The 70,961-nt window shown below is 44.5% G+C and overlaps 4 protein-coding genes and 1 long non-coding RNA gene across 7 annotated transcripts; 1 reads left to right on the top strand and 4 right to left on the bottom strand.

Annotated features, from left to right (window-relative positions):
• The first annotated feature begins 10,037 nt into the window (after window positions 1–10,037).
• Window positions 10,038–11,505, top strand: LOC121601734. Its single transcript, XM_041930540.1, has 2 exons — window positions 10,038–10,331; window positions 10,404–11,505. The coding sequence occupies exons 1-2, from the start codon at window positions 10,281–10,283 to the stop codon at window positions 10,938–10,940; spliced, it is 588 nt and encodes a 195-aa protein (XP_041786474.1). The 5' UTR covers window positions 10,038–10,280; the 3' UTR covers window positions 10,941–11,505.
• A 29,548-nt stretch (window positions 11,506–41,053) lies between these two features.
• Window positions 41,054–44,283, bottom strand: LOC121601735 (proline-, glutamic acid- and leucine-rich protein 1-like). Its single transcript, XM_041930541.1, has 2 exons — window positions 43,791–44,283; window positions 41,054–43,703 (listed from the first exon to the last, which is right to left on the bottom strand). Exons 1-2 carry the CDS (start codon window positions 43,893–43,895, stop codon window positions 41,241–41,243), a joined length of 2,568 nt encoding a protein of 855 aa, XP_041786475.1. The 5' UTR covers window positions 43,896–44,283; the 3' UTR covers window positions 41,054–41,240.
• An 85-nt stretch (window positions 44,284–44,368) lies between these two features.
• Window positions 44,369–46,181, bottom strand: LOC121601736 (holocytochrome c-type synthase-like). Of its 2 annotated transcripts, none has more exons than XM_041930543.1 (2): window positions 46,038–46,181; window positions 44,369–45,878 (listed from the first exon to the last, which is right to left on the bottom strand). In XM_041930543.1, exon 2 carries the CDS (start codon window positions 45,874–45,876, stop codon window positions 45,040–45,042), a length of 837 nt encoding a protein of 278 aa, XP_041786477.1. In that variant the 5' UTR covers window positions 45,877–45,878; window positions 46,038–46,181; the 3' UTR covers window positions 44,369–45,039. The 2 variants fall into 2 exon arrangements, with proteins under 2 accessions (XP_041786477.1, XP_041786476.1); XM_041930542.1 differs by having other exon boundaries at window positions 46,021–46,179.
• Window positions 46,182–51,516: 5,335 nt separating this feature from the next.
• Window positions 51,517–52,755, bottom strand: LOC121601738. Its single transcript, XM_041930544.1, has 3 exons — window positions 52,553–52,755; window positions 52,377–52,485; window positions 51,517–52,297 (listed from the first exon to the last, which is right to left on the bottom strand). The coding sequence occupies exons 1-3, from the start codon at window positions 52,663–52,665 to the stop codon at window positions 52,187–52,189; spliced, it is 333 nt and encodes a 110-aa protein (XP_041786478.1). The 5' UTR covers window positions 52,666–52,755; the 3' UTR covers window positions 51,517–52,186.
• Window positions 52,756–60,055: 7,300 nt separating this feature from the next.
• LOC121601737 lies at window positions 60,056–61,441 on the bottom strand. Of its 2 annotated transcripts, none has more exons than XR_006006175.1 (3): window positions 61,183–61,441; window positions 60,666–61,093; window positions 60,056–60,504 (listed from the first exon to the last, which is right to left on the bottom strand). It is a non-coding gene; the product is annotated as an uncharacterized LOC121601737 (long non-coding RNA). The 2 variants fall into 2 exon arrangements; XR_006006174.1 differs by having other exon boundaries at window positions 60,057–60,504; window positions 60,666–60,974; window positions 61,142–61,441.
• Between the last annotated feature and the right edge of the window lie 9,520 nt (window positions 61,442–70,961).

Genomic DNA, 70,961 nt, shown 5'->3' with positions numbered 1-70,961 from the left:
CATTCTTTATCCATTTATGCGAAACAGTAAATGTAGCTAAAGAAGGCAGTAAATGTATTTAATTTCTTATAAAGGAATCATAAAAGTACCAGTTCATTGTCTACTATTGATAGCTACAACAAATACTCAGCCCGTTGCTAATGTTGAGTTCAGTTCGAAGCATGCGTAATGCTACAGTCTTGGTGTCACTATAAACGAGGCCATGAACATCCATGCTGATTGTTGTTAGGAGGTGAACCGGATGAAAGCGAAGATCGTTTACAGCGGACCAAATCAAAATCTAAAGTTTCATTCACGACTTTACGCCGTCGGTTTCACATTTTTGATAGCATCGTTTCAAGCCGTAATGTCGAAATTCGAAGGTGGAAGCTGTGTAGTAAATACAGAACCTTGAACGAAGTTCACCTTACAATAGGCTGTTTTCTCAAGCGTCTTTTTCTTTTTCAAAATTCAATCAACGCATTAATATGTCTTCTGAAACGTTTTCCATTGATGGGCTCTGATATACAACACTGCCGATCACCGTATATCATAATACGTTTAGCGAACCATTCTTATGAAAACCATTTCTCTTTTTCGGTCGTTACTAGTGGATTGGTATAATAATTTCTTCTATATATAAAGCGGCACGAGTGAAAAAAACGGCGATACATCATGATATACCGCCCGACAAACATAAATTTGAATTGTATTAAAATAATAAACATGCCTCGGTACACCATTAACTACTAAAAACTATTGCAATTGAAGTGTGACGGCTCCTACTCACATAGCATGATTCATCGATCGTCAAATCAAGTCGATTATACTACTGTGTAGTATTATCTATCCATGCTTGCTTCATTCCTGCATGTGTGTATAGAAAAAATCATATGGACGTGACTGCAATCACGAAATATTCCTGGAATATTATCTCACCCCAGCACCTACACTTCGGCCCAGAGCGGCTGAAACAATAACGTACCTTCTTTCAAATACAAATGCATTGAACGGTGTTGCATGCTCTACCATGTTTATACACTCCCACACAATCTTCTAAATCAACTTGACCAACATCAATCTGTGACAATACATCATGTTTCCAACATCAGAACATGAGAAGACCTAACTTGTAACTCTCGGAACAGCATCATTCCATCGAAACACGGTACTATCATTCCGGCGTTAACAGGTGATTCAGTTTTACTCCTAAATGTAGGCAATCGTGCGACATACAGTCAGGTGTAAGAGCACAGACTCAAGCGCAGCATCGTATAACACCTGCCGTACAACACTTTCGAACATGATTTTTTTGGACTCGACGGTCATCTTCGCATGTGCCAATGTGTATCTCAGCTGCCATCATTACATCGCTTGATTGTTTCCCCTCACTGATCCATTTTAATTGATCAGAGGTGTGCACACACAAAAAAGAACAAGTTCGCAAAGATTCAGTTACCCGTGCACAGGTCGGTCGGTCGCGTGCAGTTTCGTTCGCAATGGTGTCGAAAGACTCAAGCTCACATTTTCACTCGCCAAGCGGCACAGGCCATCCCGAACTATCCGCAATTTAATACCCTTAGGCCCGCTCTAAGTAAACCGTCATGCGAGCGCACGACAGTGTTGAGACGGCGGTGAATGAAGTAATAGAAACACCTGGAACTAGCCGCCTTTCTAGCAACCGGTCGTAGCCGTCGTAGGATATCGAGCACGTGTTACATTCCGTAGTAATTTTCACTTCCCGTCCGCTGTTTCCAGCCAACACGCCAGGGAGAAGGGGTAGGAATCTATTAGACAGTGACATTTTGCGTTAAAAAACAAAACTTCCGCGAGCTACACCTCCTGTTGATTTTACTTTGCTGTACGTGCTTTACATAAGCCGTATTCCAATACCTGTTCGTTGTATAGTTTCATACGACATGCTCATAGTTGAAACGAAGTTTACCGATAAAAGACCAAAAACCAAAACCAAAAATCGTGATATAAAACTTGTATAGACATCGGTACAAAAATACAGTTATCAAAGCAGCAACATCTAGGGAATTTGACAGCGACAGGTATTTCAATCAGGTAAACAGACTTGTTCAGGCACTATTGAAGTTCGTCGAGTTTATTTCGTTATTTCTTCAGCGACACCAAAGTCATCGTGTAAATGGCATCACATCACGCACATGTTGCATATCCGCCCCCAACGCTAAGTGAAAATTTCAAGTTTAAATGGCGTGAAATTAGTTGCTCGACACATCAGCATGAGCTATCAATGAAGTAACAATGGCATGATAGGCAATAGCAAAGAGAACGAAAAAACGATTTGTTCAACGATTATGCGCTTAACTGCATATGACATACTGAAAGAGTTGGATACGTTTTGTTTTACACAATGGTTGGTATATTTTTGCAAGTGGTCTATACACTTAAACAACACCTCTTATTAATCACTTCTTTAAAAGCCATTTTTTTTAATCCTTAACAAAAGCTAATCAATTGCATCCCATTTTGCGACCAACGAATCAAAACAAGCGCTGATAAGTCAAGTAAACAATCAAGAATATTTTATATGCTGTTCAGAGGTCAACTACGTCTATTTGTCGCGAATAGCAGCGTTAATCATACGTCCAAAGGCTGAAAAAACCTCTTATCTCCAAGAGAAGAAAAAAAAAATAATCTGGTGGGCACACCGGTAAAAGGTATTATACAAAACATAGAGTATGCTTCTTACAAAGTGTTACAACTAAATTTATTCAAACTGTTATTAGATTCTTCACGTTCCAGCCCCTATACAGATTTTCTTAGTAACGCACTCGCAATCACAAGCTGTCAAAAGTTGTACTTGTCACCTAGGAGTCACCAAAGAGTTAGATCATACAGCCATGGTGCATTCTTTGTGTTCATGTTTATTTCCATCGTTTCGCTCACTCGGTTGTGCTTGGTTACGATTGTTTTGTTGTTGTTTTTTCGTCTACCAAACAACAACGATTCGCGTAATCTTACGACTGATGATTGCCTGCACTTTAGCAGCAGTACCAGCAGCAGAGCTTGTTTGCACCACACTGAAGGGCTTCAGCAGTTCAAGTGGAGCAATTTACGACCGTTGCGACGGTGAAGATGAACTCCCCAGCCAGTGCAGCTCAGTGCAAACAAAGCCATGAGCCAACCAGCTTCGCCACCAGTAAGGAAGATGTCAATGCAATTAACTGCATTGAAATGAAGCATTGCTGCCATCGCCTACTACTTCGTTTGTCATAACTGGTTGCACATGCATCTATGCATACACGCACAGACACTCACTCGATGTGCAACGGATGGAACGGACAACTTCAACAACGCACAAATCTTCGTCTGAGAGCCTCCACATCTTTGTGCAGCAACGTACCTCTGGTCCGATAGCTTGCCAATTTGGTACACAGCTATTACCAGGGATGAATCATACTGGTTCTGCATAATTTGAAGGAAAACGTAAAACATGAAGTATAACAAAAAACAAGCATTTTGCGTGGTTTTGAATTTCCTTTGTCCCTGCACACATCACATCGTATGTGTTCACGTACTCCACTGCTGTACGATGACATTTCCATGAGTGTAAATACCAGCGCGCAAAATGCGGTACTCTTGGGAGGGTTGTTGTTGTGCTCCACGCGACCAGCGAGAGAATTCATTGAACTCAACAGTCTGTCCCCCTCCTATCAGGGCGTCGCTCTTCCAGACGGAAATTCTTGCAGCATCACAGTTGATGACGTTCTTTACACCACGATTGGAACACAAAGCGGAAAGTCCTCTTTCTGCGCTTTCAGCATGGGTAAGTAAGTCTGTCTGTGAGACAGCCATGAAACCGTAGGGAATATTCAATTGCGCCTTAAGATAGCCAAGGATACCATATCCTACAAAACCAGGATATTATCCGCACTGAAACTATTTCATAAACCTCCTCAATTTCTGTAGAATGAAATTAAATTATATCTAATGCATATGCGTCTTGTTTACACAGCATATGATTTGCGTTTAATTACAGTTATTTGTTTCCAAATATGCTCATTCAATTATTCCTGCACACAAGTACTAGAACAAATCCCAGCCCTTATTATCCATTAAAGTTCAACAACCCTTGGCATCCTTCTACGGAACACAAAAACACACTCGTAGCAATCAGTAACGAGAAGCCCACTGCAACGGGGAGCCCGCCAGCCCGTAGTTCTCTGTAAAAGGCAACCTGATTTTTACTCCTTGAACTTCAGCTTTCTGCGCAGTACCAAGAGCCCAACGGCGTCCTCCCTCGTGCGCTTAACCGCTGCCAACTCGACAAAACATAAACAGAACTCGCTACACATCAATGTCACTGAGAGCTATGCGCACGTCACATTTGGCAAAAAAGGGAAAACCTGTTACTTGGCGGTTGGTTTGCCGGTTACCAAAAACGGCGCGTCTCTTGTGCTGCACGTGTTTCTGTGCGCGCTGAGAGTGTGCAAGAACGGGGAAGATGAGGTGCCTTACTGGGGGGGAAATTGTTTATAAACAACGGTCCAAGACGCCCTGTTTCAAGGCCAGCGAATTTGACACATAGATAAAGGGATAGCAACATAATGGACTTGGTGCGGTGGAGAAGAGCCAAAAAGGATGCCGAGAATGTGTGATCGATCAACACGTTTGTAGCTTGTTAATAATGAATAATAGTACTTGAAACGGATTAAGTCCACATTGAAGGAAATATAAGGCTCAGCCTTAAATATTTATGCTCTGTTGGCATATGTAAACATGCTGTCAGCTGTCGGACTAAAATAATAGTAAAATAATAATGTGTAGCACATGCAATGAACAAAACCTCACACAAACTGAATGTATAAATCAAACGAGCTAGCACGATCAAAATAGAATTCAGTGAACATTCATGGGAGGGGAAGGGTCCCTTAAATGGAATTCCTTGGTATTGGTGTCGAGGGCTGATCGAATGCTCATTAACAAAGAAAGCGGAAGAAGGTTGCTTCGTTCTGATTCTATATTTGCGTCTTACATTTTGCTCCATTTTACAAACAGAGAAGGCTTGAGTAATGCGAAATAACCTGGCGCACAGTTGGTATTGCAATTCAGCGCAATTTGAATGGGATCAAGATCATGAAGATCTTCCTGAAACAAAGTTTCCTGCAAATGATTTAAACATCATTCCAACATAGGTGAATAGAATTTTGCAAAACTATTTCTCTACAGCTGGAACTAATTGAGCAATGGATTACATGTAATAGCCTGTAAAAGTATGCGCTATATATTGTGTCGTAATTTTCAATCACAATAATCAATATAATAACACGCAGCCGAGAAGTGGCCAAAGGAAGAGAGGATTAGGAAAATCATGGTGCATGTAGCTTCCATTCATCGCATGCTATGTATTCAGGTCATGAATGCAGTTCGCTACATTTCAATCGATAGGATTGGCCATTGAATCAAACAATCGGCAGAACGAGAGTCGGGGAAGAAGTCACTTTGAGTGACAAAAATATCAGCAATATCCCATTGCTCGCTCCGTGCATCTCCGAGCCGCGTCATTGTTGGCAAACATCCGAGTCGTCGAAGGGGAATTGGGTCGCCAAACAGACGGACGATAAGCAACGTACTATTGCACTACCGACCCTGATCCTATCGCACCACTGAAAGATAGTTTCTCACTCATATGAACAGCTTATCTTTATCAACCCCAAAGCACCTGCACTATTTGCATACGCTTTTATGCTTGCGAAAAGTCGTACGAGTCGCTACGAAAAGATTCTTGCTCCAGATTTCGAGATAGAGAATGATGCCACGGTTATGTTTATCAGAGGCGTGTCTGTAATCTGACTTAGTCATGTACAAGATAAGACTGCTTGTTATCATACCGAGAGCGAAGAACCAGCCACTGGACATCGATCGTGCAAAAACATTAACGTTTGCACAGGACGGACCCAGAGAGACCTTGAGCAGTTCGCAAGTTGCAGTTCGGCGTCAAACGTCATCGATTCCTGTTGACATTGCTGTGCCGCAGGGACATAACAACATTCTGCTATCGCTAACAGTCTGCATAAAGCAAGAGATTAGAATGTGTACACGGCGAAGGAACGCTCCGATTATCGGACCTACAGCGCGCAGTTGCAAGTTCGTCGTCCTACGGTTGGACGAACCGGTATAGCACCAGCTCATTCCAACTGCTTCAAACTGATTAAACCGCCACCGATGTAGACAAAAGGGGCATAACCCTGCGCATTGCAGTACACACCGCTGTGACTGTGAGCGCGGCTGACGCTGGAACGGTGCAATGTTACATCAGCTGATGTACACACCCGATAGCATCCCAACTCATCTCCAAGCGCCATTTGCAAACGTACATTCTTTGTCGTCTTTGATGACCATCATCGAACTAGAACACACGCGTCATGGCGCTGACTTAAGTAGGACGCCGTGACACGAAGCAAAACAACCAAGCCAGCACTGGGACTAGGTCAATGTTTGCTGTTGGTCAGGTTTCGTGCCCGTGGTAGGGAAATGATGTACACACACGCGTAACGATGTCACCCACCAGCGGGCACACCACCGATCGGTCATTTCAGTTCTTTTGCGTGATAACCCTGAAAGGTCCTGCCAATTCGCACTCAGATTGTAGGTGCTATGTTTTGGGGATCAGGGTGTTTTTGTAGAACATTTTTTTACCTTGAATGTCCAAAAAGCCATACCCTTCGTGTGAAAAATTGCGCTTTCTAGCTGCCGCGTAAAGAGTGTTCTCCACGCTATTAGAAATGGGGTCAAGGTGTGTATGTGTGTATTGTATGTTATCAACACGAAACTTCGATTATTTTCACACGTTCATGGCTTAGCTTTTTTGGCGCTAATGATAAAGCTCGGCAAGTATTTTTACCGACACTCCGGATTGGTCATAGAAAACTAGAGAAATATTCTGCCTTGAAAAATGTGTATTAATGCTACTATATACACCTATACACTACACACCTATGTGAAAGTTACGTGGTTCTCTCTCATTTACATACTTTAACCCGATTTTACTGCCCCGTCAAATTTCACGTACCAACTTATGCACGCCAGCGTAAACACAGCAAAGGGTTCAGAGTTTTAGGTTAATAAGATGTTAATGCCTTCTTACACCGCCCAAGCCGTACCTCTAATTCAGGGTCAACACCGGAAGTAGACTAGCAGTAGTCTAGCAGTAGAAATTGTGTGACCTTCCTATTTAATGTATTTCTTACAGTAAATAATGTGTTAACCATTGAAAGGAACCAACTTCTCAAACTGACCCATTAAACAACGGTTCCACTATAGTTGGGGTTAGTATACATTTTACCCTTCATTCATCGTGCTTGTTGGAAAACACCTTCTCTGGGCCAAATATTGAAAGCGTACATTGAGCGATACAAGTGCATAATGTCCAATGTATCACCGTAAATATTAGTGACATGAAATGTTTACCTACTGGGCAAATTCCAAGCAATCACTCCATGCAAATTATGTTAGCGTGTACAGTGGCGTAGTTCGCTTCCCTTCAACTCCATCATATCCTGTGTTCCGTGGCCTTGACACCGTCTCATAATGATGTCGCTCCACTTTTCGGCAGCACAATCATTTTGAACAAACGAATTCTACGATGGATTGTTGCAAACAACAAACAGTGAAATACGCTATTTTTTCACCCCAACTTAACTCTTTTAAGCAACCAATAGCACCGTTATATCCTAAGTGAAGCGTCGTCTAGTGGCATTAGTTAATTTTTGCAGTACTAACACAAACATATCATTATTAGGATTACTCAATTTCAATTAGTTCTTCGTCAACCGTGAAGATGTATTATTCTGAAATATAAAAAGGTAATTTTCCACAGTAATATTTTTAAATTTCCAACAGAATCGTACGACAAAATAAATAATACTGCTGCACGCACACCACTGACTATAATTTACGGAATGTGTTTTGCAGCCCATTACGATTCCAGCAAATAACGTTGCTCAAAAATGCTCCTCACGATCGATTATCGATAGCGGGGTTCAACCGTCGATCGACGTTCACTTGCAGTGTTAGTGCAGTGTTATAAACCGATACACATACACATAGACATGCTAACAAAAACCAACCGTAGTGAGCAATGTTCGCGAATGCAAATTTAAGTTACTGTACTTAGCACTCCGTGAATACGAGTGAGACGTAGACCTCTAACTTCCCTAACACCACCAGTACAGCGCTATAATCTACGAAGCTACGTACTGGTGAGGCATTATGGAAATACGCTCCAATGACACCAAAGGCAGCACAAAATAACAACGCGCCAGTCAATGCGCCCAGCAAGATCATCCGCTTGGCCAGATTGGACCCGGCAAACAGGGAAGTCGTGCTTGGGCCCAATATGGAAACACAATCGGCTAGATTATAAACGCCACCGTGTTCCAACGCCTGTGACTGAAAGCCCTCGACGGGATGCAATAAAGTAGTGTGCAGAACGTTGCCAACCAGCACTGTGGTGTTGTTCCGCTAGACGAGATTTAAGTGAAACGACTTCTAGAATTGAAATATACACTCGTTATTTCTTTATGGCAGCGTGGCGAGCACCAAACAAAGAGTTAGCAACCATAAGAATCTCGGTGCGGAAATGTCCAAATACAGGAATATTTGTATACATAGCTATCTTTCCGCCTTGTACAAAATTTACAACACACCAGATTAAGCGTACACTTCTGTCTAGCACGGTAAATTTACTTGCTGAGAGACAAACCTGATCCTGGACAAAGAGCACTCATTGCGGCTCCTAAAGCTGAGATGCTGAGATGGATCGCGAAGGGATCGTAATTCAATTCGATCCACTACGACGGTAAGGTTTGCGGCGCAACGAATTGCAATTCTGCAATGCGTTGCTTCAAGTTCATGATGCTTCCACTGGCCGTTCCACTGGCTATGACATTTATTGAATAATCTGTCTGCTATTAGGGCCAACCGACGTCACACCTCGACCGGAACGGCTGAGCGCGCACACAAAATTGCAGCAGCCCTCTCCTCCTGCTGCCTACAACTTGTCTAGAGAAGCCCCCAATCGTCAATCCAAGATCAAGCACGATCGTAGCGAACGGTTCCATAATCAACCTCTCGCCGTGGGTAATAGCCAGTGATGATGCCTGCCGGCGGCTGCTGGGAGGCAAAGCGCAGTCGGATTTAGTGTTGCATCGGTTGCATCGAAGCTTTCCTTGCCACGGTCCCTCTGCCACCCAATCGTCGTCGACACCGAGAGCTCAGCAGTGGAACACAGCAACCATTCGATATTACCGCACACGCTCGTAAATGGACGCGTAACTAACAGTCAGTCGCTTTCTCTTGTGATTGGCGAAAAAATAACCTCCCGCTCCCCTCTGCGAATCACTCTGAAGGGCAGGAAAGTGCTGACATGGAGTGAGAAGGGAAGGGGAGTAATTGCAAAACGGGCGTTTGCTCCGATTCAAAATTGCATCCAAGGGTAGGAGGCCAGCCAACCTGGCTGGCTGTTACAGTGCCACGTAACGCAAACCGGTCAACTGTACAACGAAAGCTTCTGAGCGATGCGAAAAAAACTGTAGTCAGGCAGCCCGCTACTTGCAGCAAACCCCATTCCTCCCCTGCAAAAGACGTGGTGGTGCGCTCCAGTGGCCTGCTAACCGTGGCATACTGGGTTGTCTCGATGTAAATGTCGACATCGTGGGAGGTTTATGTTGCGGACTGGTGGTGGTGGTGATGGTGGTGATGTTTGTTGTTTCCACCTCCACGTACCACGCAGTTCACACTATCCACAGCGCCCCTCAGTTGCGGCATTTACTTTGCGAACATGATCACACGATCGAATTATGTCATCGGTGCCTAGACGTTGAAGCAGCGAATAACTGGAAATGCTTTACGCTATGCAAAAAAGCTCATTAAATGGCTAATCCTATGACACAGCAGGTGCATCTCAGCTGGGCATCGTTGCAATACAGACATAACCTAATATTGCAGAGGATTATTTTACTGAAAATCCCAAACAAAAATTCTGAATATGGTACGCCAGTATGTCTAGAGCACATAAGGTTGTTAAATTCTAAACTTCTTCACTAAAAACACAAGACCATGATATCCAGTCTGTTCACACAAACGGTGCATTTAATTTGCAATTCAGCCATGAAACGTTGTTTGCATACATCTCATTGTGGAGTTATTGTCAAAGTGAAATTGACGTTATACAGCACCAACACTTCTTATGTTCTTGACGATAATCCGGGACCGTATCTACTATAAAACTAGCCCAGCCCAAAGCCATTTGTATCCATTCTCTTACTGCCATGCTACAGATGCGGATCATCTCTGTTCCACTACTTTCAGCGGCGGTTCTGGTAAGGCTTTTGTTTTCTGCGGTAAAGTAAAACTATTTCTACTTCTCTTTCCTGTCCTACTTTACGTCCTAGCTGCAACCGCTGCTGGCAGCTCCGATATTTTGGTTTCTTCCGTGGAGTTTTCCTGCACTGTCTCCAACCACCACTACCTTGGCGACCACTTCCGGGACGGCGGCATTGAGTGGCGCTTCTAATTCTTCGAACGTGTCGGTCGCAATCGGAAACCGCGTCAACACGTCGACCGGTCTCGATGACTACGGCACGAACATAACGAACGTGCAGATAAACGTCAACCGTATGCGAAGAGCTGTCACCGACGCGGATTTGGCCAAGCTTGAACGAAAACTGCGTCAAACGGCCGATGAAGGGTCGTCCAATGGAACGGTTATAACCATTGGCGAGCATACGATTCGGCTGCCGCACAACATATCCAACCTCACCGTCAATACGTACCTCATCAACGGAATTCCTGAGAATTATATGATGCTGGCGGACACTAGTAGCGCGACTATAAATGCCAACGAAACGTATACTCCGCTACTATCCGCTATTAGACTTTTTAAGAATTTTTTCTCGTCCCTCTTCAGTAAACAAGGCTCACAAACTTAGCGTTCGGTGACGTTCGCTGTGAAAGTCACCAAGAAACTAAAAGTGTACTCCCTGAGTTTTGTTCGTAAAGTAAAATGCAATTCACAGAGCGCACCTTTTAGCAACTAGTACTAACTGTTAGCATACATTATAATTCAAAGAAAACGAAAAAAATGCGGTAGCGACACTTGCCACACCGCTGTGTTCCAACTTTAGTTCTGATCTATTTCCAATTCTCGCATACGGTCGTACGGCACACGCGCAAAGCTGATACAAAACAAGCGCAGCAGCAATAAAGTAGAAGCACCCTTAAAAGCCGGCTAACAGCAGAGTACAACGGTTTGGTGGAAATGCAGTGTGGAGTGCGATGTGTGCAAGGTGTTGTTTGCAAACATCAACCCCAAAGGGGGAGGAGAAATACAAACGTGTTGACGTACACAGCCGCGCGTCGTTGCAAAAACAGCGAAAGCATTAGAAGATCGCACGATCAGATGCGTTGCTATTTTTAAGTGACACGTTGCTTCTTGCGAAAATAAGGAAGCGAAATCGCTTACTTGAACGATCGCAAGGGTTTCGTACAATCAAAAAGAGAACGTGAAGTGGAAGTGGGTACATGCCAGTCTGTACAATACGTTAAACAAAATCGACTCTGTTTTTTGACAGGATTTTGCACAGCTCAACAATTTTTACATAGAAAGCCATATTAAAAATTATTCATTTTTTATATCCGTAAGTATTCGCAAAGCCATACATGCTGGAACATAGAATGTGTTTATGCAAAACCGAGCAAGAAACGAATGGTACCTCCAGAGGGCAAGCGAGTGTTAACAATCATTAAACCACCATTCCTTATTCGGTAACCGTATCTCTACAGCACGAGGTGCGTCTCATAACTAACCAAGCGGAACTCGCCCGACAACCATCAATCAATCGTTTACATCCCGCGGATGATGACCTCTGAGAGCCAAATAAACGAACAAACCAGCGCGACAGTGAACGAAACAACCCGTTTGCTCCAGGCGGTTGGACATATCCACACTACTATTGACGTTAAGTGATGCCAATTAAATACGTTCTCTTTCTGCCCGCTTGACCACTGCTTCACGAAGCTGACGACGAGCTGGAATCGTGTACAGAACAACATCTCTACAACTGCAGACTCTGGTAGATAGAATACTGTGCTATGGGCACGATTTGGAATAAGTTGCCATTAAATTGTACAAAGTTACGAAAGTAACTTTTGGTTAATTTACACTAGCTATTCAATCGGCAGAAGTTAAATTAAATTGCAAGACATCAAATTAACAAGTCATTTTAAATTAGACCATTAGGCTATAGCTCACACTTAGGTTCAGCTACAGATAACCTCTGACTAAATAATGTTTAGAAACGCATGTCAACTCAAAGGACTGTTTGTTTTAATGTGGCGTACGTGCTATTAAAAAATAGATATATAAAAGTTAAAATTCGTCTATCTCATATCTTAAATAGTCTTATATTCGTATCCCTCCGTTCATCTCTGTTGACAAGGTCACACAAACAATTCACCAACTTCACCGATGGTTGAACTGGTGGAGGAAGTTTACTTAATTTGATCATTTTCACACATTTTCAAGAGTGCTGTGTGGGCAGCTGCGAAAGCACAGGGTTAAGTAACACTTGTTTTCCATATCTGTCAAATTGAGGGATGGACTCAGCACCGCACAATAAGACGCTCACTTGTGATCGCAAGAGTAGCTGATGGTTAACATACCGAATTGGTCACAGTGCCATTGTCGCCGATAATGAGCAACTGTACAAGTTGGACCAGTCTATTACGCACCACTGACAAAGCAGTAACTGATTTTCCCACAGTTTGAAAGGCCCCAAACGAGATGTCACGAGGCCTAAGAGCGAAGGATTGTGTTTGCATTTCAACATACCACGATAAATTGGCGCTTCATGATCTAAGCACTGATATACGTTATCCGACACAATATATAATTACCAGCAAATATTAATGTGACAGTATAATAAAGTATTCATTTTATGCCCGGTAGAATATCCTTATTTGAACCACATTTTAGCAATTAACTTGAGACTTCTTCAGAACACTCAGCGTCATCCAAACCTATTCAGAGTACCACATCTTGCACATTCTGGCACGAGCAACCTGAAATGCTAGGTACAATGCTGAGCTTAGGCCATACTTTGGTACTAAATTATCGCTAACTATCAACACGTGCGTCCATGCCATTAGCCATCATTAATACTGCTGGAGAATTACGCGAGAATGGGTGATGGTGCACTGTATTTAATGAGTTTGAGAAATTGAACTACCGTTTAAAAATCAACAAATAATTCGGTTCATTGAAGATGTTGTAAAATTTCAAGACCTGAGTGTACACAAATGAAGATTTTACCAGTAAAAACTTGAACATTGACGTTTTAAATTAATACATAAACATAAACACATTATTTTACAACACACAGCTAAATTATAGCAATTTACTTAAACTGCACAAACATAAATATTTGCACAGCAATGGAGCAAAATCAAAGTTTTCTGATTAAAATGTAAGTACGATCAACAGGCCTGCCAATCGTAAGGATGCGAAGCTGCACGCGCCTAGGCAATATTCAAATATTTATCTTACGACCCATCCTATCCTTCCCAAGTATATGCAGCTGGGAATTAGCTAACGCAATGTGTACAGAGAGTATAGTGCATGCTAAGGTACCCGAGCAAAGTTACGGAGAAGTTGCAGTTGCATATACGAGTGGTTGATGCTTTCACTTTCGGCAAACACAGACATCTGCTACGAATTGAACCGGTGGAAGTGCGAAGATGTCACTTCATATCCATGACTCACCTGTAGAAGAGAAAGACGAGATATTATTAGTAAACTAGGAAAAAGTTGATATACTGTTGACGGAAAAAACGTATACTACATAAAGTGAAAATAAGCGTCGTTTTTTAGATGATCTTGAAAAGATTCAAAGATTCTTGATATAGAAAAAACTACGGTTTGTTTTTACGCTATCTTGACTCTTGCCGTAGATATGTGAGTAACAGCAAATATCTTATTTCGTTTATATTTTTCCGTACCACGAAAAAAAGTACCTAGTTGCAAAAACAGAGCACCACAGAGCTGGAAGAATATCTCAACTCAGGGAAGTTGAAACGACCGGACGGAACAGAGTGCTTCCATCATTGCTTATCAAGCAGTTCGTATCGTTTGCTTGAGTGCAAACTTATGCCACACCATTACACCGCGATTATCGATCATGGAAATTGAAGTTTCTAGTATCTGTGGTATTTTTTAAACATCCGTGTTTCCACCTGACACCAGCAAGCAGTCGAAAGTATGCTTCCTTTTCCTTTACTTTTTTTAACAAAAACTAATACACATCACCCCAATAAAACTAAATAATAAGAAGGCCAACTCGCATGCAAACCTATATGATCTATGAAACTTTACTATAAACATGAGTTTAAAATCATTTCAATTACATGCATATGTTGTACCATAGTTGCTTTTTCCGCACACAAAAATCCGTCCTACAATATCAAACAAACAAACAAATTGATTTTACAAACGAAAGAGAAACATATGCCATCTGTTTTGCATCGAGTTTTATTTTCTTGAACCATTCAAATTATTGATTCTAAAAGTAAAAATAAAACGTCTCATTCGTTTTTTTTTAAATCCTGCACAAAAAATAATAAAAAAAATCTATGCAACGAGTTTGCCGGAAATGTGAACCAGGTCGTTTAGGGCATGACGGTTTACTTTCAATACAGCCAAAACAAACAAATCGAAGCTAACGATCGCTCTGGAGTGGTGTTTTGTCGACTAGACGATTTGTACCCCTTGTTGTTCCATCCACAGAGGCATGATTGCAATAACAAGCACTCGAAACGGAAACTAAAGCTTCCGTAGAGCCCGTAATCGATCGATATCTGCTTGCGGCCCCGGTGATAGAATGACATTTGTGGAGCGTAGCATAGAAACTGGAACAATCAACAACAAACAAGCTTGATTCATTCTTGTTGTACACTTTCGATTGCATTCGATTATAGTTTGGCATATAATTTTACTTCTAACAGAAGGATTGCTCCGATGGGCACAGTTTGGTTTTAATGTCGCCAGTAAATAGGTAAGTATCTGACCTATCTTATCAAGTATTTTTAATCGATAAAAGACAGAATGATAAACCCGAACCGTTTGTAAAGGCATTATCTTAAGGAGTGCACGGCGGAATGAACACTCCGTGGGCTGTAACCTTAACTGCTTTCGATACAAATGTTGGCATGTTTGAAAAACAGCACACCGTCACCGCCATAAGTCACGCATCTGAGCTGTTGGAATAGATTCCACCACCCAACAGCAGCTAAGTGTCGCGTAGAGAGAGCTCCACAACTAGTGTTGGGTAAAGTGCTATTGTGCGCACTGTGCGCACAGCACACCATACTGTGCGCACAGCACAGCACAGTGCTTGAAGTGCGCATTGTGCTAGCACAGTGCGGAAGTGCTAGCACAGTGCTAGCACTTTTCGCACAATGCGCACACTTCGCACAGTGCGCTCTCTGAGCACACTTTTCGCACAGTGCGCACTCTTTACACAGTACGCTCTCTGAACACGCTGCAAGGCAACAAATCTGCATGAAGACTTACTGAGAGAACGCACTTTGCTGAGAGAGCGCACTTTGCTGAGAGAGCGCACTTTGCTGAGAGAGCGCACTGCGCTGAGACAGCGCACTGTGCTGAGAGAGCGCACTGTGCGAAGAGTGCGCACTGTGCGAAAGTGCTAGCACTGTGCTAGCACTTCCGCACTGTGCTCAGAAAGCGCACTGTGCGAAAGTGCTAGCACTGTGCTAGCACTTCCGCACAGTGCTCAGAGAGCGCACTGTGCTGAGAGAGCGCACTGTGCTCAGAGAGCGCACTGTGCGAAAGTGCTAGCACTGTGCGATAGTGCTAGCACTGTGCTAGCACTTTGGCACTGGTTCGAAGTGCGCACTGTGCGCACAGTGCGCACAGCACACTTAGGGCAATGTGCGTGTGCGCACAGCACACTGAATTGTGCTACTTTACCCAACACTATCCACAACAACGCGAAGGTCACGAGAAGGAAAATCCATTAAATTTTCTTACCTCATTCGTCCCGTAGTCGATAGGATAGCGAACCAATGATTTCGAAACGAGACTGATAGCGAACTATACTCGTCAATAACATCGGTTCAAAGTGGATGCTTCCATCGAACGTAACATCAGCCGTGATTACACAATCTGAGATTAAAATCAATCAATCCTACTTGTTGGCTTGATTATAGAGCGAGAGATGTCTAAACAGGTCTATAGTTTTTTTGCAAAACATGCTGCGGAACCGGAAGATTGTGTTAGGCTGGCAATGGTGTCTAATAGTAAAGATTATGAGCGCCGTTAAACTGTTAGAAATGCGCAAACATTCTATGATCGAAATTTGAGTTCATTCTCGGATATGTGCGTCAGGCAGGTTGATAACTGCTCAGTCAGTCACTTTCGCTTAGGCATCATATCTATCATAGCCCAGACACATTCAGATGTCGGAAAGCTTCCGCCGGAAAAATGCAACTCAAACGCAGGTCGTACAAATGAGAACGTATAGAAAATAATCACACCCTACATTAGCGGACGACTGCAGATGATGTGAAACTTCAAAAAGAAGAAAAACATTACACACACACTCTACATCATATCGTGAAATTGATAAGCATAATGGAGCCGAAAAAAACAAACGCGTGAAAAGTGAAAGGTTGCTCATCTTGTTGGCTCGATTTCACTCATTATAAGTAATGATAAGCCGTTTTTTGGCTTTGACTTGAATTATAAAAGGAAACATTAGTAATGGCACATGCGAGCGGATACTGGAAAGCTGCGAATAAATAATAATTTCGACAAACGCTCGCGAACCTATTACCGCTGCTGCACCTCAAACACTTCAACTTCGTCCGCTTCGCAACAGGACAGCGAGAAGAGAGCGAAAAAGTTAGAGCACGATAGCGACGGAGCGTTTACGAAAAATCAAGAATTTCATCATTGGACTAGCAGAAAGCAGAAAGTAGACAAAAAAAAACCCGAAACAAGAAAACAATCATGACCTTGGCCTGCATTTCTTTTCGAACCACTTTGGGATTTGTTGTCGATGCTTGGTTAGCCTCAAGTAACCGGTGGACACTATGGGCCATTTACCATTTCTCCACACCCCGTGCGTTAATCTGCTTCGTTTGCATCTTTTGTCGCTTTTCGTTTGACCTTCGTCCAAGAAACGAGCGCTGTCCATGCCTCCAAAACATGAAACACAGTGTCAAAACCAAGCCTCTTTCAACCAAGTACAAAGCCAAGCGTCTTCAGATCAGCCCACTGCTGCCTCTCCCGAGGGCGATGCAAATTAGCTGACCTTTGCATGTCTTGTCTCACGGGAAGGGTCCGATGAACCGTTAACGACAGATCCATACGCAAAGCATCTCTCGCTCTACCACCGATTAGTAGAGGGATTCCACCAAAATATATATAAAAAAAAACTCCATCGGACGCCGATGATGTAGCCGCCACTCCGCGGTCCAATGCGTACACACATGAGCGAGCAAAAGAAAGGAAAAGTGCAACCAACATTTACGCTTGAAGGTCTTCCAACCGTAGATGAACGCGTGGAGAGCCTCCTCTTATTGATTACGACATCGCTAACCGGACGGTCCGGACAATATACGAAGGTGTGTGTGCGTCTGTGTTGGTGACGGCTGCAGACACCACACGTGAGACACGTGAATGATTTTTCAGTATTTTTTTTTCTTTCATGCATTTAATTAATTCATTTGGCTCTCGAGAGCGAGAAGCAAAGCCACCCCAAATTCAATTCAATGTCAACCATGGCCTACCGTTTATCTTCAGCATAGCCACACGGTAAAGACACATTTCCGATATCGAAAATTTACCGAACTATTACATACAGGTTAGGTTTTGTTTAATATAGGAGAGACTTTTGTGCATTTTGAAACAGATTATTTCATTTTTCAAACACAAAATAATATCTATTTTATGGGCATCGTATGAAATGAAGTTTTCTCTGCAAGAAAACAATTAAGTGGAAGAATCATCTTTTTTGTGCCAATACGAACGGTGTGTGGTTGTACCATTTGCAAGGAATTTTCTTCCATACACAAATCTGATTCCATCGTATTCTTCTAACCTGTTGTCGGCTTTCAAAATACAATTTGAAAAAAATGCTAATTAGTGAAATTAGTTTACTGGTAGTAAACACCCTACCAGGTATTGCCCAAAACACGAGTGGGTAATTTGTTTTTCAAAAGTAACGCCCAGATTTTATTGCTTTTTGTAAAGACCGTCATGTTAAATAATTGCTTTACTAAAGGATCTTTTTCATATCTTAGATTTAAACCATACTTCATAATTTGCGAAATAAGTGAAATTCCCAGAAAAAACAACATAATACATATATCGTCCACACGCTGAGCATAACAAAATCGCATGCCTAATTTACAAAACATATTCAGAAAAGTATGACATAATTTCTTAGAAAAATAAGCCCAATTAATCCAATCCAATTGCTTGATTGTTTGATTATGTTTTCTATCCAAATTTCTGATGATATACCAAACTAAACAAAAAGTATATTCCACAAAAAATGGAACTTCAAACGCAGTGTAAAATCAATAAGGTATTTTAAAAGAAATAGCGTTTGTAATGCTTCTTGACCTTGGCTTAAAAAAAGAAGTGTTTACCGTCCGGCTTTCAAGTGAAACGCATCCATTTTCCGACGATGTAGTAGGATGCGGAGCGTAAACAATTGAAAACCACGCTTTGCACATCCCGTAACAACGTGCGCGCTCGTCGTGCGCGCACTAACCGAACACGCGTGTAATGGTCAAACAAAAGAAAAGAAAGTCTCTGAACTAGAATCGGCATACAGCGGGGATACAGCGCGAACGGATCCTTCCGACATCGTTGGATGTAGGTCACTTCCGGGCAATGTTTGTGGAGGCGGTTGCAAGAAAAGACTGTTCTGCTTTGCCCGACGATCGCACTTTTTCACCTACTGGGAGCGGGGAAAGAAAATTGCACTTTTACCTCCTGCTGCTATTCTTCCCCCTTGTTCTGATAGTGTGTTTTTATAGCTGTTTATATCCACACTCCCGCTTAGAGCCAATCACCCGTGTCGGTCTAGCCAAAACGAGGGCGCATCATGTGACAGTAACTCGACCTATTTTTAGGAGTTGGTGCAAGCTTCTCACTCATCACGGCGATGTTCATCTATTATAACTAAGGCACTGTAATGCAATCAATGTAACAAGCTATCCATTGGAAGTGGAATGAACATTATCTTAGCTATAGGGAAAATAATGTTATGACTGATTGGACGCAGGCCGTTTGGTTCGAAAGATACTGTTGCAAACGAGCAGCTCAAAAACATTAAAAAATTCGGTTTGCATAAATTTAAATTGTTTTGCTGTAAAAAAGTGATTCATGCGTTTCTGAAAATTAATGTTAATAAGATTCCAGCAATGTAAGTATCCCACTCCCTTCGCTCTTACACTTTTGAAAACTCTCGTCTTTTTGAGCGTCACTTATCCAGATTTGCATAGATTGGTTCCTTTTGTTGACAAACAAAAATTACCTTACAAATAGCGGGAACATTACAAACCAACCAATGCAAAAGGCCACTTTAAGATAATGCCTTTCCAATATGCTCCAAGTCAGCGTAGGCTGCTCGTACATTCGTGGGCTCCATTCTTAGCCCGTTCAATAGGATAACTGCGGAGTCGTAGCTAAGGCGAAAAGGCTCGAAAGAACCGGCCGATGACTGTCAATCGACCACACACACGTGCAACGAAAATCGGTACTTCTAACCAGACGAAATACAGCGAAACCCCCACCTTAAACCCAATGAAAGCGCTGGAAGTGTATTAGTAAAGGCTTCACGTTGATGGTACCCTACGTAAACTAGCAGACCGCTCGGCGCAACCAATTCTACTAGTGGGGCCCTTTCCGTTTTAAGTTCGTAGGCTGAAATTTCAGCCTGTCAGCTGTTTGCTTTGTATAGCAGTTTTCGAGCAGCTATCTATCTAAGTGGGTATAATATACAGGTGGGCTTATCCCAAGGTGTATGAATTTAGAAGGCTGATTTTTATCGCTTTTATCGCTCTGTTTCTGAATGAAGATTTTAAGAGTGTTAAGAGTATTTGTCAAGCCTCCAGAAAGTTGTTTGAACAAAATTTTTCACCCATCCATCCTGTCAAAAAGTGATGTTGAAATTTGGCTATAAAAAAACATGCTATGAGACCACCTGGACTACATACACTTTGGTTCTAGATCCCATCACCAGATCACTTTAATGCACCTTGGGATAAAAGTAAACATCACCTTGTTTTGCCATTTTTCGAGCAGGTACTCGAATCTAATTCTAGCTTTGAGGCTAGAATAATCTAGACTGAAATTGAAGGCTAGTTTTGTGTGTGGTTTTGTATGAAGTGTTTACATGATTTTAGCCTCCAACTGTCAAACTCCATACAAAAAACTGACTAGAACAGCGGTCGGCAAAGTCCGGCCCGCGGGCCAAATGCGGCCCGCCACAACATTCAATCCGGCCCGCGAAAGGATTTGACTGATTTTGAAAGATGGGAAGAAACGAAGAAACGAAACGATCGTACACAAATTACTGAAGATCTTTTAGTATACCATATTAAACCATCGTACTTTTTCAACTTTTACTTAAAGTACTATGGAATGACGGACCGTTCCGTATGTTCGAGCTCGAGGTCAATATCCCCGTAACTTTAGCATGATAATGTAAAAAACTTGAAAACTTTAAAGTGCAGTTAGTCGCTTGTGCTTTGTGACCTTTCGGAGCTGGTTTTAATTAAACACTACAAGTTTCAATCAACCATGTTTTGTGGTTCGATTTGCACCGCCACCGTGTACCTGATAACGACTGTGACGAAAATATGCCATTTTCGGCTGGTTGTAGAAAAAAACTAGGAAAGATAATTTCTTTACTTTTACATCTGTTGAAAGGGAATTATTTCAGATTACTTGCACAAATAAGTTAAAGATTTTGTGAATTGCCTTTCGTCAGTTATTAGGAATTTTCACCACGGTGGACGGAGACATCCATGATTTAAGTTCTACCTTCGATTTTCAACAATTCCTCCTAAGTTTTTGCTACAAAATTGTTAGAGTAGAGTTTTTGCATCAGTTTGCGGACTAGGGTGTTATATCGAAATTCTGTTGAAATTCACCTGAAATGATTACATTGAGTTTTCGCGTAATTGTTTGCCACAGCGAAGCCAGTGGATGCGATTCCTAATTCCTGATCTGTTTCTTCATGTTTCCCAGGTATTATTTTACTGTTTGGTGGGTTGCATCGATATTCCGGTTCAGCTAACGCAGTAATGTAGCCACTTGTCCCTCTGTCTTCATTTCAGCTTCTTGGTTCTTCCTCAAAAATGAACCTGGGCTTTCTTACGATGCTTTCATTGTTGCCTTATAGTTCCAAGACGTTGGCGAGCAAAATGCAAAAACGGGTATATACGACGTCCAAAAACTTCCGCACGGAGTCCATTTTGGACGCTACGGGGTGCCATTCTTTGATCGCGCACGCTTTTGATTCACTTTTTGGCCATCATGGTTAGAGTTCGACTGATAGAGGAGTCAAATTTTGTCTGTTAACTAATGGGATACTACTGGTGATAAAGTGTAATGACGTTTTGTTAGTGCGGGTTAAGATAAACCCATGAAAAATCGATAATTGTTGTCCATTTTTTAATGCAACCGTTATGTAATATTAACATCATTTTAACACCATAATAAGCCTATCGAAATGAAGATCGCATACGAAATTTTATGATTAATGTTTTTTATATTAAAAAAATGTTAATAAGTAGGTTATATCAATTTTGAACCATGCTTGGATGACACGATTATAGGAAAACAGCAATAATACCAATCACATTGCTTGATATCATTAATCAATTATTTTGTTTTATAAAATTTAATAAAGTAATAATTAAATTACAATAATTGAATTACCGCATTCTCCTGGCCCGTGGCTTCAGATCAATAACTAAATTTGGCCCGTTGTCTCAAAAGTTTGCCGGCCGCTGGACTAGAATCGTCAAGGGTCACAGTGATGGTAACTGGTAAATATAGCGCTTCTATTAGAACAACTATTATGTGGAGTTGTCATCCATAATTATGTGTCTATTATCCACAATAACTTTTCCTTTCGTATAATAAACATCCAACTTAAGCATAACACAGCATTACCCCAAAACTGACCAGTGACGTCATTTAATGACATTTGATTTTGATTTACATTTGGGATAACATTGGCGATGCAATTTAGTGAAAATAAGACAACCATTTGTCCAGAGCTCGCGCCTAATTGGACGGTGCAATATTTAATTAATCTACTCCCACAGATAAACAATGCCATGCTGTGGCCTAAAACGGCTCAAGGGTAATTTAAAGTTGCAACATGCCCGTTGCTGCTGCTGCAACGCTTGGTCCCCAAAAACTAGTGGCAAAGAAAAGCGCTCCCTCGCCCCAGCGGACGCACAACGCCCAGGGCCGGCGAAGTGGAAAAGTTTTGCAATCATCCGGCGAAGGCGTAACATCTTTCAACCGTGACAGAGGTGACGTTAATGCTGTCGTGAAAGGGGAAATATAAAGAAAAACCGAGGGAAAACAAACAAACGGAGCGGAGATCCCCACGAATGCGTTACGGCATGTTGTTGGAAAGTCAACATTGCCAGCGAGTGCACGTAACCTTTTGGCCCGTAGACCTTTCGGTTGCTACGTAGAGGACGTGCTACGTGCAAATCAAAATCGGTTAGAATGCTTCGTGCAGCCCGGTGTTCTGGAAAACTCTCAGCCAAATGTTAGGTTAAACGATTTGAACCGACAGCGGAAGTGTTGCCTATCATTCACGGACGACAATAACTTTCCAATTCGTTTGCTTAGCGATTAGGATGCTTGTACAATGGGAAAAAAAATATGAAAACATGCGACCTCCAGGATTGCATTGCAGCGTTTTCACATTTTCACTATTGCTCAAACAAAACAGAAACAAAAATCAAACAGAGAAGCAGCACATCGCTTAACTGGACGTAGCGTGTTACTTCACTACTTAAACCGCGACCGGTGGGCAATAAATGCCGGCTGGTTTCGCGGAATGTGTGTGCGGGTGCTGCCTGGGCACCTTCTTTTGGCAGACCATGGCAGTCTATTACTACTCCCTTCACCATTGCTTCACCAGCGGCAAACAGCCAGAAGACGAGACACGACGGCTGTCGGTCGGACGGAACATTATGTAAGCCAAGCTAAGAAGCTAAACAAAGTATCTTTCTCTCTCTCTATCACTTTTCATTCCTGACAGCTGGTTGATATTACGGTGCAAAAAGCAAGGGAAGGCAACCGCAACATTTGGCATAATAACTATGCTGAGAAAACATTCCCCAACTAAACCCTGGCTAGAAATGACACCTCTCTCCCGAGCTGTGCTGTCTCCAATTCAATGGTCTTGTGGTTTCAAACACGCACACATACACACATGCAATCGCAAAAAAAGGTCAACGATGCTAACAATCCGTATTACGAACCATGCACAGAGCCCCATGCCCATGCAACCAAGCGCTTAATGACTCATGCTAACATTATGCACATTGTTGTGTTTTATGCTTGTGCCGCGCTGCTGCTATGGTCCCGGCCAGTACCACTACCAACACAAGAATGTACAGCAAAAATGTGGTTGTGTGTGTATGTGTAAATAACAAGGCACCCGGAACCGACGGAATTGCAGCCGAACTGGTCAAGAATGGAGGTGCACGACTAGAAAACGAGATTCATCAAATTGTTACTGAGGTGTGGGATAGCGAATCGATGCCTTGTGATTGGAATCTCGGCATCATCTACCCCATATACAAGAAGGGAGATAGGTTGGACTGCAACAACTACAGGGGTATTACGGTGTTGAATACCGCCTATAAAATATTCTCCCTGATCCTTCAGGATCGCCTTGTCCCGCACGTCGAAGAGATAGTCGGAAACTATCAAAGAGGATTCCGAAACGGAAAATCAACCACTGATCAGATCTTCACCATGCGGCAGATCTTGGAGAAGATGGCTGAATACAGACACGACACATACCATCTCTTCATTGACTTCAAAGCCGCATATGATAGCATAGCCAGGGTAAAACTGTATGACGCTATGAGCTCTTTTGGAATCCCGGCCAAACTGATAAGGCTAGTTAGAATGACTATGACCAACGTCACATGCCAGGTGAGGGTGGATGGAAAACTCTCAGGACCTTTTGCTACCACCAAGGGTCTGCGCCAGGGGGACGGGCTTGCTTGTCTCTTATTCAACCTGGCGCTAGAGAGGGCCATCCGTGACTCGAGGGTGGAGACTACGGGAACCATCTTCTATAAGTCAACCCAGATCCTGGCATACGCTGATGATATAGACATCATTGGTCTGCGGCTCTCCTATGTAGCAGAAGCCTACCAAGGGATCGAGCAGGCGGCAGAGAGCCTCGGATTGCAGATAAACGAGGCAAAGACCAAACTGATGGTGGCAACATCAGCGGGCCTACCAACAAATAATCAGAATCTACGTAGGCGTGACGTGCAGATAGGTGAACGCACTTTTGAAGTCGTCCCACAATTCACCTATCTTGGGTCAAAGGTCAGCAACGACAACAACATGGAAGCTGAGTTGCGCGCAAGGATGCTGGCTGCCAACCGGTCATTCTACAGCCTGAAAAATCAGTTCACCTCAAAGAACCTGTCGCGACGGACGAAGCTGGGACTATATAGTACCTATATAGTACCAGTACTCACATACGCCTCTGAGACATGGACACTGTCCAAATCTGACGAAACCCTCTTAGCCGCGTTCGAGAGGAAGATGCTCAGAAGGATACTTGGCCCCGTATGTGTGGAAGGACAATGGAGGAGCCGCTATAATGACGAGCTATACGAGATGTACGGCGACCTCACTGTCGTACAGCGTATAAAGCTCGCCAGGCTCCGGTGGGCTGGCCATGTTATACGCATGGAAACGGACGACCCAGCCCGTAAAGTCTTTTTAGGCCGTCCACAAGGACAGAGGAGGCGTGGTAGGCCCAAATTGAGGTGGCAAGATGGCGTGGAGGCGTCCGCCATTAAGGCCGGGATAACGGACTGGCAGACGAAGGCGCGAGACCGTGAGCGGTTTCGGACACTCCTGAGGCAGGCCAAGACCGCAAAGCGGTTGTAGTGCCGGATAAGTAAGTAAGTGTGTATGTGTGGATGTTTTAAGGTACCTTCTAAGTGAATGGCAAATCGTTTACGTTTAGTTTAGTTTTTTTTTTAATTAATATGCACGTTTGTAGTCTAATTTAGTAAATATTAGACTAATTTAGTAAATTTAGAATATTAGTAAATATTAGATATTAGAAATATTAGATAAATTTAGTTTGTAGTATTAATTTAGTCATTTGGGTCATTTTATACACTTTTTGCAAACAACTTGCTTGCTCTGTTCTGCCTGTGCCCATCTTAGGCAACTACCAACAGTGACTCTAAAAAGTTTGGGATCTCGAGATCAAGCACGAACGCGGAAGCACGTTCCCGAGCGATTCGTCACGCGACTCAATACGCAGGTAAAGGGTAAATGGTGTCTGTAAAAACGCAACCAAAAGGGGAGAAGGGTTGCCACAACGCGTTTGCTTGCAAACTCCCCAAAGCACTGAGAAACGGGCACACGCTGAAAACAGCTTGTGGAAGAGTTCAAACCACACGCACACACTCTCGCCCACGAAATCAAAGGCACGGGAGATACGACGAGCAAGCGAGAACGAGAACATCCAAACCCAAACATGCTCCACCGTCATGATCGTGATGATGATGATGATGATGATGATGATGATGTTGATGCTGATGATGATGATGATGTGATGGTTGAACCATACACGCATGCGCACGTTAGTACCTGTGTATGCTCGGGAGAGTATGTTGAATCGTTGCTCGCAGCAGTTCTTTCCTGTGCCGTCCAGAAAGTTGCGCCAAGCCACGGCATCGCAAACACACAAAGATGTGCAAAAGCAAACGGGCTCAACGCAACCGCCGAGTTCAAGGAAAAACGTTGAACCGAGCGCGCGCGGCTGCCCATCCGAATGTTTATTTGTGGCTGCTGCGTGTACATCTGGATGTTTTAGTGTGGTTTTTTTCTTTAAGCCTTTCTATTGGACCCCCTCTATTGGAAGGTAGACAATAAGAAACTTCTGGTCTGGTTTTTTCACTGTTCTAAAATAGTTTCCATTTTTTTAGGTTTCCAAGCTGACGTACGAAGTAGGATTAGGAGAGTAGAAAATTTGAATTAAATTGTTTATATGTTCAACAGCTGATTTTTTAAAATTATTTTCAACTTTGTTGTAAAGAAGAAATAAGTTATTGGTGAAGCTTACTGTTTATTACTGTAGTTCATACAACAGGACCCTAGCACCATGAAAGCAGTAAAAACGTGGCAGCAAACAGTACAACTGAGACATTGCTTTGGGCTGCCTCACTTTGCAGTGACCTAAATCACGTTTAACGCAGTGTTGGCAAAAAACTGTATGAATGTTAATATCTTATTTTATATCTTTAACTTCATTTGAAACGGCTGCAACATACCAGAGTTGTTTAAAATAGGCCAAATTTGTTCATTTCTCAAATGTTTAACGAACCGCTATTTCTCATTTGGTGCACTTAATGCAAATGTCAAATTAAATGCATGTTCCTCCTAACTAATGTTTTTTTTTTTAATGCAAGAATTAATGAGTAAATGCTGTGGGCCATGTAAAAATCAGATTTTTCGTGTAGCGAGGAACCAGAAACGCTCTGCTAAATTCTCTTTGATAAAACAAAAATATAGTTTTGCGTTACGTTAATTCAAACAAAGTTATAGTATTTTTAATGATCAAATTTGTCAAAAATGTCAAAACATGTACATTCAATCCGAAAACAGAAAAGTAACGTTCCCTTAACGATTCCATACTTTCCAAGCGACATATTCACAACGACTACATACTAAACCCACCCGCTTGAAGATACGTGCTAACAACTGATGATTTTTATCAACCCACGGACGAATCGAAATGGTTTTTTGTTAGTGTAGAAGCCCGAAGTGTTTTCTACACCATTTGGGCAAAGCAACCACGACAACTTCAACCACACCTGCCACCCGTTCGGCAAAGTCTACAAGAATGAGCATACAACCACGCCTTGCCTCTTATCACATGATTTGAAAATGTTTATTTTTATCATTTCCCACAACGTTTTGGTAAGCCAATCGCGAAATACGTCTCCGTTCCCCATCACTCCACTAGCACCCGTCGTCATATGGCCATTTTCCTATGTTTCTGTGTGAGGTTTTCTTAAAATTTTTTTTTTAATTTTCATCTTACCGGCACAAATCATGTTTTCATTTCATCCACTGGTGCCAAGAATAGCAAGCAAAAAAAGAGAAAACTCAAACTGTTGACGTCTAGCACCAAACGCGTTTACAATTTACGACCATCCACAACAACGCGACACACTCGGACACATACACGCGTTTCGGACGATCGGCCGATCGGACTGGGCGTACGTGTGCTTCTCACCTTTTCCGTGTGCGTATTTCGCACGGGATTTTCCGTGGAGAGTAGTACGCACCGCAATTAACTGAGAAAATTGGAAAAGCGAGAACACTTTGTTTCATAAAAACAAGAAACAAACAGCAAAAATAAGAATCCAGAATGAACGCTTCTTCTCGTTAGGGGCTAACTAAGGTTAAGGTTAAGGTGGGCGAGAAAAAAAGAAGAGATAATTCGATCCCGTTGGCAGATTCGTCGGTGCCCTTGAACGTTTTTGTCGCGATGAAGTATCACACCCTAGGCAAAAGGTGAATGTACGCTTAACAACCGGAACGCACAAACCGTATGCTATGTGTGGGAAACAGCAGTACAGTGCTAGGAATTGGAACTTCCGTCGAAAAAGGTAACGATTGAGTTCGGTAATATTGCACATCTTATCTTTTCAAGCTGGTCGTATAGGGACATTGATCTAACCAGTTTTATTAAAAACTTAATAGTGATTTCATTCATGCTTAATGTTGAACAAAACAAGCAATTAAGATATGCCACTTTCAGTCCATCTACAGCCACCTACACATCAAAAGCAATCGCTATATCTCGCGGCATTCGTTTAAAGATTAGGAGCTTTAATATCCAATGGCTTCGAAACCTGTCCCATAGATCGGAGGAATCCATTGGAGCTGGTACGTGGTGTTTAGTTTGGACAGATTGATATGATTTCGTTTAAAATGGAAAATGTATTACCTATCTAAACATGGTCCGTTAAGATGTAGATGATGCACTGTGGGAAAAAAATCGTCCTATCATTGTGTTCGTAATACACACATAAACATACAAAACGTCAGTTTACTAAAAAAGAGACAGCTATATAATTCGAGTGTTAAAGAATGTCTCAACAAACTCTAATAGCACCCGGAAACAGGAAACAACTCTAAATGACATAGAAGAAAAGTGCTTCATCGACGACCACGACGTCAACCGGGACAAGCAGGCCGCGTTTAACACGAACAATCAACACGAGTGCTAGAGCCTGAACGCACAGTTTGGTCAAAGGTCAAGGCAAACACACACACACAGTCCAGTGAGCAACATGATTGAATGGTAGCGTTTGTTTGTTGTCGAAAGCGGGTGTACTAACACTCGAACATGACAGCACCGTAGAACTGTGTTGCACCCTACATTTACAGATATCCCGGAACAACAGCTCGTTTTGTGTACCATTAGTATCACACATATTGTCTAACTTTTATCACTAGTAGCTATAGCAGTATCAACATTCTAAACTCCAAAATAATGCAAATTACTCATTCAATATTTTGTCAATTACAATCTTTTCACTTTTGACACTAAATCAGCGATGTATCTCACGTAACTCGTCACATATTCTTACACGCAAATTTACTTTATTCTTGTTTGTATTGTTTTACACTACTTTAAACAAAATATCATTTACCCAAAATTCTAAATGTATCAGGTAATAGTAAATGATTCACAAAACTCTGAGTTATTTTTATAACGCCCCAAGGAACTACACGGCCATGGCAGGTGACGCATTTTGGTGACGTTCCTAGTAGCTCAAATCAATACTAATGATAGGACACCAAATTGAACCCCACGCAACCATGTACAAAATTAAGTGGTCCGTTTGTTTCTATTTGTATCACACACAAGCAGACCATTTCCTAGGCATTATTCGACGAATCACAAAGCAACTATAATTAGTTTGGAAAATGGTTAAACAAGCGGCACATTTTGATCGCTTTGCAGTAAATGATTTGTGATCGAATTAAGTCAAAGTTATTTAAATTAGGGTAACGAAGTTTGAGCATTTCCGAACGTTATGTCGGTATGCCTTCCAGACACCATGTAGCAGCTACTGCAAGGCATAGCTTTACTTTAGAGATCTCCAAAGTGCAAATCATAGCATGTGCCCCAACAAGTTCCCAATTTCAGAATGTGATGAAATCAAAACCAGTTTACCTGCTCTTTGGTTTATGTGCAGGAAGTTTAGCACCAAACCAAAACGATAAAAATTAAGACTCTAACAGGATATCTCCGGCACTAACACTCTAGCCCGAAGAGTCCAAGAACAACGCAAGCAAACAAACAAATAAGAGTAAAGCCTCGTCTCATCTTTCTAACACATACCCAACGGCACTTTTGCTAGGCTCGGGCGTTAAAAAATCATACCACTTCTGTAAAAGGAATGAAATTCTCTTCGTGTCTGAGCACGGATGGCAGTGAAAAACTAGCATTAACCCGTCCCGGAAGAAGCGAGGATCGTTCGCTCCTAATATGGCGCATCTGCAACCACTGCCGAAGAGGAATCGTGAGCAAGCACAATGGCCCTACTCAAGGATAATCTCGGTGTCCGTTAGCAAAGGAACAGAGTGGCCGGACAAAGCAAAACGGTCCACACGACACACCGCCAATGCTGTCGGACAAGAATAGTTCTTTGTGCAGAGCAGGGAAGAACCCATTACAGATGTGTTTTGTTTTAAATTACGTCTAATAAGCAGTAAAGTTTTTGCACGTAGGTATGGAAGGGCAAATTTAGTCACAGGTTTGTTGAAAACATTCATGGGTTTTCTTCTCGCAACTAATGCAACTCTTGCAGTATGATTTGCCACAACACTGACATGCCTGCAGGTCAATGTTCGTAATTGCTCTTTGTACATTCTTGGCAGAACAACAAACTCCAGCGTCTAGAAGAAAAGTGCTTTCGACACGCACAAAGGGGTTCGCCTCTACAAAGTGGCACCTCCACCTCACCAGCCAAGGATCACCACACTCAAGGGACACACTCCGTTGGCGGCGGAGGCGACCGGCGGGTAAGAAAAGCAAAATAAAACCTGATCAATATCCGGAAGCAACGACGCGCTGACGACGATAGCGACGGTGGATCGATGGCAATAACCGTACATACGCACCACGGTAAAGAAAAGTAAAAAAAAACACGCCAGACGGATGGACAACAACACTGAACACCGTTACAACCGAGGAACAGAGATAGACACGTGGCACACAATGTGTGAACGAGAGGGACAGAGCGATATTATTAATTCGTGTAGCGTGGTGGGACATCGAGAATGTTATTTTTACTGTACCGCGAAGGTCGACCGGTTTCTCTGTAGACACTTCTGTGTTCACAACTGACGGTGTATGCAGAGACGCTGGAGACGCTACTTTGATCGGTGAAGAAACTGGCAGCGTTTACAGAGCGCCACGTTGGTCACACATTTGAAGCGGCAGCCGATGGACTAGGACCAGATTTAAGGAGAATATTTTTTAACGACCTTTACCCGCTGAAACTGTAAAAAAAGTCGTTGGGTTTGTTGATTTTTTATCGCTTATGACCTTTCCCATGCTGCAAAAATAAAAAGGACCTATTCTTTGTTAAAAGATTAAGTTAATTCATGTGTTTTAAAGGGTTTACTATCTTATCTAACGACGGTGTGGTAATTCATTCTCGAATACGTATGATACAGGGCTTTTCATTTGATTTCGCAAGCGTGGCCACGTTGAACGCAACTGCAGCATTTGACAGGACAAGCGCATCAGTTGTTTTTAGAACGTCATCATGCTTCACGTAAATTAACAATTATACAGAACGAGCACTTAAACAAACTCTTTACTTTCAATTTTCGGATGTGTGCATTACATTGGAAAACGTTTTTAGGCGATGATTAAATGATTGCTTCAAGTCGCAACACCCTTTGTGATATTGTGTACCGCGCTTGCAATATTAAGCGCGAGGTTGTATTAAGCGTGATGACGTTCTAAAAACAACTGATGTGTTTGTCCTGTCAAATGCTGCAGTTGCGTTGAACGTTGCTACATTTGCGAAATCAAGTAAAACCCTGTATTATGACTGACGTCCCTGGTTTTTTAGACATCTTACTACAAAAAAAATCACAAAGATTCGGATAATAGTGAAAATAACACGAGCCATGCCTCAACGGCAAAGCGAATCATAGAATGAGGTCGCACAATTTCAAACTAAACCCAACTCCGACAGCGTGCTTTTCGGCAACATCATGCTCAGTTCTGCAGGATGTTTTTTTTCTTTTCCGCGAGCCATTTTTGCGGCATAATTGTCTTCGTGGCCCACATTCGATAATCGCGCACTGCACGGCTGCATGACCACCAGACGATACATTACATACTGCCAGCCCACCACCTGCTTCACTAAGCAGTCACACCACCACCCTCCATGGGTGTGAAAAAGACACCCACCGGACCCTCCCCCCTTTACTACATGCATTTTTTTAAACAGTCTGCTGCTGGTAGTAGACCGGGCAGATGCAAGCAAACGCGTAAAAGCGAAAGTAAGAGCAAGACAGATCCAAACAATTGCACCCAATAGACGAAGAAAGAAAAAAAATCACAACGAGTCCACTGAAAGGGAACGAACTCGAATTACTAATGCAAGCAGCCCCGTCCCCCCCCCCCCGTCCCCTGGCCGTCCAAAATAGCCCCATGTTTATCCAGTCGTGCCACCACCGATGCCACCACCGCTACCACCACCGGATTAGTAGCGCAGTGACCATCGAAGCAAAGGCAGAGAGACACCGCCATTACGCCCATCAAAGCCACACGAAAATCCGAAACGATCACGGGTGACGACCATACACACACCCCGGTGGGCCCGTTGAGAAGCAGTAGAAGCAGCAGTAGTGGAACCAGCAGTTGCCCCTGCCACTGGTGGTACGAATGTAGGTTTTCCATTTCGCGTCCATTCGGATTGCCGCCGCTTGATGTAACGGACAATAGATGATGTACACTGTCCACGCCTCCCCACCCATTCCAACACTAACGGCGTAATCGATCGTGCAGCGAAACTGTGGCGTTTTCGAGCCGAAGCAAAAGTGTAACGCCATTGCCAGAGCCCGCTGTAGTCGCTCATTAGACCAAATGGAATGGCACGGGGGGCACGACGTAACACAGGTCCGTGAATATTTTACCCATAACGCTTTTAACAATCAAGCAGTGACGTTTAATCGATCTCACGAAAACTCTCTCTCCTGCGCTGAGTCCTCTTCCTGAGTGAGCTTACCCAGACAGTTCTAAATGTACCAAACATTTAACCACTTTTTCTATTCGGACGTAGTTTTGGTGGAAAATGATTGACAGCTGTCAAAAAAAAACGTGTGGAATGAATTTTTGGCAATGCTTTTTTCATTTCAAATACCATTAGCGACCGTCGCTTCGATCGAAGACGCGGTTGTTTATTGCAAAAAAAAATCAACGTTTGCTCTCGCTTTCTGTGCACCTTCGTTGGTACGATAGTTTATCGAAGGAAATAAACCTCGTTGCTGACAGCTAGCGCATACACTCGAAAAAAGCAAAAGGAAATTGTTGCGTTGTTGCATCGATAATTCGCACCCCACTGCAAAGGACGCTTTCGTTTGGGGACGACCTTGAACAGGCACGCAACATGAAGCATTCATAACGCACTTTATCACTGTATTTACATTATATCTAAATTTTGTGGCTTAATATTTACCGTCGAAGTTCGTCGAAGTCGAATAAAAGTTCATAGCGTTCTACGGGGAGAGACAGATTTATAAATCATACACAAATGACGTGTGAAAGTTCCATGGAATATATGAAGAGAAAGAATATATGAAGTTGTAACATCAACTGAGAGTATTCATGCGATTAGAATATCTGTGAAATATCCTAGGACACATTTATTATGTTATGAACCCATTAAAGTATCCAGAATATACCTTTTTTGCATTTCTCATTGGAAAATATTATTTGTACAGCAATAAAAAAAAGTCCAAGTGTCGCCTACCACTCCCAGGACACGTGGTTTGAAACAAAAGGTTATTGAAGAATGAAATTATTCATACAGCAAAAAGAACGTTCCCATGACGGCGGGGAAGCCCGAAACGATCGAAGGAAAACACCATAAATCACTATACTCTCCGCCACTGCAGCTGACCCGACCAATAGCGGCACGAATTTCCCTCTTTTCCGGTAACAACGTTCTGTCGTGGACCACGTGAGTGGCAAAGGTTCACGTTACCTGTACCTTCTTCCGTAGGTAAGGTTGCTACGAAAAAAAAGGGAAACAAACCGCCAGGATTACAATTGTCTCCGACAATGTGCCGTCCACATGTCTTCCCTGGGACACTAGTGACATGTGACGACAACAGCACTGATTTGCCCTTGTACCGGAGTACCAGCGTGCACCTATAGCCGAAGGAAATTTGCCAACGAAAGCAACCACGGATAGAACGTGAGGGATTAGGCCCGGTCTGCCGGAGGTCAACGGACACACGTGGGCTAGACGTAAGTTTGTCACACCGAGAAAAGAGAGATAGAAAAGGGCAAAAGAAAATACACGTGGTACAGGCACGTTTTGCTTACCCCCATACGATTAGCCTCTCTCCCAAAAACGTTGTTTTCCACGAGAGCATGTGTTTCTTGGCCTTTGCATTAGGGCGGTAACCGGCATGTAACTATTGTCCACCATAAAGCTGGTCCATTCTTCTTCTACTGCATTATTGCTTTCCCGCACATGGTAAGTCATTCTGCATGCTTTCCAAACGTGCCAAAACACTCCAGCAGCTCGGAAATAATTCGTATTGCAGGCGATGTCGCGTTTGCGGTTCGCTCCAATCGGTGCTCCATTTATCGACCAAATATTGACGCGACGTTTGTCCCAGAAGATCGGGCCACGTGGTGCTTTGGCCGGAATCGGAGCCGTAAATCACTGGCCAAAACACTATAAAACTTTTCAACCCATCTCTAAGCGATACCGTGAGACGAGCGGTTGGCTGTTTTGTTACTCCATCTGGCATCACAAAAATAACTTCACATGACCCGTAAATTGTACCGTATGGATGCTACGGCAGGAAAAAAAAACCTATGGTTCTATTGAACCAGAATAAAATTCATCTCTGACGGAGATGCAAAGAAAAACAAAGATTTGCTCAACGATGACCCTGACCGTGCGCGATAGAAGGAGTTGGTGTAATGAGATTAAACCGAAAAAAACGAAGAAATAAAACCTAATCCAAAGTAGACACACGCCACGTTCTTGCCTTTTTTGCGTGTTTGCGTAATACTAGCTATTTGCTTTGAAAATCGAGTGACAGCGACTCTAAAACGTGCTTTTTCGAATATAAAAATCCACTTTTTAAGACAAAATAAGTAGAAACTTGTTTTTTTTTCCTCTTGAAGAAGGAATATGAAACAAATACAAAAAAAATACAAAACAAGTAAAATTAGTATATTAACCATTCAACTTTTTGATTGCTTAAGGAATGAAACATATGAAATCGAATGACAAAGATGAGGGAATGAACCAGAACCTTCTCAACATACGATGCAATTCGCAAGCCCGGATGACGGCTCGCGGGAAATCAATACGAAGGCCACGCCGTACGGAAACTGTGCCAAGCGAAGTCGTCTTCGGGCGGGAGGAGTGTGTTTCTCTCCCTCACCTGCACAACATTACCCATACAGTGAACAGGGTGAGGAGGGGAGAGGGTGGAAGGGAGGTACTTTCACGGTAGAGTTCTGCTGTCCAACAAATCGAAATGGAGCTAGGGTGAATTAAATCAAATATGCTCTCGCTCTCTCTCTCTCTCTCTCTCTCTCTCTCTCTCTCTCTTTTTGTGTTTTATAGCGCAAGAGCGATTACGGCCCGAATTTGTGTGTGCGTCTGTGCGCGTGTTTTTTGTGGAGCATTTCAAGCAGCTGGGGAGGCACGAGCGAGAATAATGTTGCGAAATAAAAAAGAATTCAAAAGTAAACAAACGAACCTGCTCCGCACAGAGGGAAGCTGTGAGCGGAGAGCATTTTTTTTTTTTGTGGTGCAACAATCGGGCCAGCCCCAATACGAGCGCACAGTCCAAGAGAAGTGTTCGTTATCTAAACTGTGTATGTCGGTGTGTGTGTTTCTATGCGGATGTGAGACTACTTCTCTCCAACACCACCGAATTGTGTCGTTTATTTTAAGAAGTTCTACCAAGCAACGCGGTGAGAAAATCATGCCATCCGATGGGAAATCGGTCTCTCGAGTCGGGAAATTAAGCACGGCAACGAAAATACGGGATTGAGGTAAAATGGCACCCAGAGCTCACAGCGTGATCAGTGAGCCCGCCCGTGTGCCCGTGCTGCGTTATGTAACTTTCTTTCTACTCTCTGTAACCTTTTTTCTATCTTTGCTTCTGGCACCCGTCTGGTCGACCCGACCACCCTGATAAGTGGTGTCTCGTACGCGAACCGTACGGCTAGATAAACCAAAGCAGACACATTCGCGCACATGCATGAACTAGCGACCAGGACGACACAGCAGGGAGGGCCCCTTCATGCGTAACTATGGCCGTTGCTAGGCCGCACATCGCACAACATGCGCTGCACTATCGCCTTCGTTTTCGTTTCCTGCCGAACTGATAAACCCCCGTCTGTAGGTGAGTGTGTATGCATACAACGGAGTCGTTTGCGCTTATCAAGAGCGCTTATCCGCCCTTTCAACCGTTGTTGCCGTCGGTCACACGATACGCTCGTGCAAGCTCGTGTCGTAAGGGAGTGTTTGTAGCACAGCAAAACAAAGAATTTAAAAAAAAAACACCCTAAAAAGCAGCATCCGCAGCGTGGGACAGGGACTTACCTTCAGTGCAGCTAGATTTCCCGTGCGGGCTGCGTTAAACACGCTCTCTACCACTGTCGGTAGCATCGTACCGCTGTCGGCTATCGTGTGCTGACCGTCGGACGATTGTGACGGTTGGGACGAAGTCATGGGGGCGGCCCGTTACTAGATGCACCTGGGTTTTCGAGGCACACACACGCACACTCACACGCAGATCTTTCCAGTCGATTCTCAGAAGATACACACACACACACACGCACTCCCGGACAACGTTGCTAGACGACCCTTTCCTTTCTTTGCTTTAGCCTGCTCTTCTTCTATTTTCCACCTCTATTGTGAATCTCAACGGATCTCACCGACTCACACATGCACAGAACAGAACTGGCACCAAACAACGCCCAAACACAGACCAGGAACCACTCGACAAACAACAAATCGACATACAGCAGACACACACACACCCACTACACCCGAATCCGCGCCTTTTCCAAACAGGCTTCACGTCACCTTTCTCTCTCTTGCTCGCTCGCTCTGCTGCTTGATGCACTTCTCTGCTGCTTCACCACCAAGCTTCGTTAGCTTATCCTTTCTTCTGCCGTTGGGAATCCGTTTGGCCTCGCTAAAGCCAACTTAGCGTTATCCTTGCGTTCCTCGCAGACCGTCTCGAACCGCTCTCCTTCAACTCTTATCCTCACTGATCGGCGGAACAGTGGAAGGGAACGCGAATTCCTTGCGCTGTCGTCCACGTAACGGCAAAGCAGGACCCAATCGCTGGAGAACTCTCGTACGAACCAGGCTTCTAGTTGCGCGCACACAATTACTGGAGCTGCAGGAAGGCGTAGCGACGGACGAGCTCCCTTATTATTGCGGCGCAAAATACAAACGAAGCCTTTGCCGCGGGTTTGCGACCACACACCAGCAACGCGCAAACACACACACACACACGCAGTGTCCCTTCCTGGACGCGGTAACGCTCTGCAGGTGTGTCTCTCGTCTTACTGCCGTTACTAACACCGTGCACACACACACAGTCGCGTGCGCGCTTATACACGAATGTCCCTAGGGAAGCTGCGAAAGGACTATGGCGTAGTAGAAGCCAAACACTACCACACGACCGTTCAGGACCCGAGGTGTAGAGCCAGTTACTTCCGTTGCTCTGTCTGCTCCTTTCCTTGCTTCCTGCGAAACACTGTTGGTTCTGATGAGGCGTCTTTTCTGTACCGTGGTACGGTTCGTTACGTTGGGTATCTTTTCTTTATTCCACTTGCCCACACTGAAGACGGTACACACAAGCACACACACACACACGCGCGCGCAGTTAGGGGCGAACACTCACACACCGCTAGATGTGTTCTTCGATTGCCCAAGATACGACGACAGCAGCAGCAGTAGCAAACTCGTTTCACTCGACACCGAAAGATCCTTTTTGCTCGGACACCTCGTGATGTAGACACTTTTCTACTTACTGCTGAATTTTATCGTGCCGTGCTGCGTATGTTTTTCCTCTTAGTATGGTGCGCGTTTCAAAAAGGTTTCAGCACAAATGTGTGTTAGCTTATTTTTTGCTGAATTACCTCTATGTACTTCTTTTCTTGTCTTGACGAGCGCAAATGGCTGGTGTGATCGCGTACGAGAGCCTCCGCTTTTTTTCAGCTTCGACCAAGATCTCTCACAACGTAATGCGCGCTGTGTGCAGGTGATGGCAGTGCCGAACCGTTCAAACTAATCACGATGGTGGGGAAATTGGACAGGGCTGCTCAACGCCACGCTCTCTACGGTGTGCGAGTTGAGGGTCGTAAAATTGACGCTAGTTTGAGTGTAAATAGCATGCAAGGAGTTTTTCTAGCATACACAAAGCAGGTGGGATTCATTGAGTTTATTTTCTTTGGGTTTTGTTCTGTTTAAGCGTGAAAATTAGCTTTTCCATGGTTCTTTATCATCTGTCGTTATGAAGTTCAGTACCACTGTTACAGAGAAACGAGGCAAAAGCGGAGCAAACGGCTCTCTCTCAGAAAAATCCCTTTGTTCGGAGAGCTGGTTCTGAATGGCCACGCAAGACATCCGCCGTAATTTTACAACCTCTGTAGTGGTGTGCGATCAAAATAAACGATTTCTTTCAAGAGAGCACGCTATATGCTCTCTGTATCAGCTGTTCAGTTGGATTTTACTCCAGCTCATGGTGGCTCCTGGTGATATAAAATATGAAAACTATACTAACAGTAATTGAACTGAACAATTTATTGCAACATTTATCGAACATTTCAATAGAGATTACAGAAAATCATGCTATGAAAAATGACAAATTACAAACCACTCAAGGTCACGATCAGTGTGGCCAGATTATTTTGGCGGTTTTCGGTAGGCGCATCAAAATTTTATCGGTAGTTTTCGGTAGGTTAAAACTCGAAACTTAACTGAGTTAAAAGAAGTAAACGCGAAAGAAGTGTTAAGCGAGATGGAGGGGAGAGGGGGGTGCTAATGCGCAAAATGAAAGTTCCATCTCACGAGAATATGCATCCTTTATCCAAGATATGGATTAGATTTGGTTCAGCGGTTACACAAATGAAGGTCTTCTAAGACCACAAATGAATCATTCCAAGCCAAAGAAGAACTAAGATGCACATTTTTTTCTCAGTGGTGGCAAGTTCTTTTTCTCGGGGCTCCACCCGACCGCTTAGGGCCGCAGCAGTGCTCCATTGGATACAACTTTATCGTACGTGCTGTCATTTGATTTTCGCTGGATTATTTAGATTGATTTGATTGTTTGGCTGAGTTTTATAGTTCAATGATTAAAAAAATTGAAATCCTATATATATATATATATATATATATATATATATATATATATATATATATATATATATATATATATATATATATATATATATATATATATATATATATATATATACATCAGTATTTCTGGTCACTTTGCCCACAGGGCAAGGCGAGCTTTTTGGCGGCCACCGTCGCAAAACCGTCGCAAAACGTCAAAACTGAGGTCGCCAGCGAGCGAAACTCGCAACGATTTCGAGGCGCTGGCGACGGTCGTTTTTGACGTTTGGCGACGGTTGTTGACCTTTGGCGCGAGCTTTTGCCCTGCGAGCCAGTGTGGCCAGATTACATTGGCAGATTTCGGCAGGAGCACTGTTGAGAACGCAACCATTTGAACTGAATCAATTATTTTAACGATCAATTTCGTTTTACCCTACTAGCAAAGATAATGAAAAAGTGTGCGAATTTTATAAATAATGTGTGTGGTTTGAGGCAAGATTGAGTGAAGCTATGAATTAAAATATGCTTTTGTTCGCAATAAAAGTGATAAAATATTTATAAATCAAGTTTGATGTGTTAAAGTTTTTCTTTTGATTCGGGTGCACCAAGTCCGTGTGAAGGGAAGCGCACAGCGTGCTAAGAAAGAAACGATCGAGAGGGGGTTTCAGTCCAGCGCAGCGCAACTCGCTGGAATCAAGTGGAATCCAGCTTCTTCCCAAGCGCCACAGATTAAGCTTAAACGACTGGAAAATTGAATATCCATATAAAAAAATGAAAGCTCCACAGCTTCATTGGTTTGATCAATAGATGGCGTATTACAACTCATTATTATATTGCTATCCTGTTCTTGCAATGTGTTTCGACAAGTTTCATCTTATCATGACCTATATAGCCTTCTAACTTTCTGAGCAAAAATCTATGTGAATGGTCGTGTGGTCAGATACGTGGGTATCAACACCAACGACCATAACTCAATTCTCACTTGCTTCAGTACTGGTGGTTTCCGTTGGAGTTTAGTAATTAAACAATTGTATCGCCGTTCTAGTTCTAGCGATGCATAACTTCAATGCGAAACCATACAACAGTACAGAGGAAATGAGAAAGCTCTCCTCCAAGCGATGAAGCTCAACTGGTTGGGGTATCCCACCAACAGAGAGCGCCACCAGCTTTTTTGCTATTTTTAGAATGAATGAGTCGTTTGCCGTCTGCTAAACGAAGTCTTTCTATATTCCGTTTAGGTAGAGAACTTGAGTCGTTTAGAAGCCGTTTAGTGGTCGTTTAGTGGATTTGTGGCACTTGGGAAATAATTCCAACTTGGCAACAATCACTTTTATTAACATTTATGGTGGCATGATTATGACAAAAACAGAAGTGGCTCCAAACGAACATCAATGATGTAACATTCTAAGGTCGGAAAAAAATCGGAGCCGAATGAATCCTTTACTCAGCGGCATGGAGATTGTCAAATTCGGTGGTACAACCGATGACTCCAACGGTTTCGAATGGCTCTAAACTGCTCTATTGGCTTCGAACGGCACCGAATGGAACTGTTGGTTTGATTTGGCCGGATTCGACGTCGGAATAGCTAAGATCGGAAATGGTTTTGAGCCGTGGATGCGATTCCGACAATCAATCACTAGTTGTTGCAAAGTTTCCTAGTGTGTGTATCAAGTTATTTTCAATCCTTTTTCGTTTGTAGACAGTTGACGCAAATCTATTTTTCCATACAGAATGTGCAATCGAGTGTGCATAAAATTATGCTGATATTCAGAATTTAATCGAAACATAATACGACTGAGCTTGCATTCGATTCAATGACTCTTAAGGGTCTCGATTGATATGTACGATTGTGTAGAATAAGTTTATGAGATGTTATGGGTACATTCATGTTAGTTTCGAAAAATATACCCAAAAAGGATTGTTCTTCTCTGGAAAATTTAATACACTTTGAAAAACAGTAGTAACAGATTTATGGTCTGCAGTGCTTTTAGTAATTCTCAAATATTCTCGCCTATATGATCCTATATTCGTTACTAATACCTGATGATTTCATGCCTACGACTATTTAACGAATTAGGTTACGAAATATAGAGAATGTTAGGTCGGTCTTTCATTTTTATTTCATTAACTTCATGTTATTGATAAACCAATAAACAAGGGTAAATTGTATAGTTGCTAGAACAGTATTTTTTATTCAGTATGTGCTTATTTCAAGATACACAAACAAACGCCATGATTTTAACGTATCCCAAGCTTCATAATTCATTCGATCCTACTAAAGCTTAGCGGAATTAATAACCAACTTATGGTTCGTCAACGAACTCGGCTACCATTTCCTCTACGATTTCGTCGATGTTCTTGGTTTTACCGGTGTTTCCGTTACAGCTGTCCTGCCCCAACATTTTGGCTTTCTTCGCCGACACGCTACTGTTATCATCGTCAATTATTTCGATTGAATGTTTCAAATTATTCTTTTCACTGTTGGATTTAGGTGCAGATAGCTCTACGTCAATTGGCACTTCCATCACATCATCATCCTCCTGTTCCTCATTCTGTGCTTGTCCCTGTTCCTCATCACTGTCCAGCACCGCCACCACAGCGGAATCACTCGTTTTTCCATCATCATTGTCATCATCATCGATTGGATGAATAGTGCCTGCATCATAACATTCTGTATCGTCGGGGATGTCGGCGATTGCGTTTGTCTTTTCCTTTACTGTATCATCTAGCGAGGACACGTTTACATGTTCTACCCATCCAACAGGTTCGTCCGTCATTTGCTGTTCTTCTTCGTCAATAAATGACTCGTCGCTTGCTTCTGTTACGGCTAGTGATTCGTTAATTTCACCTTCACTTTCGTATGCTGGTTCAACGGCCGGCTCGCTAGGAGCACTGGCAGCTTTTAACGGCGAAGTACCAGTTGCCGGTTCTGCGACTGATGGAATTATCACATCAGAGGAATCGTGCACTCCGTTGGTACCGTTCGTTACAACCACCTGCTTGACGGTGAACATCGCCAGCGGGTGATTGTCCTTGTTCGCTAATGCATCCTTAATGGCGGACTTGTCCGCAGGGAAGTACAGTGTTTCCTTCCAAGGATGTACCACCAGTTCCATCGTGCGGGCCAGTTCTGCAGCCACCGACCGAACGGTCGCACTGGAGTCCGTTGTTTGCAGCGTGTTGAAAATATAGCTAGCATATTGCAGCGGCGGTGGACAGTGGTGGTGTGGATTCACAATCAGAGCGGCAAAGGCACGGAGTAAAGCTACACGCACCTGGGCGTCGCCGTATAGCCCGGTTAGCTGGTGGTTGGTTACCAGAGTAAAACACAGCGGAACGATTTTCTCCTGCAATAGTTTATGAGTGACGGGTTTGATGAAACACCCGGCGGACTGCAACAGAGCGGTCAAACATGCCAAAGCAGCACGGCACAGTGGCTCGTTGCCATGATCAATGAACAGCTCCTTGTTTTCTGCCGTTGCACTACCACTAGAGTGATTCTGGTTAAGTGCGGTTGCTGCATTTTGCTCCTTCTGCAGCTTCCTCTTAGCTCTGGCCGACAATCGCTTGTTGCTGGTGGCACCCATCTTGAGCGTTACCTCGCTCTCGTACGGCGTAATGTCGCGCATTATCTGTTCCAGCAGGGCTTCGTTAACCATTTCGATGTTACTGCCGTACCGCATCTTTTCACACCACAGCTGTACGCTGTCGTAGATTTTCGTTCGCAAGCGGATGAATGATTTTTTCGCACCTTCCGAGTCGTGGCTGTTGCTCTGGGTCGCTCGGAGACACTTGGAGAACATCTCGCAAATCGTGTCACCAAACATCAGCATATTGGTGCCGAGGGCCAGCACTAGCCCGTCCAACACCTCCAACAGCCCGTAGTGCATGGACGGTAAAAACGCACCGAATGCAATGTTTTCCGCAATCGGATTTTTGCCCATCGCTTCACAGGATACGGACAGCCCACGAAGTACAAGATTTAACGCTTTAAACGGGGTGATTGGCTTCCCCACCGGGTACGCACCTACAATGGCTTGATCAAGAAAGGTAATTAGATTGCAAGCACGTATGGCGATCAAGTGCGCTTTACGGATAGGATTTCCGGTGGTTCTAATGTCAGGCAGCTTCAAACACTCAAGGTTTTCCTCCTCGTCAAACGTTTCCGGCGTGTGGGCAAAGATTTGATTCAACAGATCGTGTATCGTGTCAATCAGCTTCAGATAGTACTCTTCCCAAGTTTTCTTATGCAGCGAACCGTGCTGTCCTCCGCCTCGGATTTGTTGCAGCAGCAGCAAACAGTTGGCCGTACGGTTGACCACAAACCAATCGGTAGAATCGACCAGCGAGTAAAGGAACGTCTCGATGCGACTTTTCAACGGGCCACAAGCACCAGCATAATGCTGCATGGCCAGCTCGAGAAAGCTCAAAGCCGATGGGACCGCCGTCGGTTCTAGCTTGGGCCCAACGGATTCGAGGATTTTGGCCAGATTGCTGACAAACAGTTTGTGCAGCTCGGTCGAGCCCAGGGAGCGATGTAACAGCTGCTGAAGAAGTTTGTACACCAGCGGCAAGGTTTGCGTTGGGCCACGCTGGTCGCATACTTTTGTGCAAGTGTTCAGATAGAACTGAGCCTTTTCCTCGATCAGATCCAGCGGGCAGTCGGGCAGCAGGTGGATGAGAATTCTTAAACCACGATCGCGCGTTCTGGCACTGGCTAGCAAGGTGCCTAGTTTGGTGAATATTGTGTCTAGATCATTTTCAGGCTGTAAAGCACGAAATAAAAACGTACATGTAGTTAGAATTTTGCAATCTCTTCGCAATGCGACTACCTAATCGATGTTTCAACTTACGTCTGACCAAAACGATTGATGTTCATCTATATTGTTCAGAAAGGCGGTTAGCAAACCATCGTCACTGTCGAAATGGGTCCCGAATAGTTGCCCAACACCTTCCATCGTTTAAGGGGACGTATTACGAGACACGAAATACAATAAAGCAATCACTTTTATTAATTTGTATAGAATACACGTGCGCCGGCCTGAACGTAAACAATGAAGGCGTGGACAGTGCCGTTCAGGGTTGCCTAATAAGTTGATCTAATGTCATACTCAAATGTCTGCCTTGCACAGTGGGCTTGCATCATATTTTTTCAACGCTTTTTTTATAAAACGCAAAAAATCTTTTTTATTACTTTACAAGTATTACTAATATTTCCACGCTATTTTCTACGCCACTCCCTACACTAATCCTGTGCTGCACTTTCACTTCCAGGTATAGTTTGTTGACTGGAACTGAAAATGAATCGGTACCAGATCCGGACCCGGTTGAAGTATCGTTCCAAATCCACAACAGTTCCAGGTACTGGTTTAAGAAAATGTATTAAATCGGGAGCTATTTTTGGATCAGTGTAAGTTCATCATCAGATCCAGGACTGGTGTAAGTTCGTGATAGGTTCCAGGACCGGTATAAGTTTATGATAGGTTCTAGGACCGGGATGGGTTCATGATCGGTTCCAGGACCGGGATAGGATTATGTTCGATTCTTGGACCGGTATGGGTTCGATATGGGTTCAGTATATGCAGTTCTTGAAGAAAATAGGTAATTTATTTGTGTCAGGACCACTATGGGTTTGGATATGGTTTTAGATTTTAGATTTGTTCTTATGGGGTCGTCATAAGCACCTTATTTTAATTGCGTTGCGTGGTCATTAATTTCGGAGTACTCTTTAGAGTAAAGGAGATCTTTCAAATTTTGATGTGCAGCTCTGTAACCTTGCCACCTTGCAACCTACTATAAATTTAGCCATCAGCAACCATGTCGCCAAATTCGTAATTTGATTATTTTGATGTAAAAAAGCACTCTTTAAGGTGGGTAAAAGACGAGGCCTAGAATTTATTCCGAGAACTTGTTACATTCTCTACGCAAGTGTTGCAAACATAGGGTACTTTTTCGTTATTGTTGAGTGCAGTAAGTCTAGATAATTTAATTGTACTCCTTCGTCAACCGTGGTACTTTCTGATCCTAAGTCGCGCGAAACGTATCTCAAAGAAGCTGTCGTACATTCTAAACAATTCTTATGGCGCCAGCGATCCAGTTCGCTTAGTTTGTCAGCTCCTTCAGTTTGTCCTCCAGCTCGAACTTCCATCGCATGTAGGCCACCTTCATGCGATCCCACACGTTGTCGAACGAATCCATCGCGGGCCTCACATCCAGCAGGGCAAATTTGTACTTCTCGTCCACCATGCCACCGTCGTAGTAGTCAATGATGTAGCGCACATCCTTGCCACAGCGATCGATGATCCAGTCGTGTCGGTCGAATGGCAGCTCGTATCCCATCATGTTGCGAATCTTAGCCCGCGGGCTGTAATCGGTTGCCTTGCCGCCGAAGCTCTTCAGCCGCGGATTGCCACATTCGCGGGCGTGCAGCGCTTCCCACTTAAGTACCTCCTGCCAGGCCTGCTCATTGTTGGCGTTGTGTATCTTTATAATGTCGTCCATGTCTTTCTGAGCTATATCGTCCTTCTCCCAGCGCCAGCCCTTGCGCAGCATCGCATTCCAGAACATCTGCTGGCTTGGGTACACCCAAAACTCTTGCTTACCGTCGGTGGTCGCTTTCGGAATCGACGACACCTGGCGCTCGGTAGGCAGTGGGAACGGTTGGCCCGGGGCGGGATTTTGATTTGCCGGTGGCATCATGTTCAGCGGGTTCACTTCTGCTCCATCGTGCTTAATCGGGCATTCGGATACGAGCACTGGTTGTTCTTTGGGTTGCTGTTTTTGGTGCATCGGGCATTCGGGCGGAGGATTACCGGACATGGCTGCTTTATCGCCTAGCGGTGGATGTCCCTTCGGTAGTGCCGCATCTTCAACCTTTGTCAAGGTGCTGGGCACTATGTTCGAGGCAACCTTTTCAGCTGCAGACACCGTGTTTCCCATGGCTGGAAGGAAACAGTACAATAATGTAACTTTATGAAAATCTGGGCGTAAATTGCGCAGGTGACCGAATGGTAACACCGGTAGGGTTACATAATTCACTACGCATCAATCGAAGAATGGATATCTCTTCATTGTAATGTATACCTGTGGGATAGACTCACTGGACGATTTGCTGATCAAACTCGGCTTAGTTTTGTGGTAAGTTTGCTAAAATTTCTCAAGTTTTCGTAACTTTGCTTCTCAATGTGATTTGTGTTGTGACAGCTGAACGAGGAGCTGCCATCCCCGTACAACATGGCGAGGGTTTTTGACGTTCGGATATCGCTGCATCTCGCTCATTTTCTCTACCCTTCCTTTACATGCCGTCAGTGCTCGTTTCAAATAGTTCTTATGTACCCTTTCCCCCCACCCCATTTCACATCGAACGCTTCTTCCACATTTGTCCATACGCCTTTCGTTGTGTTGGTGACAATTTACGCGCATCACATATGTGTGTGTTCTCGCTCGTTCTGACATGCCATCTCTTTCGCGCGTATGGACGCGAGAAAAAACGTAAACAAACTTGGTGGTTGACTAAATTTAATGTGCGCAATTTTGTTCAATAATTTAAATCGGAGTCGATTACTGTTTAGTATTAATTCAATTAATTTGACGGGTTAGGGCCGTAGGAAACCTGCGCAGCGCATAGGACCTCAATTCAAAGAGGCACACGCAAAAATCAGCGCGAGGAAAGACCTGGATGAACCCAGATAACACATCTGACGGCTAGTAAGTGTGATAAAAAATGCTTGATCTTAAGCATTATATTAACAAGGCGTGGTATTTTGCATCTTGCAGATCATCATTTTGTCACAAATGCGTCATGTTGTACCGGGTACAGTGTACGCTTATTCTGATGTGTTAATTTGCTATTTTTAAGGCCACCACTTGAGACAGATTTTAGTGCACCAGTTTTGTAGGAGAATGGGAACCACAAACCACAAACATCGGTATACAGTCTGTTCCCGAGTTACGCGGTTTCTGCGTTGCGTATCTCCGAATCCGCGTAAGTCGAGAACCGTGTAACTCGAGAACAGACTGTATTCACACGCCCTCCTGCACCTGAATGCATATCGACGGGCAATTGAATACATCGATAGTACAATTAAATGAAGAACCGCCCTACCAGCATTAAACGGCTTTGAAGGCATTCAGAAGGCATTTAAGGCCTTAGGGCGGTGGCAACGCTAATCGGATGCAATTTTATCGGACGAGATTTATATGGGATTTGACAGATAACGTCGGACGACGAAATCGCACGTCCGACGTTATCTGTCAAATCCCATATAAATCACGTCCGATAAAATCGCATCCGATGAGCGTTGCCACCGCCCTTAGTCGCCTTAGAAGGCGAATAAAGATTTCAACCGAAACTTTCACGGATGTAACGGGTTCTCTTCGAAATCTTTCAACTTTTAGATTCAACGAGAGCAGATAGCTTGCCGCCATCTTAGCTTGTTTATATACTGGTTTTGTACCCTCACTAATGTAACTGCCAAATAGAGCAGTGACAACGCTTTTGATTCCGAACCGAGAAAGCGTGTATTCAAATCCTGATTTTTATGATCTTTTTTGTGTTTATTTCTTTTTAAATTAATATTTTCTTGCTATAATTAATACAAACAAAAGTTATGTGAAGCTAAATTAGAATAATATCTTTTGAAAACACATAATAATTACACTTTGTCCACCCTTCATTATCAGGATGGGAGAAATATGTATCTCATTTCTCCTTTTCTAATAAAAATTATCAAAATGAGTTTGATATATTAACACCTTTCAACGGGTTGGTCTTTAACAACCGAATAATGCCTACCAACCACCACCGAATCAGCAATTGCAATAGCGGAACATGTATGAGCAAGTGAAACGGCAGAGTGCAGATGCTAACATGGCACACACATGAAATGTAGGACCCCGTGGGGTCAATGAGGAGGGGAGGGGAGGTGATGGAGTGTATTTATTTTTTGGTCATTTAATTTTGCCCACCAACACAATCGCCAACCAGAGCGAGCTTTTTGACGGCTATCTTAACTCTCAAAAACCCTCGCTCGAAACGTCAAAAACCATCACAACGACTTACAAAAAGCTTCGCCAGCGAGGGAAAATCGCACCGATTAGGAACGTTGGCGAGCTCGCAGAAACCGGTTTTCCAGTTCTTGTTTTGAGCTTCGAGTTCAGTTGTTGCATGTTTTGGTACACGTCTGTCTTCGCACAGTTGTCGGGTTGGGGAAAATAGATTTTATCATTTTTGCACTTTACCAACGTAAAATTAAAAGATTCAGGAGACCGAGACAGTGAATTTCAATTTGATTTCAGCAATTGCTATGCTGCATACTTCCATCAACATGTTACAATTCATGATTGATACTGTTAATTATAGAAACGTTACGAACGTTACATATTGTAACGCTATCAATAACAGTGCAGCACGTGATTGTAGCAGTTTTTTTTTTCAAATTGTGTATGCTATGGATAATTGATTTTCGAAATATTAGTTTTCATAAGCAATTAATTTGTGTAACATGAATAAATCCTTTTCCGCGAGTATATTCCAAAAATATAACCAGTTTATTACAATTTTCAATTCAAGGCAAGAGACTCTGTATTCGAATTAGATGAACCAATAATAACGACCACTAATGCACAACAGGTAATCTGGAGACTTCATTGCCTGCACTTGTTGATGTTGCATTTACCATAATCTCATTTGATGAACCACGTTTTCCTGGGGTGCTTTCTCATGCCGGTGCTTATCGGTCGCTTGCACAGTAATGTAAGCGAGCGGAGAACGAAGCGCTGATACGCGTTATCGCCAAGCCAAACATCACTTCGATTGCAGCGATCTTGCCAACGCGTCTCGCACTTTATTTCATCTGTACACTGTACCGGTGTACCTACAGTCACGCTCCTCACAAGCCAGCCGTCCTAAAGCGAGGAGCTATTTTAAGCACTAGTACCGGCCATTTCGTTTGTCAGCCGATAGCAGTCAGGCCTCAGGATGTGTAACAGCCTGTTGTTCGCCAGATCCATCGATAAGGCTCGCGTCGCAATCAATCCGTTGGCCATTGTGTGGTGTTTACTTCGTCGAACGAACTAACCGATGGACTGCACTTGATTGTTGGCCGCGTATAGGCGCAACGGAAGATGCATACACGCTGCGTGAGATTGTGATCGCTGGGCGGAGTTTACAATGCAAATCCTCTTTCGAAATTAGTGAGCTTTACGATGAGTGGGATTAGGAATTTCCCAGCTGTGTGACTGTAGTTGCCATCCGTCATAGGAAACTTTTTTTTTATACGTGTTAGTATTAGCATCATTACTTTGCGTGATGATTTGCTCTAGATTATCATACGTTAGGTCATGTACAGTTTTGTCTTCTTGGTAACTGTAACGTTTGGTTCATGGAGATACAGGGAGACATAAATAAGGTTTAACACAGGTGGTGTAACATAATTTTCTTCACTTCCTTCTGCTCACTAAAAATGCCTCCCACAAGTACAAGAATGTTCATAATCGCACGTGTTTCTTTTTTTTTTGTTTACAACCGGCTAATACTCACGTGCAGTGCTCAGCACCAAACCTATCTACGGTGCAAAGAACAGCCGTATTTGAAAACGCACACCATTCGACACGCTGTCATCGTGAATGATGCTACCCCCACGGTGCCATCACGTTGATCGGCACATGGAAATCGGAGCATTTTCCACAAAACTACACCATGTGCTGGGTGTGGTTACGTCTGAACCTAATGCACACCACCATCACCACCAGTCGGTGCGACTGAATCAGACCAACGGTAGGCCAGGGCGGCAGTTTGAGTCATTTGCACATTCTAACGCACGCCGTACACGTGACCGAGAGTGTATACAAAATAAGCTGCATGGCGGTCAGCGACTTCCCCGGGTGAAGGTTTTGGCGTGCGAAAGGGGGCTTCTTCACTAGTGGTGGCACTGATACAAAGAACAAAGAAAATGCCTTCTGCTATTTACCGTAGCAATGGTAGAAAACGTAAACACTTCCTTACGAAACCGTGACAAAAGCCAGATTAGCGACATAACCACACGGCAGAGGGATTTCACTATTGCTCTTTGAGGGCGTACCAATTTATGATGTATGTGTTCGTTTACTTATGCTCATATTACCCAAATAGAAAGAGAGCAATGCTTATCTGAACGCTCGCACGAGAAATAAATACCTGTATTTGCATCTCTTTTTGCTGGTAGCATTTTATAAACCAGCTATACATGATTGCCCAATAAACTCATTTGTAGAAACGAACAAAACCATTGCGTAACCGGTCCATAAACTTGACCGGACTTGAGACGCTCACAATCGCAACGCTGGGATGCCCGGCCCAACTTACCATGGGGTACGTGGCTGATAAGGGATGGTAACGTGTGCACACGCAAGCTATTGATATGAGCCAGTACAAGCATATGTATGTTTGCCCGAGTTTCCCTATGCCATGGCCAATGGCATTAGGTTAGTGGCGACAATTTAAACCATTTGAACGGCATGTTTTATCAAATTTCTTCTAGCAATTAGGTCTTGATAATGCGCAATTTTCTACCTTGGTGGGTTGATAAATTAACTTTTCATAATGGAGCTAGCAGAGAGAAGTGTGGAAAAGAAATTGCGGGTATGTGAATATCTATTTTTTGCAGCATAATTCCAAATCAGGTTATGTTTATGGCATGGCAGTAAGTTGTAACATTTGCGCTCCCACGTATGTGAAAACATGCAAATGAACTTAAACCATCGAATTGGCTAGAAAACTAAACTAAATGTCTACACTTACGTTACATTTGAGTGTATTGGTTACGGGCTTCATTATGGAGACGCATGGTACCGCGAAGAGGCCAAACGTGACGTGGGAAGAAGAAGTGAACCTCAAATCGATAAGCACACCGCACGGCACAATGATCGTGTGTTGTGCGTCATGTCGCCCGAAGCTTAAAGGGCTTGTGTAGTGTTTTGCAAACAGGGCTCCGTATCTCGTGACCAGCCGGGAGCAGCTCCTTGGCTCGTGAACAGAAATCAGCTATAACGGTGGCGATAAGACTCCGGTGCCAGGTAACAACGCGCGCTCACACACCCACCCCAGCGGAGACCTTCACGAAGGTCACGTTTGGTGGGCAGAAACTTTAAAATTCGCGTGAATACTGATATCACCCTGCCTTGAGTCGAAGCTTTACAGGTTGACAGATAATGAAAAAAAAAAAAACGTCGAAGCATTCGGGTTGCGTGGTGGAAATCTAACGGAAGCGACTGATAAGCGACACAAACATATAAATGATTGTGGAATTGGTAGGTTAGAAAAAACAAGCCACCCACAATATTTTTTTGCAATTGAAAGGACCTCTAGAGAGAGAGAGACAGGGAGAGAAGAAAACGAGAGCTCAAGATGATTGTACTATAACTTCTGGTGTGTACTATATAGTGGTATATTGTACTATATAGTGGTCAAATAACTTGAGTTGACTGTCAAACAGTAAAAAAACTGGTGTGATATTGTTCTGCCAAAACTTATTTCCCAAGGCTATCGCTGTTAAGTACGTTGGCGCTAGAGATATTGGATGAATCCAATCCATTCCTCTTCAAAGAGGGAATCTCGGTTGTCACGGCAGCATTGCAAGAGGCAAGGCAACAAATAGTATCCAACTTCAAGCTGACTAACCAGCGCCCGGTGTCGTGCAGTGTCGTCTACCCCGTGTTGACGTCACGTGCACGTGGCAGCGCACAAGGTACCGGTCGGTTGGGCAGCGTGTAACGCCACGCAATAGCTACCACACTGTAGGACGCCATCCACTTCCTTCAGGTTGACATTTGGCATTTGGAAAAATCGTTAGACACAAAGGCACACATTTGCTGCATCGTGACCAGCCGTGCTTCTGAAGCTTAAGCAAAAGGGACTCTGACTGTTTGTTGCTTTTTGCTGAATACAGGCTTTGCGCTAAAACCGAATATTTTAATCCACTAAATGAAAACGTTACCGATGGCCCGGTTCGATGAGTTCCAGCCACCAACGTATACTCAACGACATAGACATCGGCAGCGGCGAATTATTTAATGGAACGTGGAGTTGCACGTGGAGTGTGTCTCATAACACCGGTAACATTAGACGGGCACCATTCCCTCTGTCCCTAGCACTCTCTCTATCTCTCTCTATCTCTCACTCTCTCGCTATGTGGGTCCACAGAATATGTTAGTGTTTGTCCTCGTGTGCACTTAGAATCCCGCCCGCCATCGATGCGTTGGGCTGGGCACACTAAGCTGCTAAGCCATCGCCAACCGGCCGCCCGTACGTAGGATACGTTACGTAAAGCTGAACCTCTCTGATCGCTATCGAACTGTTGGCACAACTGTTGGGACGATGGACCTAGGAGGGAACGAGAATATACGAGAAATCGAACTAGCATATGAAAGTGTATGGTTTAATACATTTTTCTCCCACTTACCCTCCCTGTGTTTGGGGTGCGAACATTAGCGTGACGGATAATTAGTGTAATGTTATTCACCTGCCCTGCCAGCACCTTGCCGACCCTCTCGCAGTGTACATTGTTAATCCTTGGGGAGGGATGGTAGGTTACTTTTATCGATCATATCGTCCCAGTGATGATCAAAGTACCAGTACCTGTGTTTGAAACAATTTTCTAGAACTGTCTGTGTACAGTGAACGCCAAGTGGATCGTGTGATCGTGTGATTGAAAGCGATGACGCGTACTCACAGGCCCACTTCTGAGACATCTTGAGCCAGGGGCAGAGATTGCGGTCGCACTAGAACTAATCAGAGACCCCCTTCGGGTTCGAGCTGCTGATAGCCTTTGCAAAATGGCCGCTGCGCGCCACTTTAGCCGAATTTGTGTGAGGTTATCTCGCCGGCTGTGTGTCGAGCAGCAAAATAAAACGATACGCGCACTTGAAGATAGTCGCTCGCTGCGTGTGTCCATTCCTGCGGGTGAAGTTGGCAACGGTGCTGCTGCTTGCGGCATTTGTGGCGATTAATAGTCGGCTGCGCATTTGTTTGCTCGCGCGTTGGGTACGCCTTGGTACACATGGAGTTGAAGTTTTATTCAGTTTTGTGGTTAACGGTTTCCTTTGCGGGTGCTTCTGAAGGAAATTGTTTAATTGTATTGTTTTGTACAAAATAATTTTGCCTCGTAGTGATTAGGCATTGCATTACCGCTAGCTTCAATTATCAGAAACTTGGCATTTGTCGCAAACTCTTTGCCGCCAGAAAACCGTTGATCTACGGCTGTTTGATTTTGTTAGCCGCTCGAGGGAGATTGGCATTTTGCACGAGCTCCTTCCAACCGAAGACACCCTCAACGTTACAGCTCGTTCAGGCGCTCGCGGTACCGGTAGGAAACCACTTTTTAACACAACCGGGAAGGTAAATGACATTCCGTGACATTGAAAGAAACGTGTTTGGCGAACGGCACCGCGATTGCTGTAGCTGTTTTGTTTCTCCTGCTTTTTTTTCGCTTCGTTTCGGTTTATAACCCCCTCTCCCATGGGGTAGGATCGGCTGAAACTCACCCAACAGCACCACAATGAAGCCGAACGCACGATCAGCTCGCGTCGCGTACACGTGCTTGGCTGGGACTACGAAGTGTCTGGGTTGTTGCTGTTGTTTTTCGGTTTTTTTACTGCCCCATGTCGTCCATGCTTCCTACCCATCATGTTTCGCTTTGTTGTGAAGTGCGGGCCACAGTTTCCTTGTTTTTCGCCCCTTCACGTTCGCCGGTCGACAACAGACAACCGTCCGCAGGGAACGCGCCTCCATCAAGATCCTGGTTGCAGAAAACAGGGCGAGCACAACATCGCTTCGCTCCAAATATCCAATCCGGTTCTGTTAGGTGATTACAATACATGCATTTATTTACAGGTAGAAGCTATTAAAAGTTACCTAAATCGATCAAATCCACTCCTATCCGAGATGTCAAACCCAAAATGTCTCAAGTGTAACACAAACGAGCTGTTCGAGTAGTTACTTCATGGCTGGTGCACCTGTCGGCACCACGATGGAGGAGCACGTTTTCGCTGCCGGTGCGCAATTTCAAATGTCAAACGTGCGCCACTTCCTCTTCCCCGCCTACGGTTAGTGCAATGTGCAAGATGGTTTTACGGGGCAACATCTTCGTTGGTAAAATTGACGGTGTGCCGACTGGGTGCTCCCGGGCAGCTCCCTCACTCTCTTATCATCCACCCGCGGTCGCGTAATCCATCGCCGAGTCAGAGAGCCTGAGAACCCGTCGGGCCAATCACGCGGGCACGTGATAGGGCCGGCCACAGGGGTTGGGAAACGTTACACTCCACAAGGGACACGAACGTGATATTCGATCCGGTTGAGGAAGGTTCTTCTGTTTACCCTTCATGTTCAACCCTAACCCATCGACACGGCATCGGTAACGGTGCGCGTTATCGGTCGTTCAATCGGTCGTTTGTTGATGCTCTGCCGTGTTCTAGTGCTTGTGTGCTGCACCCGCAACCATATTTGACGAAACACGAAAGTGAAATACATCTCATCTAGTGTTAGGGGGAAAAAACGCATCACTAAAACAAATACCAAGCTGGCTGGGTGCACGATTGATGCGGTCAGTTCGGAACGAAATCCGCACAAAGCGTCGATAAGATAGCGCTTGGCCGGGGGCTTTTCAGGTGCGCTGCATGATTGAGCGGCGATTAAAGCAAGTGGTTGATGAAACATATCACATCAAAATAAGTAAATCAAATACCGGCAGGAGAAACACAGAAATATAAAACCAGCCAGAGCGTCATTACCATACTGCGTGCGGAACAAAGGATCATCAATCACATTACCGCGTTTGATCAGGTGATATCAACCGGGCTGGACAGACACAGACAGTGGAATGCATCCAACGCTAACGGGGCGCGGAATTAATTCGCTGACTCACCGGACACCAGACTGCGACCGACGATAGCGATGGACGGTGTGTTAGAGAGTGTTTGTCTACTTCTTTGTGTGCTGCAAAAATCCCGTGACACACCACGAGGAAACTGTGTGCAGTATTGCCACGTGCAAGCACGTGGTTCGCTCACCTCCATGGTTCCGAAAGAAAAAAGTTCAACCAGCAATTCGGTATCTTGTGGAATTTCATTCAAGATTATGATTAAATATCCACATTTAGACGGTGTAGGGTTTGCAACAGTGAGGCACATTGAGGCTTCCACCATACGCCCTATAATCAAGCTCCCACGCACAGTAAACCCAGAACCATGCAACGTTACCGTTGACCTTTTACCGCGGTATCTTACTTTGCTACCACATAACCACCCGGCGCAGGTGGCCTCGGAAGCGTGTCCACGTGATCGCGTGCAAACGGTGGCGAGACGCGGGGCCAGCGCAGCAAAAGCATTCCGCTTTGCCGCATTTCGTTTCCGCCTGCCAGAAACGTACGCGAAACATATGGAGCGCGATGAAACACCCTTTTTGTTTCCGTTGGCTAGACAGGCCGAGGACGAGTGAGTGCATTCCGGGGCGAGATTCGGTGTTCCTGCAGTTCTCGTTCTTCGCCGCCAGCCAAACCATCATATCCCCCTCCCCCCTTCCTCTACTCCGACCGCCTAGTGGAGCGGCCGCTATGGCGTGACACGCGGTCACACGCGAGGAATGAATGATTTCGCACTACCCAGTTGGTATGCCTACCCTACTCAGTAGCAGTGAACGATCGGCTGCGACCATAGTGTGGGTTGTTGGGTGAAACGTGATCGTGTGTGTGTGTGTGTGGAAGGAGCAGCGGTGGGAACGGAGGAAACGGATGTCGGATGGGTGCAAAGTCACGTTATTTTCCACACGGTGCCACAGCAAATAGGTACCCCCTCCCTAGCACGTTTTTGCTGCCATTGGGAAAAGGCTAGTGGGTGGGAGATAGAGGGAGGGGAAAGGGTCCGCACTACCACATTTGCGGATCTTTATCAGCCTCACTCATGCCGGTAAGCCGCGTTAATGTGCGGGGCTGAGAGACTGCGAAGAGAGGCAATAGACAAGACGAGCAAGGGCAGGGTTTGAACGAAACTGTTTCAATTGTTAGAATCAACGTTTGGAAGGAATAGAAAAAACCATGTACTCTGGAAGAAAAAGGTTAGATTGAAAATTTTTAGACTATTAAGAAATGTTTATTTATGTCAGCAAAAATCCGTTATTATTACGTTGCTATGTGTCATACTGTAGTAACGAAGGAACATCACATCTTTTTTTGGAAAGTGTTTTCTTTTAACTAACGGTGCATAATACAGGCGTATCAGTAAATGTGGTGGTTGTCATATATTGCAAATACAAACATTTTTTTACAATCAATTCTTTTACATGAACAAAACAGAAATTTTGTGAAAGCAATAATTATAAAATCATGATTTGCTCACACGGTGAAATGTATCTAGTTTTTTTTTCTGTTAATCCCAAATCAGATCATGCAACTTTGCATTGAAATAGTACATAAAAACTACCTATGAAATCATGTTAAAATCATGAACTATCTGAATTGTCTTCTGTTAGAAAATGAGATAATTGAAAAAATGATACAACAAAGAGGTGAAAATTCAAACAGGGGTTTCAATAATTAAAAAGTCTAATTATAATAATCTAATAAATAAAAACAAATTTGATTTATTATTATTGATACGAAGATAAAGGCAGTTGTGATTTTGACAGAGGGCGAATCGAACGGCCGACAGGGGCCCCGTCGATATGGGAGAGATTTGGGAGATCGTCTCATTACCCTCCACCTCGGTCACCATGTACAGCGGGGCTTCAACTCTTCCTACCACTCAGGACCCCCGAAACTCACTGGAAAAATTGCTTATAGCATAACTAAAACCTCTGAATAAACGGCAATAAATTCATGGTACACTAATAATCATTTTCTAATCTCATGGCAAACAAGACACAAATTAAAGCGATTTTAAACATTTTTATCATTTTTATGAAGGGAATACAATAACATGATGTTTGACATATGCTAAACATATGTATGTCTTGTTTATCAAACGGAAATAATCATAAATCAAAATTTACAGAAAACCTATGTTGTGTTGCATTGTCAATCGAGATAATAAAAAGTTGTACATTAAAAATTCAATGTTCAGATCAAAGTCGTAATAAAAACAAATACATAAATAAATGAATAAGATTTAAATTGGTCATTACAACTACAAAACATTCGATCTACTAACCCTGCAACCGAGCGGGAGCGTGAGTGAGAGCGGAATTCCTTCTCGCATTCTTTACATCGCTGTATACGCATCACAGCCGTGTGTCGGAAATAGCGAATGAGTGAGCGAGAGAGCGATGGGGCAAACGTGTACTCACGGGGCTGTGTAAGCGCTTGCGTATTTACGTGTGTGTGTGTGCGGGTGGAGAGTATTTTAACAATGACAGTCGCGAGCGCCCGCCTCTTTTCGACATTCATCCGCAGCTTCTGGCGTAGTACACGTGGTGTGCGCAGCAAAACTTCCACTGACCAGTCCGCGACCGCTAGTAGCGTTTCTGTCTTTGCCGTTCCCTGTGCCTTTACCGCAGATAGTTGGCCGGATGTCCGATGTGTGTAATGTGCGCTGAGTGAAGAGGAAAAATACCCTGCAACCGTTTCGCTTACAGGCCGCTTTGCCGGTGTGATTTTGTGCTGCAGATGCACCATCAGTGCAAGTCTGCCTAATGATCAAATCAGTGTACTGAAAGTAAGGCGTGTGGGTGTTTTGTTGAAAATTAAAAAAATAATTGCAGTGAGAGTATGTGTTGAAGACCAGCCGTATCTAAATGTGTGCAGTGTGCGTCTAAGCGAGTGTGGTGTGTAGGCATTTGGTGCAAGCTACAATTCCGGTATCGCAGATCTCGACGAAAGTGCATTTGGAGGTTTTTTCGGAGGCAGCAATTGAGTTCTAAAACTTGCACAGTAGCGCACAACGAGTACGTGAGAGCTGCAGGGGAGCAAAAAGTGTACCATTCCATGTGGATGTGATTATTGATTTAAAGCAAAACAGCGAAGCAATCACACGTGTCGACAAGTGAGAGTCTATTTTCGTCCGATCAGCAAGAAGCCAGACGATTCTGTGGTAGTGTATGTGTGTGTTTGTGTGTGCAAGTTTGTTCATTTGTGTGGTTGCCGTACAGTGCCAGGAAGCGTTGTTCGCGGGAGAGTAAATAGCAGAAAATCAATCAAAAAGAGCCGCCAGTTTAGAGCGAGGAACATAGCCAGTGTCGCCATAGTTGGTGAAAAATCAGTGAAATTCCGAACCCACCTGTGAAGTCCTGTGCTGGACAGGAAGTTCCGGTTGGGTAGGCGTGAGCGAAAGTGAGAGCGAGAAAGAGTCACTCAAAAGGCAGAAGGGCAGGCAACGCTGACCCAATCCTTTTTAGCGATCGACTCAACGTCCCCGAAAACCGTCTTCATGTATAAGTTCTTCGTGAATTCCAGTGTTAAGTACATAATCAAGTAGAAGCGACTGTTCAATTGCGCGAGAGGCTGTGTGTGTGAGAGAGAGTGTGCAACAGGAAGTGGAGTAAAGGTCAAATCAAAGGAAAAGCTCACCCTTCTGTGTACAGCAGAAAAGGCTCGTGTGAGACGCACGTGCTAGTTTTCCCTAGAGAGAAAGAGAGAACACTCTCCCACCCCAACTGGACACAGCTGCGTGTACCGCCACGCAACACTTTCCATTTTTCTTCCATTTTCCATTCCGACCGTACCCTCCACAACGGATTTCATGTGTAAAGCGGCAGTGACCGGGAAGAATACGCTCCTGCTCGATAACAACAAACGTGTCCGTTCGTTTTTCCGCAAACCGCGCTACACGCACTTCTGCTCCGTCTGGTACATCATAGAGGGACGGTCCGGCACGAGGAAAACACCGCACGACCCGTTTGTCTGTATCGCTCGCACTACCACCCGGTCCAGCAGCATCCGTGAAAGCCCGTAGAAGCTGACTCCGGCCACCACCGCCCTGTTTAGAACCTGAAGCAATTGCCTCCCAGCCCTCGTTCAGCACTCGTTCAGTGCAGTTCAGGATTCCGCCAGTACGCGCCTGTACCGACCCGACGAGTGACTTCGAGTCGCAATACGCCTAGAGACGGTCTCTGGTTTTGTGGTAGCGGGTAATACACGCAGTAGAAGCAAGTGTCCCAAGCTGTTCTGAAGTTTTCGTGAAAAAAAACAACAAACAAACAAACGGACGTCTAAGGTGGTGTTGGCCAACAGCTGTGCCAGCGGACCTTTCCAGTAAAGTGTGAACTTTACATAAACAGAACAGAAATCTAACAAAAAAAAAGAAAAAAGCAGCATAGTACCAGGGCGTGCGATCAAGGTGCGAAAAGTGCAGTGCTAAGTTGGTGGCAGCAAGTGCGATCACTTTTTCCCGTATTCGTAACGTTCGAGAAGTTGCAGCGCAAAGCGGAACCAAAGAGCACCATGGAAGCGTACTGGGAAGCAGCGAATGGTCATGCACCGCATTCTTTGAAATACGAGAGGTAAGTCACACACACTCGCCGAAGGCTACTGCTGCGGATGATCTGTGCGGGATAGACAAGACAAGAAGTCACAGCGCGATGCTGCGAGGTCCGACTGGTGCCTCGGCAGTGTCTAGCGAGCGCTGCGGAGAAATGTGCGGGAAGTGCGGTTCGTGTACTAAATAAATAGCGCGCAGCATATCGAAGAAGCTCGCCCGCCCGGTCCGGGGGTCCGTTGCACGGTAAATTCTTGACCTCTGTCAAGGTTGCTCCTTTACTATTAGCGGGAGACGGGACGGGACCGGACGCGAGTATGGTTTGCTGGCCTGTTGAACATTGGACCGGTTTTGTGCCGCGAGGATCGAATGTGCTGACACAGAGCCGACGCACCGCACCTCAACAAGCCCGTGGCGTGTCGCACGTCCTCTGTGTTCCGTTGGTGCGCTTACGGTGTGCGTTGTATTTTTACCGATTTGATACTCGATTTTAAACTGCGCGAACCAGCTAACCGAAGGCGTTTTATCGCGAACCGTGCATTAGTTCTACAATGCTAATGGAGAACTGGGAAAGTTCGATACTTGTGCGCACCCAGCCACACATAGATACGCCACAACAAACAAGAAGTAAAAAAAAGCATTGGTTCGGAAAGAACGGTTCGGGCCGTATTGCTTCATCATTGGTTGTTTAATTTGCATGAAATTTAGAACAAACTTAATGGCCTACCTGTTCCTTGATATACAGGAAATTAAAACGTTTCGTGTTTAACAAGTACACCATTTATTGACGACGTTATTGATGACTTATTTGTGGTGCAGCAGGCAACAATCCCTATACCCTTCCCGAACGCGCGGCAAGTGGTCACGTGTAAGTGGAGAAGGGATTTAACAGTACCGACGACCACCGACGACACACCGATGGCCTCGTCCACTTCCCTGTTTGCAAAATCAACAGCAAAAAGCACCACCCTGCTAGGTGCTAATCGTGTACCGTGTACCGATGAGCAAAAGCCCTCTTGACTCGCCTGACGTCAGGTTGTTGGCCGGGTGGTTTTTCTGCCTCTTTGGTGTTTAAGCCAGCGCTCGCCCTCAGGCCCAGGCGTCAAGTGGCCCCGGAGGAATGTGGTCCTAATGCAAACAAATAGAGAGATGCCCGTCGATAACAAAATGAGGCTCTTTGTTGTGCCTTTTCGCCCACCCTGTGCTGATGTGTCTAGCTGATGATGTCTTGCAGGGTTTGGGGTAGCAAACTCTGGCAAACTGCTTCAAAGAGCTAACTCAAAACGTACCTCGTCCACCAGCTCGCTTTAGTACCGGGTGCTCGCCATCGGTGCTCGCGGCAAGTTACCGCGGCTGGCTTATCAACAATGGGACGGAGCTGTCTGTGTCGTAGTTCGGTTTCGGTGTATGTTGTGGTAGATAACAGTCCGGGGTCTCGGTGTGCGTACGACCGACGAGCGAACGCACACAAAGCCAGAGCGGACCGTCGGAAACGTGGCCAACGCTAACCGCGACCCGCTGACCCCTGTGCAGGTGTCGCCCTGGTACACCCGAACTCCATTTCCGCTCGCGATAGTGATCCAGTTCGGTCACGTAGGCTGTCACAAGTGGAAGGCTAGAAATTCAGCTGGTTTTGGGTTTAGGACTTTGCTTGGTAAAATGAACGATTTTAGTTGTTGGGGTTGTTAATACATGCGGTTTGATCTGTGGTTTGAAGCTACGAGGGGTAGCGGTGTGTTGTACAAGGAAGAAAAGAAGAAATTACAATGTTTACAATGGTATGCAACAACATGGCAAACGCAAAACCTCAATCCCCGAGCCAGTTTATCGGTTGTCCAGTGCTGTGGATGGAAAGACCTAGAGCTTGGCCTACAAGTTGTTGGCTGCTGCTGGTTGTTGTTGACACGATGCTATTTCTGGCACTGATAAGAGTTCATTCGCTAACCGTCTGGGCGGGTGAAAAAGGTTGCGAAGAAAGAGAGCCAAGAAACAACAACAATGCATGCCTTTCTCGTCTCAATAATCATAATAGCATACAAACACACACACATGGACACCAACAAATTGTGATAGAAATTGTTATCACGTGTGGCACACGGGTGCGAGGCAGCACACATACATTTACAAGATGGCCAACCATCGAGGGGGTGCGATGTCTGGTGTGTGTTAACTGGTCCGGGCAAAAGGGCGTATGTGCCGCTGCCACCCAGTGCATCGGCCGTGGCCCGAGTCCCGTGCCAGACAAGTGGCGCTGTGTGCGTGTGCGCGGGAAGAGAGGAGCGCCTGTCTGGCGTCCGCGCTGTGTCAGGTGATCCAGACCCGGCCCGAGTCGAGTGCCTGCTGTGTGATGGGTCCAATCATGGAGCAATGAGTAGCACTTGTTTACGGGTCCGCACATCATCTAGCTGTTGTGGAGTGCATAAAGCTGTTGACGTCCAACAGCGAGAGATTGTGTGAGGATGTCGCTGCGAAGCGTAATTTCTAAGAGCTCAAGAGCCTCTAGAGTGACGCAGCTTGACCGTATTACAAAGATCTTTGAGGTGTTTAACCTCACGAGGAAGAAGCATTCAAATAAAATTGAAACAATCGTCACCGGTAAACGTAATCCTTAACGTGCCAAACATTGGAAAAAGATCACCCTCATGAAACTAATTCCTGAAGGGTTTAGCGAAATTGAAACGTTGCTCCAGAATCACCTGGCTAACATCTTCAAGCCCAATTGAAGGATACAGTTATTCCGTTCACCAGCGCGGCGACTACTGTGTGCGTGGCACACATCGCAATTCCGCTGATTACGGCACACGCAAAACGGCAAGTAAAGGCCAGTGGCGAGCGGCAAACAACGCCTCCCACCTCCCCTCTCCGTCGTAATCAGGCAAAGCGAGATCTTCCTCGAGAGCAAATTGGCTTGTTGCTGTTGCCTGCTGCCATCGTCGCGTTAACACCCCGCGCGCGATCACGTGATCAACGCGCATGACTCAGCCCGCCCGTTGATATGGCCGTGGTAGGACGCGCGGCAACACGTTGCAAACTGGCTGGGAGCGGGGGGTGCAGCGTCCCGTTAGTTTTCTGCTGGGACAGGAAAATCCTACGTCGCAAAATACCCTTTCCAACGCCCTGAACCGATGTGCTAATGTAGTTGCAGGAAATTTCGCATTTACGCATCAAACATTTATTTGGGAGGGGGAACGACATCGGAGTGAGGCAACTTCGCGCTTACGGGTGCTTATCATTGTGAAAAAGGGGAAGCACTTGCTAGCGAGCAAGAAAGAATGGCGGATAGGCTTTGGCGATAAAGCATGCAAACCCCTGACTGGTTCGCCGCCCCGTCTCACGTGTTCCAGTTGCTAGATAATGCCGCGAATCGCGTCAATCAATCGATAAACGCGGGGCGAGTATATGTCTGGGACGGGTTTAACAACAAAAGAAAAAAGAAAACTACACTGATGAACTGTTTTGATGCAATGCTTTTGATACGCTGATAAGAACCAACCGGAAATGTACGGTGCTGACTGTGTATGTGTGTGTGATTTGCTTATATCTTGGTCGCTTATCTGGTTCACCGCAACGATCCCTGGTGGAATGTTGTGGTTCAGTTGCAAAATCGTTCCTTTTAGGTTCATGTTTCAAAATCCGTGCTAATTGCAGACGCTGACCTTACCGACTTACCAATATATTTGCAAGTGCTTCCGAAACGCCTCAGATGTAACGAAATATCGCATCTTTTAAATTAATTTCGCTCGGCATTAAAGTGGCAGCAATGATCCGGCTCGGAAAGCTACAGCTGACTTGAGCCGTGCGAACACAAGTAGCTGATCTTGATCAACACATGATGTGCTATATTTAAAAGCAGGATGCTATTTTTGCACGCATTTGCGCCCGATCGAGCATAAAGTGCGTGGGCGGGGCAGGGTGAACATTGTGGGATGTGTATATTTGTGTTTTCCCTTCACCGTAAAAACCCAAATTCCTCGTCCCGCGCCAGCCAGACCAACACACACACACACTCGATTCGGACAGAAGGAGCGCCAGTTGGACAGATGGGTTGGGTGCTCGGATGGCGTGAGATTTATTCATCTGTTTTCGTCGAATGCTCTCGACGTTTTGCTGCCGCTGCTGCCGGTTTCGACATCGCGTAAACGTAGAATGTCCTACCAACGGAAAACCACTGCATGAATGACCACTTGGTAAACGCATTGCGCATGGTGGTGTATCGTAAATACAGCGGGAATCGATTTGTGCACAAGATAGTGGTTTCTGCTCCGATTAGTTCGTCACCGCGGAGGTGAACCGTACCGTTCGTCCTTTAATTTAGCTTTAATTTAGCAGCTTTAATTTGACAGTTAGCAGCAAAAAAAAAGAAGCTCCCAAAATTATTGGTCACTCGACGGGATGGGAAGATGCAACCGAAATGCTTCGAGCTGCGTTGTTGCCGACAATGCTTAGCAACAGCATTACGATGCGAAACTTATCGCACAACGCGCAGCCACAAACAGCCAACCGAAATCAAACAAAACAAAACAAATGTGCGCGTGTTGTCCACTGGGTGGTTGTCGTGTACCAAATTCTACTTCCCTCCTACTCCTCTCCCGCACCCCCCAAATAACATGAGTAAGCATAAAAAAAGGTAGACAAGCATTATCACGAACTGCTTCTTAGCGCTTGCGTGTATTCCTATTTTGGACGCCGAGTCCGAGCCGATGGGGTTCTGGATCGCCGAGAACTGGACTGGATGAAGATGACATTACGACCCAGCTACGCCTGTGAAAGGGACGCGATCTTTACGTCATGCACGGCAAGGGTCACCGAGGTCTGCACCGGCGGGGGTCCCGGTCGTACGATGATGGAATTTGCGAACCGAAACCAAACTCGCGCACCAGTTGAATCTCCTAGAACTCGCGCATTTCCAGCTGGTACGGAAAGTCCGTTTCTTTTCGACTGCCAACAGAGGTCAACGCTGATAGCAATGCTGACGAAGATGACGAGCATGTTTTGTTTTTCCTCACAGCTTTTTTCCTTCTACCGTTGGTGACATACGCCATTGCTTTGGCCATTGCAAGTGTGGCGAAGAAGTTACATTTGTTTGTTTGACCATCATTCGATTCAGGTGGTTGGCTGCATCGGCGTAACGATCGGCTTGGCACTCCAAGCGCAACGACACTTTATTTATAGTCATGTTTTGAGCAACTCATTTTACCAAGTTGTTTTTTTTATCACGATCATGTATAATTTTGCGTGCGTTTATTTTTAGCAATGCGCTTGTAGTGACTTTGCCCCGAAACAAACAAAAACAAGCGCTTCAAGAAATTTTGATAACGAATATTTGAAACGATGACAGATTTGTCTTGTTTTTGCACCCTGGTGTAAATTAGCTAACTATCAAATTGTCAAACTTACATTAAAAAAGGGTCAAGGTGGACTGTTTTAGCAAAGCAGCAGGAACCATTTTTGCTTCAAAAAAAGGAGCAAGAAAATAGTTTTCCCCCGAGTGCCGGTCAGCTTACCACGGCTGCGCCGCACAGCATAAAACACATCCGGCACGGCATGGTGCTAGGGCCGCATGCCGTTCGTGTGCACACTATTTGCGTCACGTTTCCGTCACGCGATGTGCTGCGCGTCAAGGTGTGGTGGGTGGTTTATTTTCCACCACTTTAAAAATACAACAGCTACCAACCCGATGCCGTGGGGGATTTCCCTGGAATCCTTCGGGCAGGAAGGAAAGCTGCTGCTATCTTTATCCTTGTTCGCTGGTCAGTGCGGCACGCTGTGTTAGGCTGTAAACGATAACATGCCAACGCGGTGACGCTATTGCTGATGGGTTATAAATACTTTTGTTCAACACATCGCTATTAATGTTTTATTACTTGGTAAACCGTACTAAGCGTTTGATTGCTGGCAAATGGCTAGGTTGCAGCAGGAATACTTGAAGTATCGTTTTTTTCTTTTCCTGCTGGTATGCAAGACATAGCCGCGATGTCTTTAGTGTGCTTGAGCAGCTGGTAGAGCGCATCATTGAAGGAAATATTCCCAAATATTGAATGTCTTCATTCGTCTGGACATTTTTCCGAATGACTGCGTCTATGGTGCTTAGCATCATTGACTCATTAGCTACTTTCAATAATTAATGAAAATGTCCTCCTTTGAGGAGTCTAACTCAATTAAGTATATCAAAGTTCTAAAATGAATAATGCTTTTGTAGACTGCCACTGAAAGTGCCGCTACTATTAGCGTCCGACATGAACTTTTCAATCCTGCACCAATTTAGTGCCTCTATCTAACCGATCGCACTCAACCCCCATCCGCTCGCTAGAGCCTCCAACAGACCGGTTGTTGCCGTTGCCGCTGCCTGTTGCCAAGTGAACCGATCGCGCCCCAACCCTTCGCGCACGGTGGACGCAGGCTTTGGGGAGGCGGGTGTTAGGTGAAAAAATTTCCGTCACGTGTACCGGCATGTGTGTGAGCGAGCGGCTCGCTGCGTCCGCTCGGTGTGGTGGGTTTGTGCCGCCGCTTTCCCGACAGCAAATTATAGTCTGGGTCATACGTTTTTCCAGCCTTCAACTCCGTAACCTCGTAACCGTTACTGGCACGCCGCACAACAGCAACAACAGCAAACAGCAAAACCTATCGCTGTTCAACAGCAACACACACCCAGGCAAAATCGTTCGCCGGAAAAGCCGATTATGCTTCCGCAGTTGCGATGGAGACTGCTATTAGGTTGCTGCGGCAGCAGACTTGAAGCGTTTGCTTTTTTTTTTGTGTTGTCGTTCAAGCAATTTGAACTTCGTTCTTTTTGAGAAGGATTTTTGTTAGGTTCTGTAGCTCTCTTTGCAGTGGTTATTTCTGAGTCACAAAGTACGTTCAATGTTTATAATACGGTGTAAAATTGGTATGAGATCACCACAGGGCATAGCAGCTGTTAAAACTCTTAACGGTGGAGGCACATGCCCGACGAAACACGTGTGCTAGAAAAACCACCTATTGGAGGCGATTAAACAAATAGTTCAAAATTTCTATCGTCTGTTATTGCTCGATTGAACGCTGTTAACACGAAGAAGATAAGTTAGCCCAAACCTCCACGGAACATGTGTGTCGCATCGCAAAAACAATCTATCGTACGAGTGAATGGTGGATAAAATAACTCTTCGCAACTCATCTTGCCATTTAGGTACGGACCAGTGATCACGTTTTGTAAAGCCTTTTTTTCTTGCGTGTTGTGCAAACGGTCGTTGCTGGATTTTTAAACACTTTACTCATACCACGTTAAAAAGAAAAAAATAAGAAGATCTAGCGGAGGAGCAACAAAAAACACACCCATCAAACACACACACACACACACACACACACACACACACACACACACACACACACACACACACACACACACACACATATACTTTATGTGCGTACAGACTGGTCGATTAATATGTTTGCGTTGAATCCGCACATGTTTCGCGTGGTCACCGCCCCGACGATGCTGGTCATGCGTGCCGTGGCTATTTTTAGCGCGACTCACGAGCCGCTCAACAACACTTTCGGCAGGAAGTAAGGGGTGCGAAGTGCGAGGGATCTCAAGACAAGAGGAAGACACAAGAGCAACATCTACCAACCAAAAAAAAAAAAAAATACCCCAAAATACCACATGATCACTGTGTGGCGCACTGGCAACACTGTTGCTGCCGTCTTGCCTCTCGCGCGATGGAGCCGCGCAAGTGTGTCGCACGAACACACACAGCGCACGGGGTGGTTTCTTCGGTTGGTTCAATTCGTCTCGCCTATCATTTTTTTGTATTCTTTTTTTTTCTTGCCGCTTGCTCTTATCATATCTTTAGGCTACTATTTGTTAGGTTTTTACGTGCCAACGGTTGGTACCATCCCAACCACGTCGATCCGATCTGGTCGGAATTTTAATTTCGCATGCCACCTCTATGGAAATCAGTTGAGCGTTCGCGTTCTCGCGGCAAACCATCGTATGCTGGTCAACGCGCGTTTGGCCGCCCTCAAAGCACCGGGTGTGGAGCGCTGTGTTTATGCTGTTTTGCTCCGTGGGAGAACAAAGAATGTGCATGCAGGCGATGGCAGAGGCAAAAAAGGCAACCCCGCGCTGTCACACGTTGACGCAGAGTGCGACAAATACCACGGCCCATACCATGAATAACACCAGTTGGCGAACCGGTATAGTAAGGTTTCGATGCGGTGTGTGTGCGTGTATTACTATTTTTTTTTGCTCCGCTGGTCTGTCGACCGCGGGCACGACGACAACAACGGTACGACCGATCGGTGATCAATTTCCGCGTTCGCATTCGTTTGGCGCTCGGACGATCTCTTGACGAGTGTTTGCGTTAGCGGATGGACAAAGGCACTGATTGATAAGTGTCTAGTGTTCACAGGACCGCGTGGGAATTTAGCGTGATTTATAATAAATCTGATATGATGGACCATGTGTGAAGTTTGAGCTTTATGTTTAACAAAAAATTCTCTATATTTTGTTCATAAACACCCCAGCTATATACAATCTAGTAGGATTTGAACTTCTCATGACACCTCCACCGGGAGAGAAGTGAAGGGACAGCTTTAAGCAGCTCTTTTGTAAGCTAATACACGCCCGGAACGTTAGTCTCTGGTCGCCCCGACCTAGGGTGGGGAGAGCGGGGCCGTGGGACAACTTGAACGAGACGCAACCTGCGCACACGGCAACGGTTGCTGATCGCAAACAGGCACGGGCGCACGTTTTTGCCATTTAAAATCAATCCAACGGCGTCATCGCGCGATCGCAAACGTTGACCGGCGAAGCTAGGGGACGGGGGTTTCTTCCGCTCGGGTTGGGACGGGTGCTGTAAGAGGGTAAGTGGTTTCTTGATTCCGTGCTCCGGCAAATACCGGAGACGGATCGGTGCGTACTGGCAAGATCTTGAACTTCATTTTGAAGCACAGTTACTGGGCATGAAAGGTTGGCAGTTGATGATTCAACCCGTTAAATTTAGTACGTTGTCAGTTGGGATGCGTTGTTTTTTGCACGAGCCGTTTTAATGCTGATCAATCCGGTTCAACGAAAGGAAGTAGATCAGTCAGATCCTCTTGGGTATGGCTGAATAATATGAATAACGTTTTGGATGTATTTGATTGTAACAATGTGCAAGAATGTAGTGAAACAGAACATGCATGACGGTTGATAGTTGGAAGATGACAATTGGGGAATGATATTTTAATTTCATATTTATTTTGACATCTGATGCCTTAAACGATGTTAACATATAAAACCACACGCATTAGCTATTAGATCTTAGTTTTTAGAGGTAGGTTTTTTTCTCATAAGAATTGATCGATGTTGACCGATAGATGTTAAAAATTAAAAAAATTATTAAAACAAAATATTACGTCACACATAATAACATCAGAAAGTTCCATGAGATACATTTCTATAGTTATCTAGTGTTATTTTAAATAATCATCAGAGTTAAGGGAGTCTTTTTTATGATTCTATGAAAACTCATCAACATTATTCCCTCGAAGGCAAGTATACAACCCAATGTCTTAGCGTCAGTTCCCAAAACAAGCACCAGTAAGACAACCTTCAGCCAAGAGTGCAAGTTTGTATGAAAAACCTTCCACCGTTGAGGCATTGAGGGCCAGCGTTTCGAGCTAAAGTAAACACACGGCAACCTCCACCTGGTAGCCATCGTCCAGGAAAATTATTTCCGTCCTCCAACCAGAACCTTCCGACCGACTAAAAAAGTCAAAAGAAAATGACCCAAGAATGTACCATGTGCTGTTGCATGGCACCTCGGGTGCGCTAAAATGTTTACATCGCACGCTGGCCAGAAAGGACAAACACTGCCGCCTCCCTGCCACCCGTTCCGTTGCGATGGGCGGACACTTGCTAAAGATATTTTCGCTCGCCATAATTACCATCCCCCGGCCTGGGATGGGCAATGTTGGGGCGTGTGGTCAGCTCACCCGCCAAATGTAGCATCACGTGAGCATTCTTTTACCCTTTGGACCATTGTCGTCGGCTGCTTTCCTCGCAATGTAACGCGGCGAGAGTCACGCACAATGACGGTGCTGGTATTTCCATCGCTCGCCACTTTTATTTAGCAACACTCGAACGAGGCCAGCCGCGCATTGGGGATTGATTAGCGTTGGGATGAGTTTTATTTTCTTCAAAACCGTGCTATATTTACTACCTCCATTCCACCACTCCCTTGCAGCCCCTGTGTAATCGTCTTTAGTGCCAAAAAAAGCAGATCCACTACCAGACTGCTACACATCTGCGTTAGTCTCCTTCTCGCACTCCAAGGTTGTAGCTGGAACGAATGTTTGGAAACTCGCCCGGGCTGCGGAGTGCTGCTAAATGGTTGTGTCCACAAGTGGACGTAGCTTCATAAGCCCGTCACGATCAGCTAGACACGTGCATCGATGCTCTCTTCTAGAAGATCGACAAATTGATTTAGCTCATTCGAAAGCACTTCGGGATGGCAGGTGTGAGATGATTTGTAAACAAATACACCACACCGAGCTGCCAAGTGTTGGAGCTGCCAAGGAATTGAAAGTAAGCTGGAAACGTCACTACTGTATCTTTCCAGTGCTGCCACCAATCAAAGACAGAGTGCTGGCGTATAATTGAACCATGTGGTGTGGTAGCGTTGGCGATGGTTTCAATTTTCCCGATCTCGGCAGAACCGGTACCGGCAGCGCAAGTGTCAGAAGGAAGTCGAAGGCTAACTACTTCCCTGCACGTACTGCATGTACACATTCCTACCTGTCAAGACGACGAGGGCTGTTCGACTTTGGACAAGCATGTGCTCAGCTGTGGCTTGAATGCTGCAAGTGTAGTACTGATATGATCATCAAAGTCCATGCGCCCGCATGTGCGTTCTCTCTGTGTGGCTATAAATAATACTCGTTCTTGTAGTGAACCTGCCCTAGGGCGAAGAATTTTTCGAGCCCCGATTGTCCCAAAAACCTACGCAAACAAGCTACAGTCGTTGGTAATACATGATCTAGAAGTGCATACATTCAAACAAGAACATCGCATTTTTGGTTACAGTTTCGTCTACACACCTGTTGTTATACTCTGGAAAATGTCCTAAGCATGAACTTCTGAGGCCAGATCAATGCAGCTGGTCAATGGCAATCGATCGACTTAATGCTGTGTTTCCAGCAAAAAAAGAATGGTATGTTTGTACATTACAGCTCGGTTATTACATTCTTTGAGGATCGATGGTTCAAAAAAGCAAAAACAAACCGGTTCACAACATCGCTGTGTAGGAAAAAAGAAAAAAAAAATAGAAACTCCCAACCGTTCGTTCGGGATCTTGTTCGATCAGTTAGTATTCTTTGCCCGTTCGAAAAAGTGCTCAATTCCCCCTCTCATTCTGCATCTCACGGAAATGCGCTCGTGACGGAATGCAATCGTGCAATAGGGACGGCTGGCAATTGCAGCCCGCTTGGCACGTAAGTTTGAACAGGGTTGGAATCGGTTTCCATTTTTTTCCTTCAACTTTTGCCCGCAAGGAGGGTGGGAGAGATTAATTTATGTCGATAAAGGAGAGCTGCGGGCGTGCAAATAGCAAATCCAAAGCGCGAAG

Source organism: Anopheles merus, unplaced genomic scaffold (assembly GCF_017562075.2).
Source record: "Anopheles merus strain MAF unplaced genomic scaffold, AmerM5.1 LNR4000159, whole genome shotgun sequence".
In the NCBI taxonomy this organism is placed as follows: Eukaryota; Metazoa; Arthropoda; class Insecta; order Diptera; family Culicidae; genus Anopheles; species Anopheles merus.
Note: the sequence above shows the minus strand (reverse complement) of the source record. Positions and strands in the feature narration are given on the sequence as shown.

Excerpts from the sequence above, each read along its gene's own strand:
- LOC121601734 (XM_041930540.1), top strand. The coding sequence starts at position 10,281 with ATGCTACAGATGCGGATCATCTCTGTTCCACTACTTTCAGCGGCGGTT. Across the intron at positions 10,332-10,403 it reads TACTTTCAGCGGCGGTTCTG|CTGCAACCGCTGCTGGCAGC; the intron begins GTAAGGCTTTTG and ends TTTACGTCCTAG.
- LOC121601735 (XM_041930541.1), bottom strand. The coding sequence starts at position 43,895 with ATGGAAGGTGTTGGGCAACTATTCGGGACCCATTTCGACAGTGACGAT. Across the intron at positions 43,704-43,790 it reads ATCAATCGTTTTGGTCAGAC|CCTGAAAATGATCTAGACAC; the intron begins GTAAGTTGAAAC and ends CGTGCTTTACAG.
- LOC121601736 (XM_041930543.1), bottom strand. The coding sequence starts at position 45,876 with ATGGGAAACACGGTGTCTGCAGCTGAAAAGGTTGCCTCGAACATAGTG.
- LOC121601738 (XM_041930544.1), bottom strand. The coding sequence starts at position 52,665 with ATGTCTCAGAAGTGGGCCTGTGAGTACGCGTCATCGCTTTCAATCACA. Across the intron at positions 52,486-52,552 it reads GAAAATTGTTTCAAACACAG|GATTAACAATGTACACTGCG; the intron begins GTACTGGTACTT and ends TCCCTCCCCAAG. Across the intron at positions 52,298-52,376 it reads GCACCCCAAACACAGGGAGG|GTCCATCGTCCCAACAGTTG; the intron begins GTAAGTGGGAGA and ends GTTCCCTCCTAG.